The 54,839-nt window shown below is 37.8% G+C and overlaps 2 protein-coding genes across 3 annotated transcripts; both read left to right on the top strand.

Moving 5' to 3' along the window:
- Window positions 1-6,719: 6,719 nt before the first annotated feature.
- Window positions 6,720-25,933, top strand: LOC105058819 (GDSL esterase/lipase At5g62930). 2 transcript variants are annotated; one of them, XM_010941875.3, is made up of 6 exons: window positions 6,720-7,065; window positions 9,494-9,571; window positions 10,331-10,471; window positions 12,092-12,168; window positions 12,626-12,790; window positions 25,500-25,933. In XM_010941875.3, exons 1-6 carry the CDS (start codon window positions 6,955-6,957, stop codon window positions 25,663-25,665), a joined length of 738 nt encoding a protein of 245 aa, XP_010940177.2. In that variant the 5' UTR covers window positions 6,720-6,954; the 3' UTR covers window positions 25,666-25,933. The 2 variants fall into 2 exon arrangements, with proteins under 2 accessions (XP_010940177.2, XP_010940178.1); XM_010941876.4 differs by lacking the exon at window positions 9,494-9,571.
- A 2,000-nt stretch (window positions 25,934-27,933) lies between these two features.
- LOC140854072 (ATP-dependent RNA helicase-like protein DB10) lies at window positions 27,934-34,115 on the top strand. The gene is made up of 8 exons (XM_073249450.1): window positions 27,934-28,755; window positions 29,171-29,356; window positions 29,964-30,032; window positions 30,696-30,965; window positions 31,455-31,805; window positions 31,927-32,204; window positions 32,481-32,873; window positions 33,269-34,115. Exons 1-8 carry the CDS (start codon window positions 28,471-28,473, stop codon window positions 33,807-33,809), a joined length of 2,373 nt encoding a protein of 790 aa, XP_073105551.1. The 5' UTR covers window positions 27,934-28,470; the 3' UTR covers window positions 33,810-34,115.
- Window positions 34,116-54,839: the final 20,724 nt, after the last annotated feature.

The raw sequence follows: 54,839 nt of genomic DNA, 5'->3' as shown, positions 1-54,839 counted from the left end.
AAGGTGCTAAGCCAAATAAGAGCATTCGAGTAGACGGACGAATGCCGAACTACTTTTGAGGATCTCAAGTGATACCTTAGATCCTCTCCAATTCTCTCCAAGCCAGAGGAATGTGATCAGTTATTATTTTATTTAGCTATCTCTCCTGATGCAATTAGCTTGGTATTGGTTTGAGAAGATACAGGGACCCAAAAAGCTGATCTACTATACGAGCATGATTCTTTGGGATGCAGAAACCAGATTCTAAAGTCAAAAAAATAATTTACACACTGATTACCTTCATGCGTCATCTTCGATGCTACTTTCAAGCCCACTAGTGGTTGTCTTGATTAATTAGCCTTTGAAGGCAATCTTCCAAAGAGTAGGTACCTCCGGGTGTATGGCAAAGTAGGTGATTGAGCTCAAAAAATCAACATCAGTTTTCGACCTCAATCTACGATGAAAGCTCAAGCTTTGACTGACTTCTTAGTAAAATGTATTGTGTCAGATGAGGAGCCTTCCTTGGCACAACCCGAAGATCAAGAAAATATAGCTCGATGGGTCCTACATGTCGACAGAGCTTCAAACTCATAAGGCTACCAGGCTGGTCTCATCCTCATCAATCCAAAAGGAGTCATGATAGATTATGCCCTCTGATTCGACTTCAAGGCTTCCAATAATAAAATCAAGTACGAATCCTCATCATCGGACTTCAACTTGTAAAGAAGCTCAGGGTGAAGGATCTCATGGTCTTTTCTGACTCGTAACTCATCGTCAGATAAGTTCGAGGCAAATATGAAGCTTAAGATTTTACAATGGTGAGGTATCTACAGAAGTTTAAGAAAACATCCATAGCCTTCCAAAATTTGGAGGTTCAGCAGATACTTAGGTCGAAAAATATCCGAATAGATGCACTATCTTATCTCGTGACTTTGAATCTAATGTCTTCATGAGCACTTACAGACTCGAAGCATCGAAGAATCCGTAGTGTTGCAGGTCAGGCTCGAATCAAGCTGGATGGATTCCATCATTGACTATTTAGTCAAGAGAGAGCTGCTTACCAATCTTGTCTAGGCTTGCAGCATCAAGTACCAGACGTCGTGGTTTGTCTACCTGGATGAAAGTCTTTATAAAAAATCTTTCTCATTACCTCTGCTGCACTATTTGCGCCCATCCAAGGTGGACTACGCTCTTCGAGAGATCTACAAAAGAATCTGCGGTAATCACTTGGAGGGTAGGTCTCTGGCTTGTAAAAGTATCCTGCAAGAATACCACTGGCTGACCCTATAGAAAGATGCCGATGAATTGATCAAAATGTGTGAGTTGTGTTAGAGTACATCAACATCAAAAGAAGATCAGTAGCCAAGCTCACATCGATCGTCGCTGCTTATCCTTTTGCTATATGAAAAATTAATATCCTCGAACCGTTCCCACAAGCTACTAGATAGAGAAAATTTTTGATTATGGTGATCAACTACTTCACCAAATGGATTCGAAATCGAGCCTTTGGTATAGATTACTGAGGTGAAGGCTCGAAATTTTATGTGAAAATCTATCATCAGTTGATTCAGACTCCCACGAGTAATCATCACTGATAATGGATGCCAATTCAACAATCAAAAAATTCAAAGATTTCTGCTTAGAGCACCATATCGACTAGAGGCTCATCTCGGTAAGTCATCCATAATCTAATAAAGAAGCTGAGGTGACTAATCAGACGATCCTTCAGGGACTGAAGATCTGACTTGGCCAAGCAAAAGGAATATGGGTGGAGGAGCTCTACAATATCCTGTAGGCATATCGGACGATACCTCGGATGATGATCAGGGCAAATTGTGGGTTTGAGTCGAAGTATTCTTTGGGTTTGAGTCGAAGTGTTCAAATCCATAGAATAGGGCAAATTGGGCTCTAACTGAGAAGGACTATATCGGGTCATGAAAGCCATTTGAACCGGAGCGTATAAGCTGGAAACCCTCGACGATACTCATATTCCTTAGATGTGAAACTCTGAGAATTTCCAAATGTACTATTAGTAAGAGGTGTAATCATTTTAACTTCATTGATAAAATTATTCTTCTCACAAATTCATGCAAATTTTATACCAGTCAAAAAGATCGGACAACAATCAATGACAATTATACTTCCTTGGCTATAAGCCAAGTATGACAACGATCATGGAATATTCGGATATTAGTCTAAACCTCAACAACTAGATCGGAGGATTGATCTCTCAAAGATATCTCGATTCAGATTGAGACCTTTAAAAATTTAGCTCGACATGGTATCGACGACAAAGAGTTATCCCGATCCAAGTTGGGACCTCCACAAGCTAAATGTCTCGAAAGTAATCTGATGACATGATATGAGGTCAAATGTTAACAGACGCAAATGACTTGGTGAAATTGTTACCAAAAAGTTAGTTTGGGATAGACCTCGGATATCTACTTCGGCTAAAATATAACTTGGGAATCATATCTCATCCAAAAAGAATAACTTTGGATAAATTAATCATCTAAAGATTAAACTTTGAAAATGCACCGACGACATGAAACTAGATCGAATTTCAGCTGATGTTAATGACTTGGAAAAATCAACCTAAATCTACTTGTGAATCTAATTTAGAAAAGACATCGGACAAGAGATGACTCTGACATCAGATTTTATTCGAGAACTTTGATTGCACTTCAGGCAAGCTAGCAAGTAAGTGTGAATTTTGAAAAAAAAAATTCTTTTCATTCAAAAGCTTTTGCAAGACTTTAGAAATTTAAAGATTTTATTACTAAAAAAATTCAAGTACAAAACGTGGAGCCAAAAGAAAAAAAAGTACAGAGATCCAAATCTCCTCAAATAACACTTCGGCTTCTGTGTTGGTGATCAGCTCGATGACTTAGACTGCAATCAGCTTGGGGGTAGGATCTTCAGCTATGGCCAGCTCATCGGTAGGAGCTTCAGCTGCAATAGGCTCGACAATAGGCTTAGCTAGCTCCTTGGCTTGTAGTTGATCTTCTCTTTTGACCTCCACTCCCGGGTCCAGTTGATTAACATCGACCTTGGCAAAGAAATGCGCCACCAAAGCTCTACAAGCATCAAAACCATACTCGCAGGCTACTGAAAACATTCAGTAACCTCAGCCTCGAACTCCAATGAGGTCTTGTACTCCTCGATGGCCTTCGACTTGGCCTCGGTGATTGCCTTCGCTTTGTCAGTTTTCACCTGAGCCTCCATCGACTTTACCTTATCCTCAACGACCTTCACTGCCACCTCCTAAAGCTCAATGAGCTTCTTCTGGCGCATCTTCACAAGTCCGTGCTCAATGACAAGAAAGCCTTCAAGTTGCATGATCCATTCCTTTGCAGCATAAAGCTCGGACCTTGCTCGAGATGAATCCTCCTCCAAGGTCTTCCTTCGAGCCTCTACTTCTTGGAGATCTCCCTCAAGCTTCCTTTTGACTCGGTTGAAGTTAATGATTGCCTCATTGAGATGAGTGACGTCATGGATCAACTGCAAGAATAAAACCAAAATCAAAAACTTCAAAAGCAAGAAGAAAAAATGATTAAGTTAGGAACTTACCTTTAGGAGATCTCCAAACAAAGAGGACAAAGCCTTATCTAGAGATCAGGCCGTTGTCTCGGCCCAATCAGATGGCAACAACATTATCTTGATCATCTCCTAGATGAGCTAGTGGTTGTGAAGAGCTGAATCATCTCTTCAAAATCTTCTTGCCAAGGTGACAAAGTCCTCTTTGATTGTTGACAAGGAGGGCCCCACTCCTTGTCGAGTTGTGAGAGTTGGAGCCACTAGGGAGATCGGGAATGAGTCAAATCAGGTCGAAGATGAGGCCCGAGGGAGAGGTGATGGAGTCATTGTCTGGATGGACTTCGATGTGGTTGAGAAAGCTACCCTCAGAGGCAGTGCGATGATGACCTCCTGCATGTCGTCGATCTCGATGGGATCCATGATGGAGGTCCTGACCAATCTACTGGGGATTGGTGGAGCAGATAGAGCCAAAGCCAAAGAAGTCATTGGCTTCATCTTCTTCCTCGATGAACCCTCTCCCGAGGCAGAGCTCGACCTCTTCTTCAGGAAGGCCAGCTTGACCGACTCTAATATAGACCTCATCGCACTGCAAGACCAAAGACAAAGAGTTAGTACAAAAAATCAAAGGAGATTGAGTAACTGATAAAGTAAAAGACTTAGACATACCCCAAGAAAGAGCCAGACTAAGACCGACATCGTAAAGTATCTGTTTAGCCATGAGTTTGCTCAACTTTGGCACCTCAACATTGTCCAGCTTGTGATAGTCCTCCTCATTCTTGGAGAGGACCGACTTATCCTTGTTTGGAAATAGCCGAGGATTGTTCCAGATCTAATTGAATCTCCAAGAAATATCTGAGAAAACAAAGAAGAATTGACTTTTCCAATCATGAACAGAAGAAGGAAGGTCGATAATAAACTTACATCCATATCGAGGATTGAAGGACCACCACGCTTTCTCATGGGGATGCTTTTTTAGGATAAATAACATCCTAAAGAGTGAAGTCCTCAGTTGGATGTAAAGCCCATCATATATAATGATGAAAATAACGATCATCCCAATGGAGTTCGAAGTGATTTGGATCAAAAAAATTTGAAAGAAGTCAAGAATGTTGGAGGTAAAGAGATGAAAAGATAACTGAAGATCAGTTCGAAGAGTCTCCTTATACAAAGCGACTCGACTCTTTGAAGCATTAGAGATTGGATCTTTCCAGCTTGGGACATCAAGTTGGAAAGCAAAAGGTTTGGAGTATTGAGATCAAAACCTTTGAAGGTTAGCCTCGGTAATTGATGACTCCTCGCTCCCAGGATCGAAAAAGTCTCCGAATCTCCATACAAGACTCTCTGACCTGCACGGTTTGGAACCTCGGTGCCCAGATGAGGAGTTGACCTTGGTAGCGGTCCGAGGACTATCCTTGACCTGGATCGGAGAGGAGGCAATTGAGAACTCAGCTACCTCAATAACTTTCGCCCCAACCCTCACCATCGAAAAGATATTTTCAAAGGAAAGGGAAGAACAGCAAGGACAAATCTAGCAAAAAAAGAGAGACAATAGGAAAACTAGAAGGAAGAATGAGAGGACTAAATAGAAAAAAATAAAAATGATCAAAACTACCTGTCGAAGTTGGAGGAGATGGAGCGCATGTCAACAGAAAAACCTCCAACAGATCGAGAGCTGGAACATTAGAAACAACTGCTGACCGAAAAAATGAGAATAGTGGAAGAGCAGGCCTATTTATAATGTACACCAATAGTCTGGATCGGAGCCCCGACCCACTAGATCTTCACCACGTGTCTCAAATCAAAGCCGTCTAAATATGCGACTCTTTGACGCACCATCACTCTGATTCGGCCATGCAAACCGATCCATGTGAAACGGCCTTGGATTAATCAACATTGAACGTATGGCAGTCTCCAATTGACGGAGTTATAATTGCCAAAATCTATCTTTCGTAGCCGAAATAATGATCTACCTCGAGCTGCCCAACTCTCGTAAATATGTCAGGATTCTCGAAGCGTCGAATCTTCTCAATGATTAAGGTGCGATTTGCGAAGCAACTCATCAAATCAGAGCTGAGATTTACGAAGTGACGTGTCGATTCAATTCCGTGAAGTACTAAGTGATGTGATGATTCACCTGAAGTCTATTTCAAACAACTTGGATTCACTAACTCGAATATGTACTGAGGACTTATTCCAAGGACTACTACTTTCTTCATTCAAGGCAACCACCTTGAGCTAGAAAGTGGGAGGCAAATATTATAGGATCATACCACCTCGGTCATTGTCCTTGGTACGTATCCTCGGACGTTGCTACCTGACATGACATTTCCTAGAGGGTTCTTGTCAGACATGGTCATCGGTCAGAGATTGAGGCCTATCTATTGACCTCGGTCATATGCATCACCTCGATGTTCTGCATCATTTGGACGTCTTGCTTCTTTTTTGAGAGGACCCTCATTGCTATAGCACCATCTTGGATTCCTGAGAGCTAGAAGGAGGTGGCTAGAAGGAGGTGGACGATCACACCAATCTCTGCTCAAAGACATCATCTTCGGCTACATGTCGAGGACCATGTCATCCTTTTCCAACTTCAAGGTCGGATACTTACCGATGACTCTTGAAGGCCCAGGGATGCTAAGCCATTATAGAAAAATATGGGCCGACCCCACGTCCCTTAAATGACAAACAGTTACAGTGGAACTCTCGATAGTTATAGTCAGATATGGTACACAATTTAACGCCATTAATCGTCCATTACTCATGACGGATCATGAGCCATGATTCTCCGAATGGCTATCAATAAATTGAGGTAATGTATTTCTCCTCCCCTATATAAAATGAGACCACCGATGACCCTTGGATAAGTTTTGCTTAAGCTAAAAAGTTCCTACTTGCTGCTTCTCTCTTTTTCTGTTCCAAAAGCTCCGACTAACTTAAGCTTCGAAGTATTTTTCATTGAAAAATTTTTGATGATTGGACTTCTTGTAGGTACTAAGGAGCGCTCAAATCCTCTTCGGATCACCACCGACCACTTTCTTTCTCCTCAGACCTCGACCAACCTCGGGTACTCTTCGATCCGGAGCATTGCGGCAATAGGGAGTATAATCATTTTCAACTTTTGTTTAAAATTTACAAATAATTTTGCTAATTAAGTTTTTTTTTAAAAAAATTCTTAGCTAATATTCGTTTTGAGGAAAAAAAAAAAAAAAAAATCGGGGCGAGGACAAATTCTTTCCGAATCGCATTCTGGTTCGCCGGCTGGTCCAAGTCCCTGCTCGTAGGGCATCGTTCACAGCCTTCTGTTGGTGTGGGTTTCTGCCCCCGTCGCTCCCACGTCCAAGTTCTCTGATTCCACCGCGGCGCGGCGGGCTTTGGCAGTCGGTGAGGAGGGCGAAGGGTGATCCCATTGCCATTTCCCAATCCCAAAACCATAGTCCGATGATGGGACTGGTTAGGCCGCAGTTCGTGCTGTTCGGGGATTCCATCACCGAGCAGTCTCTCAGGCCCGGCGGATGGGGCGCCGCTCTCGCCGACACCTACTCCCGAAAGGTCTTCCTCATACACTCACTTCCCTTAGCACTATCCCCTGTCCTCTCATGTTGGATTGGAACGAGAGATCAAAATCGTTTCTTGTCATCATTGTTCTTATGTTCGTCTTTCATTCTCTCCCCGCTTTTTGTCGTGGCTCGTTCCATCTCATGGTTATTTGCTGTGGATCTTGAAGAAACCCGGTTCTTGTTTCTTGGAACTCCTTTTCTTTGCGGGTTTAACTAACTTCTAATGTCCATATCTTTCACCTGATCCCTGCTTGAAACCCAAATTACGATGTCAAAGCATAAGAAGAAGAAAGAGGACCCTGTTTAATGTATTTTACATCCTTGCATTAATAACTTGAAAATCAGTTGCGACTTCCATCTAAATCAATTCAATGAATTTTCTTGTTACATATTCTGTATCTCTACGTACTATCCTCTCTTCTTGATTTTGGGCATACTTTTTCCTCCTCCTTGTCCAATGTTTCCTTCATGTCTGTAGCATACTGTTTCGAGGCATATGTTGCAGACGAAACTGCAAGAACATGGAAATTATTCTGTGGAAAGAAGAAAAAGTCATCACAAGATCCTTTCAGATGCCTTCGGCATCTTTTAGTTTGACACTAATTAAGTTAATATGATGATGTAGGGGTTAAAGTATTTGTTGCTTGGTTTAAGTTAAACAAGGGGAGATGGTCTGCCATGGATCTTGGAGAAGAGAGGTTTTGACGGAGACGAGAATGTAACTAAATTATTAGAGGCCAAAGTATAGCCTTGATGTCTGTAGGACTTCCATAGTCCAGATCACAACCACTATATCTTTTAAAATTTCATAAGACTCAAAGCAGGACGCTTTTGAAGAGTCAATTCCTTTACTCATAATAAAAGCACTTATTTTCCCACTGAAAAAGGAAGGATTATGTTTTAACATGAGCCCTTCAAAACAGCCTTTTTGTTTTCATAGTCTCCAAATATCCTCATCTTTTCTCCTCACGATCACAAACATAATTAGTATTCCCTTCATAGTATTTTTGCAATTATATGATCTCAGACAACAATCCACTTTGTTCTCCATTTGAGTCAACTGCTAAGCTTGCCCCATGATGGTCACTCTTTGGTTCTATCCTTCTTGAATGTACTGGCCATGACAAGATTCTTATCTGTTCAACATTTGAACTCTCTATATTTGCTTCATCTTTGTTTGAACTTTCACTTAGGCCTTCATGTTTCTAGAGTTTACACAACATTTAGAAGCACATATTTGCTTGGCCATTTCAATCGATGCCTAACTATGAAGCTATGTGTGTGCGTGCGTGCACATGTGCGTGTGTGTACAAACACATAATATAAGATGGATTATGCTTCTCTAAAGAGGCGAGGATATTAATTACCAAAAAAGAGAGGAGAGGGTATCCACCCCTCTTAATTCCAATTGCAACAGAAGAGCATCCAAATCGAAAATCCACATTATTGATCATGATCTGTAATGGCATATATCATGGCCAACATTGTAGATCTTTAAGTTGGATGCTTCGTTATTGATTTTGGAGTCGAGAGAAATAAACACCCTCTCCCTTGAGAAGAGCATAGACATCTCTCTTTAAATATATCTATTATTATGCATACATATTTGCATACATGCACACGTGTATGTATGCATACACACACACACACATGTGTTATATGTGTACATACACCCACATGTCCATGTATGTATGTATGTAAAAAGCATCCATAGAGCAGTTTAGAATATCAAAACAACATAGTCCATTCTTCATACATCAACTTCTACATGAACGTCATTTAATTATCATTCAAATCCATAGATTTTAATCCATATTTCATATTTCAATATTAATGTCATAGATGTTTTTTTTTTAAAAAATAATGAAAACATCCTCTACATATTTGAAAGTGTCATAGAAGTATCTGGATTGTAGAGTTTATCCAGGAAGTTTTCGGATTGGTTTTTCAAATTTTTGAAAAAGAAGATCCTTGACACAAGTATCAAATGCATATCCAAGAAGTATATAACTAGTCTCAATATGTGATGCATATCCAATGCAGTCATGCATGTGATTTGACATATCTGTGCTTCCTAGGTGCTTGACATTCTTTTATCTTCTAGTCGAAGTTAAATTCCACAGTCTTTTGTTGGTCCCACTAATCAAATTCATTACACCAAAGAGATATGAACAGTGTAAGTCACTTTTTCTGTATTTTTTGATGGAATCCCAGTTCAAACGAAAGTATATTGGTTTTCACCTTTGTTTCTTTTTTTTTTTTTTGTGGGGGGGGGGTTGTGGTAATGTTTTCTTTTGTTTGTTATATGTGAAAGTTGCTTTCTTCAGGGACACAATTTAAGCCTATAACACCATGACTATTTGTTGTTTTTTCCTCTCTCCTTATCATTACTTATGTGGCTCTGTTTTTCTTAATTCTAGGTAGATATAATTGTTAGAGGTTATGGTGGGTATAACACGAGATGGGCTTTGTTTTTACTTAATCATCTCTTTCCTCTGGTAAGATTCGAGCTGATTTACAATAGATCTATTACCATTATGCCTATTCCTTTTATTTACATACATATATATACTTAAACACAAACACGTACACATGTGTGTGTGTGTGTATACGCATATGTACATGCATGCATATATATACCCACACACACACACACACACACACACGCACGCATGCACGCATGCATATATATATACATACATGCATATATATGTACATATATGCATATGCATGCAAATGTATGCACATATATGTATAGATACACATGTATGCTGATGATTTGTATTTTTTTACTTCCTTTCTTTACATGTCAAACATTTCTATGTTATTGTATGATGCAAATGCTGGAAATAAACAGTTCCCATAACTCATCAAACTTCTTTTAACTGGGGCTAGAATTAGGCTCATCTATGCCATAGATGGAAACTTTCCTCGCATGTGACTGTTCATTTACCTTATTTGATCATCAAATTTAAATCTTTTTTGACCATGCATGGTTTTCATCATTTAGTTAAACTTCTCAGCTACCTTTTTTTGTCTATATTGTGTTGATGATCCATATATACCATCACATACCTGCATTCCCAAATTGATAAACATTATCTTGATATTTGTGTAACTTTCTATTTGAATATCTCTATACTACTGTTCCTTTTGTGTATCATTGTTATTATATAGAAATTCTGATTGATTTTTCTTTCTTATTTATTAATTGATCTTAAAGGACAATGCAAAGTTCACTCTTTTTTTCTCCTCAGAGCTGCCCAACACCTCCCGTTGCTGCAACTATATTTTTCGGCGCTAATGATGCAGCCCTCCTGGGAAGATCAAGTCAACGACAACATGTGCCTGTTGAAGAGTACAAGGAGAATCTTAGAAAAATTGTTGATCATCTAAAGGTTATAAGTTATAGGTTTTTTATATATTAAATGTCTATAGGTTCAATGTATAAGAGTTTAACTTTTGGACTTTGCTGGTTCATGTCACTTGTCAGGCCGGTTTTGGCACGCAGCTATAGTTTGGTATGGTTTAGTGTCAACACAGTGGCACATCTTGTATTTTCCAGGACAACTTTGCTGTTTGTCAGCTTGGCATGGCATGTACATGCTACCACTGGCTAGCACACCCGATGATAGAGACATTTAAATCCTTCATATACATGCATTTATATAAATATATGTATGTATGCATTTATCTATGTATACATATACATAAATGTACATGTATATATATGTATGTACAGAAAGGGTCAACTCTCCTTTCTGTAGGCTCAATCCTATGAAAGTAAATCAAAGATAGACATTCTAAATGAGTGATCTACACCATTGGTGGTGATCTAGATCATCAAAAATATATATAAAGTAGAAATCATGTGTTGAAGATGATTTGCCCATGTATTAGCCGGGTAAGGATAAACTATTTTAATGGCTTGATATGATGGTTTTGTCCAGCCGTTGGAGATATCTTGTCACCCTTCAAGAATTGATGTTCAACACTTGAACAGCTTCTCTGGGGCTTCAGGCCCTCCATTATAAAAAGATCAATTAATCAATCAAAGCTGATGATACAGCTTCTGTGATTCTTAAGTGCTGTTCAGGTCTCTTGCACTATCTTTTTTCCTTCACTGGCTTTTCATCAAGCTTTGATGGTTTGGCAGCATATCAGTACTAAAAATGACCAACAAGCCAGATATTATATCGTTGGTTGGCATTATAAATTCTCTTTTGTTATTTGTCCTAATCGAGGCTCAGTTTAAGTTCTTTGACATAACTCCACTTACCATCCACATTTTTATTGAGGAAAATCAATGTCAAGGGGCCTTAATTTGCATTATGATTGGATTAAAGAATGCCACTTTACATCAATTAACTATATCCTGATAGATAGTAACTTACACTCATCTCAAGCTACTCTGGTACAAAATTTCCACGATTTGTGTATAGGATATGAATGCTCAAGTATCTTCAAATACATTTCACAACAGAGGATGGCTACATTAGCTGTTTTGCAAAATTACTAGTACCAGTCATTGTTAATATTGTCTCATCTTTCATGAAGAATCCTAAGAAGATGTTACATGAGTGAATAAGGGACACGTTTGACCTAAAAAAATGATGGCCTCTTTTTTCTTAAAAAAAATATGTCAAAGCCTTGAAGGCATTATGCGTATTCTAGAATAGGTTGTCGCTGTTATTGCAGTCTAGATACTCCTTTCTAATTCTAGAAATATGATGGAATGCTGCATTTCCAAAGTATAGAGCCCAGCTGTAATATTCTGGAGATCATAGTCTGGTAAATTTAAGAGGGACTTTTTTTTTCCTTTTTTTTCTCCATCTAGGATATAATCAAGAAATTTTGCCGTTTTTTCTGCATTGAACTCTCAGCATGATTGCCCTCTTAATTGCCTAATTTAGATGCTTTTGCTTGCTTTTCTCAAATCTTAATTTATATCTGCACTCTTTTGTACAGATGCATAAATTCCAGCCTAATATCATCTCATGCACTATGTGATCTTTCAGGAATGTTTATCCAACATGCTGGTGGTATTAATCACTCCACCTCCTGTCGATGAGGATGGGCGGAAAGAATATGCACGGTTTGATGTCTTCCCCTTCCATTTTCACACCATAGGGATTTGTGATCTTTTTCATATTAGATTTGGCCCCTGTTAACTGATTGACTAAACAATATACTGTAATTAAAATTCCCCTGCAAGGACCAGTATTCAAATGAGTATGACGCAGAAATTATAACAATATTTTCCAGACTGCAATTAGATTTTATGAAATAGAAATATGAACTTCTAATGGTTAATTAACTATTTTTCAAGCATTAAAGTATCCTAAAATTTTAGGTTAAAAACTATGATGTTGAAAAGGTTTTCATGTGGGACTTCTATTCATTTTTCATCAAAGTTAGGTAACATAGGCTTACAAAATGCTTGTTAGGGTTAAAAAAAAAATGCTGTTGAGCATTTGAACACCTATTCTAGTCTGCTCATGATGTATTTGGTCAGTTATTTTCTGAAATAAGGCTGGCTTTTTTTTCCCAAGATCTGTATATGGTGAGAAGGCTGCAACGCTGCCAGAAAGGACAAATGAGATGACTGGTGTCTATGCAAGTCAGTGTGTTCACTTGGCTGAAGAGTTGCATATTCCTTGCATTAACTTATGGTCGCAGATGCAAGAAACTCCAGGATGGCAGAAAAAGTTCCTCAGGTTGGTTGGTCTTACACACTGACTTTGAAAGGTTTGACTAATAAGGTGGTTAGGGTGGCTCATGATTTTCAGTAGGTTGGTCTGCAATATGATAACACATATGTTAAAACTAGCATGTCTGAAATAAGATTACCTTTTAATTGTACCTATTGCTTCTACAAAAGGTGCTTTTTTTTTGTTTTATGTATGGTGAAAGGATCATGGTACTTTGTTTTGGTGTCTATGTATGCATGTCTTATGATTTTTGGTGTCTCTGGTGTACTTATACTTTACTCCAAGCTTTATCACAATATGTCTTACATATTGTTTAGATGAAAATCCTCCTGGTAGAATTTGAACCACATTCCTATTAATGCAAAACACATTGGGACCATCTAATGTAGAAAGGCATACTGTTAATTTTTACAATCTGAAGTACTTAGATGATTGACTAGAACTCTGATGAAAACTGATGCATCAGAAGTGTCCCAAAAATCAACAACTTTTTGATGCTAAGAAAGCACCCGCATTTTAAATGCGAAAGTACAAATTTTTAAGATGTCTAGATTATTATAGCAGCTTGAATTTTGTTAAGAAAATGACTTATTCCTAACAACCTATGCTATACGACACACAAGTTTGCTCTTATACATTTTTGCCGGGAGCCAATTACTTGTGCTCTACCAAAGCATTATGACACTACCATACAATATATGCATGCCTGCATGCATGAAAATACATGCATAGGTAATGTACATGTGCAAATTGTTAGATATGTGCCCTAGAAGCCAATCTTGGCTAGCACATATTTTTCTAGGATATATTTTGTACTTGATGGGCAGTCTTAATAATCAATCATGTTTATGTGTCCATGATTTATCCTAGAAATTAACAAAGATGATTTTGTATATTCTCAAGGTGTTGAGAATTTGAGACATACATCATTAATGGTTAATTTCTAAATACTTCTGATCGAAGGATCGTCACGGAGGACAGTGATCAATCCATTCGAGATTGGTACACGGATCATCTCTCTTTAGGATAGATGAATCTTGAGTCTGCGGTACAGAGACACTGGGATGAGAGTGCAGGTGGTTGTTAGAGAACAACTTGCACTGAGTGTGACCAACACGAGAAACCACTTGAATATCTACTCACTCGTCAGTGATTTTTCTTGATGCTGCAGTATGGTGACTGATCCTTTGACCTGCGGTGTGTTGGCTATTCGCAGCGAGGCTACATAGTTTGACTGCACGTTCCTTAGTCCCTAGTCATATGGATCCTTGCTGTGTATGTTGACTATGTAGGTTCAAGTTCGCTGTTTGGAGTAGGATACACTTAGATGGAATCTATCGATCTTGATAGAAAAGGAGAAGTCCTATGCGATTCGTAAGACTGAGTTCAGAAAATCTCTGGCCAGAGTAAGTGTGAATACTGGAAATGAGTTTTCACGAGATTCACAAATGAACTCGAGTCGAGCCAATCTAGCATATGACTGATGATGGGGTTTGACGAGTTCTCCATGACCTCCGTCAAGTCGGGACTCTCGATAGAGGGATTGTATCACACGATAACTGCACCTAGGGGTTCATTTTTCTGTTCTGCTGGGTTGCCGCTACATGTTGCTAGACGTCACTGGTGGATCGTGAGAATTCATTAAGATCTTTTTCTGATCAACAATTTTTGTTGAGGTGAGTTGAAATCGTTTCAGCCCACGAAAAGAGTTTTGATGATACTGTGATGGAGATCACGGTATGTCTCACTACCAGACAGAATAGAATCTGAGGGGTCACACATAAAAGGAGCATGATCTGATCAATAGTTTGGATTATATTTGAATTATCAATTGGATTGATAGTTTGAATATTAAAAACTGCTAATTTGTAAGCGCTACAGTTTTGGCAGCTGCTAATTGTTAGCGTAGAGATTTAATTGCAAGTGTTGCAATTTTTGAAGGTTAATTAAATTATGAATTAAGTCTTAATTAATTTAAATTAGATTTAATTTAATTAGACTTAATTTAATTTAATGTTAATGGGGTTTAATTATCCAATCAGATTTGGATTTTAAGTCTGATTAGATCAGGCTTGACAGTCTTTTCGATTTCGGCTCGTTTCGGACTCGATTTGAATCCGATTGAGGTCCTATTTGAACCAGATGAACCATGACTCGGAGAGCCCAAGTTCTCTGGGACTCTCTAGAAATCACGTCAAAAGGAGAAGTGGGGTGTTGTTTTTCACGTCCTTTTTTTCTTGCACGCGTGAAAGGAGAGGGGGCGCCAATAGTTGGCGCTCCATCTTATTTGAAACTCTTTTTCATCTAGATTTTTTTTTATTTGAATTTGATTCAAAATAGAATAAAAATCTCTCTAATTGGGGCATGGAAGCATTTTTTTGTGCGACAAAAAAATTGGAGAAAGGAGGACATGCGCTAATTGTTGGTGTGAGACATCTCTCTTTCTTTCTTTCCTTATCTCAACGCATCTCATCCATTCTTTTTGTTTTGGACACCTAAGATCAAATGGATTTGATCTATTAAGGCGTTAAGAAGGGTTTGGGGCATGAGAGATCTGGTTGGAGCGACAAAAGTAAAAGGAGGAGAGAAGACGTGCATGAGATATGAAGAACGTCTTCTTTCTACATCAAAATTCTTCCCAACGTCTTCTTCTCCCTTCTCCCCTTTATCCAACGCCCAGATCTGATAGAGATCAGATCTAAGAAGAGAAAAGAGAGAGAAGAAGAGAAGAAGAAGGGTTCTTCTTCTCTTTATGGTGATCTGGTTCAGATCCCGACGGATCTACGCGAAAGAGTTTCCGTAGTATTCTTCTTCAAGATTTGGAAGAAGAAATCAAGATCCAAAGATGAGGAGCGAGATCTGCGAGGTGTTAGTACATCGGTGATCTCGGTGCTCCGATCAGACGGCTTTGTGTGGATACCAACAGAGGCCGAATGCGTGTGCAGCTACGATCAGAACCCGAGACATCCGTAGGATCCGAGGTTTGGAGATCTGATCTCCATTTGTTTTTTTTAACAGTTTGTTTTTTATTTCAGATCGTTGGTACATATTCGTATCAAGATCCATGCTACGATTTTCAGATCGGATCTGATACATGTAAATTAAAATTATTTTAATTTATTTTCGTTGCATAGATATTTCGAAAAAAATTTTGAACTACACGTACGAAATCGTAGCATTTTCTAACAGTGGTATCAGAGCATAGGTTCTGATACGAACATGAAATCCTCTCAGATCTGATATTTGGTTTGTAGAAATCAGATCTGAAGGTTAATAAGATGATCACATCATTCTGAAGTAAGGTTGTCCTGGCATAACCCTTGTTATGCTGAACGGTTGTCCTAAAATGATGTAGAACATCGATTAAGGTTAGATCTGATTTTTCTGCATGCTGTAATATAATTATAGGATTATTTTAGATCTGAAATGATTTCAGATCTAAAATAAATCATGAGTTATCAGATCTGAAATTGATTTTAGATCTGAATATTTTAATTAGGATGTAATTTGGATCTAGTATGTTGCTGAAATTTTTTCTACATGCATAGATTTAATATTATTGTTCATATGTTTGACATGTGAAAGATAATTAGGTCTGATTTTTAATTGATTACATATGTGATATGTTAGATTAAATTCTTAGTAGCTTGATAATTGAATTGGAATAGTCACCATGACCGTCCGATCATAAGATGATGAAGGGATTAAAGTCCCTCTCTCGTCCATTCGATAGGTTCTCTTTAATGACGTGTAGGGGTGCCGACTGTGATGTTTCCTATGAAGATGAACGGCGAACAGAAAATTGTATGTCTGACATATTTTAATTTAAATCAGATTATGCATGTATTTTTATGTGTTTTAGATCGTAAAATGTTATATTTGATATATTGTTTGACACACGATCTAAAACTTAAATTTCTGCAAAACCTTAGATCCAAAATCTTAGGCTTTGTTTGCATGAGAGCATGAAACTATAACTGGTATGCCTATGGAGTCGACTCAATTCTCGATTGGGTTGACTTAAGCGCTTGGTGAGTTGACTCATTTTTATTGGAGTCGACTCAAGATCCTGGTAAGTCAGCTCATTTGCTGATGGGCCGACTTAATTGTGCAGGTTAGGTCTATAGGTTTATGTTTGTCTTAGTGTGTGCCGACTCACTGTGACAAGTCGATTCATGTATGAGGATGAATTGACTCGATTCTGCAAATAGTGATATTGTATAAGATACAATATAAATGGTTTAGATTAGAAAATATTTCGAGATCTAAACCCAAACCCATGTACATTATGCACTTAATTAAGAATTAAGATTTGAAATTATAAGATCTGAAATTACAAATTTAAGATCTAAATTTCAATGCATAAAATATGGGCTTTCGGGTATGGGTTGAACAAATTAGTTTAGAAACTAAACTACAACTAGGGTCATTGATTAGATCCGATTTTGAGCAGTTGATCGAACCTAATCAAGAATTGATTGGGATTAGATCAAAGGGGCTTAAAATTGAAATTTAGTTGTAGTTGGTCAAATTGATTCACATGTGATGTGAATTGATTAAGTCACGACCGAATTTGGCTCAGTGGTTCGAGCTCGAGTCTATAGGTTAACCTAATTAATTCTAATCAATCAATTTGGTGTCTAAGGCAAGTATTAGATGGTAGTTATTTAATTGATTCTGTTGTCTGATCTGGCCAATTCGTTGGTGTCTAAGGAAAGCAATGGGGGATCCTCACTCATCTTTACTTATTTGGCCATCTTGGGAGATTATGTTTTGTATTAGGTTACCTGTTGACCCGAGTTTATCCGTACCGACTAGGTTGGTCAGACATGAAATGTGCTGATCTAAACCAGATTAGTCATTACATCAGATATATGTGACTAATTAGAAGAGATCTGAACTCAAATCTCCTCACTGAATATTAAGTCTACTGGTCTTCCACTGTTGTAGAGATGCGGGTGTCTTTTTCAGCATTGATCGTTCTCGGCTGGTTACAGTGGTTCGGTTGCATCGAAAAGGCACAATCACTCTATTGGCATCAGATGCCCCAAGGTAAAGATGGGGTTGGCCCAATAACTGTTAGGTGAGGGACCCAATGACGGTTTTGCACTCGTTGGTGAACGGTGGGTTGGACTTAACTAAAGAATGTGCTAATAACTGTTAGGTGAGGCCACAAGACTTAGAGACGAAGTCGCTGCAACATGCTTGGAGAAGCATCTGGACAAAGAGTTATCCACGCCTTGATATACGTGTCATCAATAAACTGTTAGGTGAGGTGCCGTATATCGATGGGACCGCAGCACCCATTAGAACCTATTATCGCGTTAGGATTTTCGTTTTTTCACCCGAGGAGTGTGAGAGACTCGAAAAATTAGTGGGAGCTTTTTGTTTGTTTTTAAAGTCCCTAGAACAAACTATCACAAGTATAATCATCTAATTAAATCTTTACTCTCTATGATGAATTCTTCAGCTTCCAATCCTCTAGCTCGAATTCTAGATATTCAACACTTAACCAAAATCGACTATATATTCTGGCTCAAAATCTAAGAATAGTTCTTAACTTTTAGAAATTAAATTATGTTCTTGATCAGGTTAACCCAATGTCATCAGCTTATCCAATCCATAGTTAATGAGCTATACTTGGCAAATGGTTGGACATTGACAATTAGGTTAGGTGCTATAAATTAGATTCCATAATCGATGAGATCCAATATATGCATAAGGACATGTAGACTGTCAATGACATGCTGATTCATCTGCAATAGTTGTAAGATGATCAGAATCGCATAATGCATGAGATGCATGATGGGCAGTTTGTCTATGATCGATGATCAAGGATATTGAAGAGCTTGAACATGATCGTGCATAAAAAATTATTAATGGATTTGATCTTGTAATTTTGATTCATACGGATAGTTTATGAAACTATTATATGAATAAATATTATAGCACCTTAACTGAATCGGTCGATATGCTGGTAATTAAGGGACCGTGAAAGGTTCAGAGATACATACCTGGAGAACCTAAAGAAATATTGATATGCTTTTGGAAAGTATGTCAAATTGCTGAATATTAATCTTACGGTTTTTTCTTTTTCATTAGACTCTAATGCATATTACACACTTTAACATAAGGTCTAAAGAACGAAGAGGACCAAGGTAAGGTGAAGTGACTTTTTGAGTTGGCAATGGTGCAAAAGTTGCACTAGGCCGTGGGCACCTAATCTCGGAGATTACCGTTTGGATTTGGTTCTTGATCATTTGCATAGTGATGCATTTGAGAAATTATTTGAGCAAATAGTGAATGCCATTGGGTCTAAGAGATCCAGATCCAAATAACCTGAAGTATATAAATGATTCTTTTGGCTAGGTCATGTATGAGATAAAATGATTTACTCATTGGAGAACATGGGCCTTTGGGTCATTGACTGTTAAGTCATATCTAGTTTGTGAATCATCTCTTTGAAGATTAATGATCAACCTGTCCTTTATTGGTTAAAGGAATAGGACTACCGAGATACTTACCTTAGTACACATACAATGTGTATGGCCCATTTGATGAACCAGACTAGGAGGTTATCACTACTTCATCACCTTTACCGATGAGCATCATGATATAGGTATGTAGGTGAGATACAAATCTGAAAGACTTTGAAAGGCTCAAAGAATTCAGATATGAAGTAGAAAAGATAAATCGAAAAAAAATCCTAAAGGTACTTTGATTAGATCGAAGATGCAATACCAAATTAGAAAATTTATCGAATATCTAAAGAGAATGGCATAATTTCATGATGGAATTCTCCTTGTATACCTTAGCTCAACGGTGCATATGTGAGGAGCGATGGCACTGTATGAGATATGGTCCGGACCATCATGAACATCACTAATTTAACTATTATTTTTTAGAAGCAAGGTTTAATTTCTGAAATTTAAATTAGGTTTTCTTTAAAGTTAGTTTCACCACACCATATGAGATATGATATGGTGGACAAGTTAGAGGATAGATATGTGAGAACTCGTTTATAGGGTATCCCAAAAGGTGTCTGAGATATCGCTTTCTCTTTCCAGTGGTTCACAATGTGATTGTGAGCAATCATACTGTTTTTTTAGAAACAGTGGAAGGATAAACTCAAAGTGAAAAAATATCTGAAGAATGAGTTACAAGATCTGTACAATCTATTTAAGATGAGCCAGTATATATAATACTTCCTCCTCCTCGTAGATCTAGTAGGATCTCCTATCTTTTAGAAAGGTACTTGGTATTCTTATAAAGAATTTAGAGAAAGTGTTTCTTGAGGGAGATTGGGAACATAGGGATGATCCCAAAACTTACAACGACATGATACGAGGAATCATACAGTTACATAAAGGTCAGTGGGAGGGTTTCATGCTGACATCGATTATGATGTGGTTACATATAAAATTTTCTTTTCAAAGACCTAGATCAAACATTCTGAAAATAAAAGTTTATAGAGATAGATCCCAAAAGGATGTTTGTTTTCATAGATAAGTACATAGAAGAGGTGCTGAAAGGGTTTAGCATTGAAATCTCCAAGAGGGATCCGTTATCCTCTTGGGCATAGGTGTATGCCAAGTTATGTACTTGACTTGGTATATCTTGCTGTGAAAGTCATAAGCAGATATTAGTCGAATCCAGACTGGATGCAATGGATTGCTATGAAAATATCCCCAAGTACTTGAGAAGCACTAAGGGATTATTCTTCATATTTGAAGAAGGGTTAGAGCTAAGAGTGGAAGGATACACTGATGCTGATGCTGATGGTAGAATGTCTATATCAGTATGTATTCTTAAATTATGTTAGTTCGATACGATGAAAGTGTTCCAAGCAATCGACTAATGGAAGTTAAATATGCTATAGATGTGCAGGATGCATTCTGGTTCTTATAATAGTTGTAGAACTAGATGTCATACCATTGGATGCTATGACATTGTACCGCAAAGATAATGGTCTATAGCCTTCGCTAAGGAGCCAAGATCTCATCAGAAGTCCATGCACATAAAATAGATATACGCGATTACCTCAAGTAGAAATACATAGAGGTGAAGAGAGTAGACTCCACATGATAGTGGTAGGCCCAAGTCACTTAGCCAGCTAAACATCGAAGCCTATCTTCAGAAGATAGGCTCAGGTATATGGCAGATTGGTTTTAGTGCAAGTGAAAGTTTGTTAGATGTGTGCCCTAGAAGGCAATCTTGGTTGACACATATTTTTTAGGGCATGTTTTGTACTTGATGGATAGTCTTAATAACCAATCATGTTTGTGTTCATGATTTGTCCTAGAAATTAACAAAGATGATTTTGTATATTCTCAAGGTGTTGAGAATTTGAGACATACATCATTAGTGGTTAATTTCTAAATACTCCCGATTGAAGGATCGTCACGAAGGACAGTGATCAATCCATTCGAGATCGGTGCATGGATCATCTCCTTTTAAGGCAGATGAGTCTCGAATCTACGGTATAGAGACACTGGGGTGAGAGTGCAGGTGGTTGTTAGAAAATAACTTGCACCGAGCGTGACCAATACGAGAAACCACTTGGCTGTTTACTCACTTATTAGTGGTCTTTCTTGATACTGCAGTAGTGTGACTGATCTTTTGACCTGCGGTGTGTTGGCTATTCGCAGCGTGGCTACATAGTTTGACTGCATATTCTCTTGGTCCCTAGCCATATGGATCCTTACCGTGTATGTTGGCTATGTAGGTTCAGGTTCGCTGTTTGGAGTAGGATACACCTAGATGGAATCTATCGACCTTGATAGAAAAGGAGAAGTTCTATGCGATTCGTAAGACTGAGTTCAGAAAAATCTCTGACCAGAGTAAATGTGAATACTGAAAAAGAGTTTCCACGAGATTCACAAATGAATTCGAATCGAGCCAGTCTAACTGATGATGGGGTTTGACGAGTTCTCCATGACCTCCGTCAAGTCGGGACTCTCGATAGAGAGATTGTATCACACGATAATTGCACCTAGGAATTCACTTTTCTGTTTTGCTAGGTTGCCACTACATGTTGCTAGACGTCACTGGTGGATCGTGAGAACTCATTAAGATCATTTTCGGATCAACGATCTTTGTTGAGGTGAGTTGGAATCGTTTCAGCCCATCGAAAAGAGTTTCGATGATATTGTGATGGAGATCACGGTATGTCTCACTACCAGACAGAATAGAATCTGAAGGATCACACACAAAAAGAGTATGACCTGATCAATAGCTTGGATTATATTTGAATTATTAATTGGATTGATAGTTTGAATATTAAAAACTGCTAATTTGTAAGCGTTACAGTTTTGGCAGCTGCTAATTGTTAGCGCAGGGACTTAATTGCAAGTATTGTAATTTTTGAAGATTGATTAAATTATAAATTTAATATTAATTAATTTAAATCAGATTTAATTTAATTAGATTTAATTTAATTTAATATTAATTGGGTTCAATTATCCAAATCAAATTTGGATTTCAAGCCTGATTGGATCAGGCTTGACGGCCTTTTCGAATTCAGCTCATTTCGGACTCGATTTGAATCTGATTGAGGCCCTATTTGAACTAGATGAACCATGACTCGGAGAGCCCAAGTTCCCTGGGACTCTCTCTCCAGAAATCATGCCAAAAGGAGAAGTGGGGCATTGTTTTTCACATCCTTTTTTTCTCGCATGCGTGAAAGGAGAGGAGGCGCCAATAGTTGGCGCCCCACTTTATCTGAAACTCTTTTTCATCCAGATTTTTTTCTATTTGAATTTGATTCAAAATAGGATAAAAATCTCTCTGATTGGGGTGTGGAAGCATTTTTTTGTGCGACAAAAAAATTGGAGAAAGGAGGGCATGCACTAATTGTTGGCGTGAGACATCTATCTTTCTTTCTTCCCTTATCTCAACGCATCTCATCCATTCTTTTTGTTTGGACGCCCAAGATCAAATGGATTTGATCTATTAAGGCGTTAAGAAGGGTTTGGGGCGTGAGAGATCTGGTTGGAGCGACAAAAATAAAAGGAGAGGAGACGTGCGTGAGATATGAAGAACGTCTTCTTTCTTGCATCAAAATTCTTCCTAATGCCTCCTCCTCCTTCTCCCCTTCATCCAACGCTCAGATCTGATAGAGATCAGATTTAAGAAGAGAAAAGAGAGAGAAGAAGAGAAGAAGAAGGGTTCTTCTCTTCATGGTGATTTGGTTCAGATCCTAACGGATCTGTGCGAAAGAGTTCGCGCAGCGATCTTCTTCTTCAAGATTTGGAAGAAGAGATCAAGATCCAAAGATGAGCAGCGAGATCTGCAAGGTACTAGCACACCGGTGATCTATGTGCTCCGATTAGGTGGCTCCGTATGGATACCAGCAGAGGTCAGGTGCGTGCGCGGCTACGATCAGAACCCGGGACATCTGCAGGATCCGAAATATGGAGATCTGATCTCCGTTTGTTTTTTCTAACAGTTTGTTTTTCTATTTCAGATTTCAAATCGTGGGTACATGTTCGTATCAAGATCCATGGTACGATTTTCAGATCGGATCTGGTACATATAAATTAAAATTATTTTAATTTATTTCCACTGCATAGATGTTTAAAAAAAATTTTGAACTGCGCGTATGAAACTGTAGCATTTTTTGACACAAATTGTGTATGCATGAATGTCTTTCTGTATATAATGCCAATGCCCAAGTTGAGGCTTTCTGTCTACACCATTAGTCAAATATGTAGGTCAAAGAAAAGAGTTAAATACAGTCCTTACAGGATAGATATACTCTTTGTCCTTCCTCTCGCACAGACATGCCCACGAGCGAGGAACAAGAAATGTGGATCAAACTAAAAGTGAGAGTATTTTCATTAATACGCATGAATGAAAAAAAGAAAAGCATATAGTTAGTCGATGGGATGATGTGTCTCACATGCCATGCTAAGTATGTGTCTATATGCCCGGAGATCTTTTTTTTTTTTTTTTTTTTTTTTTCCGGGTGGGGGAATGACTCCATTAGTCATGATCAGCAATATTCTAATGCCTAAAATCCAAAATCAGAAGTTTTGAATTTTTTTAAGATTTGCATTAAGCCATCAGAGAATTGACAGTTCTTGTTACCCAATCTAATAGATAGTTTTTCGTCTATGCATCATGTTTGCAGACCTCGTAAACCTTTTAGTCCCTGCAATGTTTCTATGGCTCAATAGACATTTCATATATTTCAGTGTAAGCAAAACAGATCTCAAGATCAAGATCTCTAACTTTATTCTTTCTTTGACATTATGAGAAAACAAACCATATTTGACATCAAACATATTTTACGTTCCTTCATTTTCCCTGTGATGGCTTGCATCTGCCAGCAGAAGACAATTGTGCTGTTTTATATATAATGAAAGGACAGGGATACTTTCTTTTGGTGTTGGTTCGGTTAATTTAACTTGAGTTATACATACGTTCATGCATAATGCATATGTATGTGTATATGTATGCATGGTCTATGTTTTTCAGTGTCTCTGGTGTATCTATACTTTATTGCAAGCTTTATATATCTTTTATTGCATTGTATTTTCATAATACTATTTATGATACAGTCCAATGGGAGTTTTTGGACCAGATTCTTGTTGATGCAAAATACATGGGCCTATCTAAATTATAAAGGCACACCCTTAATTACAAGCTCCAGTATTTAAACTTTCTACAACTTCAATGCAAATTTATGCATTTTTTGATGCTAAAAACACATTTGGAATACTAGCATATACAAGTTTATGATGTCTAGGTTATAATTTACAGCTTGAATTTTTGTTAAGAGAATGCCTTGAGTTGTAACAACCTATGCCTGTATGAAATATAAGTTTGCTATCATCAATTTTTACCTGGAGCTAATTACTTGTGTTCTCTAACCAAAGGATTATAACTCTACGCTATAATAGACACACACACATGCTTGCCAAATACATGCATAGAAATGTATGTAGATGTGTAATGGCACATGTGTATATGTATCTTTCTGTATATAATGCCAATGCATAAGTTGAGGCTGCTACACTGATCGTCTATCAAATTTCTAGGTTGAAGAAAAAGAGTTAAAATACACTCTTACATGTTTGATGTACTCTTAACGCTCGTGCATGCGTGTGCCCACATGCACAGCATATGTGTGAAACAAGAAATGTGAATCCTCTAAAAGTGATAGTATATTTATTAATATACAAAAATAGAAAGAAGGAAAGCATATTATTGGTTGATGGGAGCATCAATCTCAAACGCCATGCTCTCACATAAGCGCATGCGTGCAGGCACACACAGAGGGAGAGAGAGAGAGAGAGTTAGGCTGCGATCATCTTGGGGTGGGTCAGGTCCAAATCCTGCAACATTATCAGTGTGCCACTTAATCTTTACTTAACACCATAAGTCATGATTAACAATATCCTAATGCCTAAAATCCAAAATTGGGTGTTTTGAATTTTTCTTTTCCCTTTTTTTTTTTTTTTTGCATTAAGCCATCAGAGAATTGCCAGTTTTTGATAGCAAGACATGTATCGTTTTTCATCTATGCACTATGCATGCGGACCTGGTAAAGCTTCATAGTCTTGCATTGTTGTATGGTCACGAGACTTTTCATATATTTCAGTGCAAGCAAAACATATCTCAAGCTCATAATCTCTAAGTTTATGCTTTCTGTCTTTGTAAATAAACAAACTGTCTGGCATCTAAAGTATTTTATGCATCTTCATTTTCGCAGTGATGGCTTGCATCTGACAGCAGAAGGCAATAATGTTGTTTACAAAGGAGTCTTGCAGGTATTCAACAATGCTCATCTCTGTGCTGAAGAGATGCCTTATGATTTCCCTCATCATTCTGAGATTAATGGGGATCAACCTGAAAAGGCGTTTCAACAAAAAAGCTAAATGTTCGCTCGCCTTTCCATTCTGTGAACTTAGCTACTTTGAAACTCCTCAGCTCCTTACTGTGAGACATTATTGCCTAAATTGCTTGATTTCATTGTTCTTGGTCACTATATTTCTTGGAAGTGCATGATAATATGTTTGACATGCCCTTGGGCTTTGTGCCTCCGTCTTCTCCATCAGATGCTCTTATTCTCTCTGGAGATAGAATAGGTGTATATTCATGATTTGCAGCCATGCTATGCTAAATTACTGCCCCTGCTTTTCTGGACTTGATATTTTGTTTTTTTTCCTTGGATAGAGATCAAGCTAACAAGTCCTGTGAATTGCAGAGTACGTGAACCAGTATCATTTAAACCCACCACGAAAATTGTTAGTCATGTTTGAAGACATCTGAGGTTATTGGCTGTCCCGACGATTTGTTTGTTCAAAAAGAGTTTTTTATTCAATTTTAGCATCAAACGGAAATGCTAGGTTAACAACTATTCATAGAGCCCACCACGACATTCGAGACAAAGCCTGATGGCTACGGCCATTTTGAGAACTTTTGTTGTTTCTGCTGCTTGTTTTGTCCGCACGTATGCATTCAAGCATGCAAGCACACGTTCATGTGCGGTCTATTTGAAGGGTCCAGGTTGTATCTCTCGAAAAAATGATTCATCTTTTCTCTTAGATCGTGTTATAGCCACTAGGAGATCTGATTTGATCGAAGAAAGAGAGAGTTTGGAGTGCTTTGAAAGCTATGTGAGGATCAGATTTGTGTACAAAGATGAAGAAAAAGTTCGGAGAGCTTTGAGAGCTATGTGAGGTATGATCCAACTGTTGATAAGGTGAAAAAATAAGACAAGGTGCCTCCCTTATCTAATTGTGAATTATGCAATTGCAAATTACACTTGCCACTCTTATGTAATCAAATAAAAGAAATAAACTGATCTTTTCAAATATCGCCTGCTCTCTCCGCTCAAGTGCACGCACGGTCTTGTTGCACTTTAATAGATGCAATACTGTTTCGGGCCCCATGCTCATCGTTGACAGACATCGTTGACAGACCTTAGAAGGAATTATTCCATGCAGGTGCAAGTGAATCGGGATAAATCTCGGAGCATATGTACGGTGGAGAGGATGCAATCAAAAATCGGTGAAATACAGGGTAGGGTTTAGAGTATAGAGTTTAGAATTTTTTCAAAAAGACTTGATATACAGTCGTGATCTCACCAGCTCATTTTATTTATAATAAGATTAACAAATATCCTCCATTTTAATTCATGTAAACTTTTACATTTATTTATTTTTTAGATACGAACGTGGAGGACATGTTTACGAAGACAAGAACGCATTGACCGTTGGATCTCAGGCCTCCCGAGAGTTTTTGCTGCTGTAGTGGTAGAGATCCTGTTACTACATTTATATCCAAGCAATTTTTTAAAAATGAAGATTTTTCTCCAACAATCATTTGAAAAGCTTGAGTCCGTCTGAAATTTGATGTGGGTTTGCCAATGCCTGCCAGAGAAAAAAACAAAAAAATTATAAAACATAGCAAAGATGTCCCGCGGGGCATCTTGACATGGCCTCCGTATTGCATGCACCAGATGCAATTAGATCGTACAAATTTTACGGTGGATAACACGCCATGCAATTGGATCGTACAAATCTCACGGTAGACATCCCGTTACTACATTTTTTTGAAAACATGTCTTGGTCCAGAAAAAAGTCCCCTTTGGTCCTTTTGGGACTCCTGTATTTTTCTCGAAAAAAGAAAAAAAAATGATTAGATGGATGCCAAGAAAGTCCCCATGGCTTTAGAATGCGAGGATTTCCTCTTGGCCAAAATCCCCATTAATTTCGCTATGAAGCACCAATGCACCATCCCATGATATGACAAATATGAAAATCTTGGCCCTATTATTTTGGTTGATATAAATGGATAAAATCTGGATATCAGCTAATGCAACGCATCTACACCAGCCAATATTTTTAACTTTTTATTATTTTAACTAAATTTTTAATTAATAAATCTGAAAATTAATTTTTAAATATAATTAGTAATCTTGTTTTTACTATATTAGCTGAGATATTAATATCTCAGTACTAAAAATATTAATCGAGCCTGATTAATGATTGGATTTTTTTTATTCAAAATCCTCGTACGCAAAAGAAACAAAAGAAAAATCTAAGCATGATGGCCGATGAAGCCCGGCCCATAGTGACAGTACGAATTCGTGCCCGATAATAAAAAAATATATATAAATGGCCGAACGCACCTTCTATTCCTCGGGGCCGCTCATTTCTTCCCTGATCAGAGAGGAGAGGGGAGAGAGGAGAGAGAGAGAGAGAGGGGTCGGGGGAAGAGAGCGATCGAGCATTGTAGGGGCGGAACGAGAGAGAAGCCGATCGAAGGGGAAGTTATCCCACGCACTCGCAATCCATTTCATTACCATAATCCAATCACATCCGTTCCTCCCCCCACCCCCGCGCTCCTAGGGTTTTGAGTTCTCCATCTGATCTGATCGGGAAATCCCTAGGTTCCTTTCCCGGTTCCCTCTCCGGTCTTCTTCCTCGTTTCCCTAGAGGGCTTCCTCGGGTCTCCAGGCGGCGCCCCCTCCCTTCCCTCTCGCTAACTAGGGTTTCCCGTCACCCGATCTCGATAGGGTCCCCTTGTATACTCTTGCCCGTGAAACGGATCGGCGATCTTTCGATCGGATCCAGCTTCTTTGGATCTTGTCCTTTGGTTCCTTTATCGGTGTTGTTAGAGAGCGGAGGAAGCTTCTTGCAAGTTTTTTCGTCAGACTCTCATCCCCCATCTTAGACATGACTGCAGCGGCGTCCAGGTCGTCCTCCAAAGGCCCGCGCTATGCGCCCGAGGACCCCACGCTGCCTAAGCCTTGGAGAGGCCTGATCGATGGGAACACGGGCTACCTCTATTTCTGGAATCCCAAGACCAACATCACCCAGTACGAGCGGCCCCTAGCGGAGTCATTCCCACCCTCTTCCCCAGAAACCCTTGGTTCCTCCTTCCACCAGCAGCAGCAGCAGCCGCCCTCTTCTTCTGGCCACCGCGGCTCTCACGAGTATGAAGGGTCACGAGACGATCAGGTATTTCCTCTAGCGCCATTCCCAATTGATTCGATCGATCTCGCTTGTTTATATGGTATTTCAGATGAATTGGAGGAATTCAGCAAGCGGAATATTTCTTTCTGTTGGAAAGACTAAAATAAAAATTAATGGTGCACCGATGCATCCTAGGTCGGCGAGGTTGTCGTAGCCACTTCCTATGTGGCATGCTGTCTTGTCCCCGTAATCAGTTGTTTTCTGAGGGAAGCGGAAAACCATATGATGATGCAATGCAGTTATTCCTGTAAAAGAGCAAACGGAAATCCATGCATGCTGAGATTGCTTGAAATTGCTAATACTATTATTATGGCCTGTCTTTTCATGCAAGTATCGTAGCCAGTAAAATATATGAAAAATCTATTCTTATTGACTGATGATAAAAGTGTTCCACTGTCAGTATCCTGATGCTAGAGGTGGCCACTCTCCTTCACTGAATGGCTTGGCCCAAGTTGGACATGGATCATCTAGTCATGGGCACAATGCACAAAGTTCAAGGGCAGCTGCACGAGGACATGGACTACTGGAAGGACGAGGCGGTTCATCCGCAGAAGCCTATCGCCGTCAGCATGAAATAACTGTCACTGTATGGATCCCTGGCCATTTACTCATTACTCAGCCTTTTCTCTTTCCTCAACATTACTGAATCGCACAGAACTTCATCGTGAATGAGTAGTGATTTGCTATTTTATGTTTTGGTTGTATTGCATCGTCTTTTCTATTGACCCTCCAATTTATACGTTTCCAGTTATTAAGGATTTGATACCTTTTTTCCCCCTCTTCATCTAAGTGGGCGCATAAACAACCCGGAATTAGTTGAATCCTTCCACAGCATGGTATTGGGTGTGGGTGACGTTGCTTTAGAAAGTCCTTTAATAGATTTTAATGGAAAACTGCTTTCTAGTAAAGATTTTGCACTTAGTAGTTTTGACTTCAATGTGTTTGTCGAATAAGTAAAAGCCATGAAGTTGTGCTTGGGAAAAGCTAGATAATCAAGCTTCTAGCACAGTGATGGGTGAATACGCAATCCTTATGTTTATCTGATTGTCACAATTTTAGTTGCAGTTCTTTGTCTTGTAAATTTTTTCTTGTGCATTTTTCATCTTTATTTTTTGTTTCTCAGCAAAGAATCACTATAATACCATAATTTTGTTTAGAACTATTATCTTTTTTTTTGCTAAACTTTATTTCAGGGAGATGATGTCCCAGTTCCATTCACGTCATTTGAGTCCACAGGTTTTCCCTCAGAAATTCTCAGAGAGGTATATTAAACCCCCCACCCCCCACCACTCTCGAGGTCTCTTTATATATTTTTTAACCCTCTTTGCATTATGATGTCTCGAGCCTGTGTAAGTTTGCTAAATTTTGGATATTAGTGTTTTGAATTCTAAGTTTCCATTTGCTGGAGGTTCAATTATGAGTTTCAGTTCTATCTGTATTTAATTTTCTTTCCATTCTGTACTTTCTGTCGCAGGTGCGATATTCGCTCCTAGGAGCTAATGTCGTACGCTGTGAGGCGTTGGGCCACCCTCTGTGGGGAAGCTTTCATGTTGTTTGACGCCCTTCACGGTGGACCAATTTGCTCCAGGGGGGAGCTAATGTTGTATGCAATGCTGCATTGGCAGCCCTCTTTGGGGAGGCTTTCATTCAGTTGGGGCATCCTCCATGGTGGACTTATCTTTAGAAGGGCTTTCCTGTCACCTGCTGCTGGTGATTTGGTCCAGTCTGCTACACCGAACAAAAAGAGGGCTCTTTCTACTGCTCCAGCTTGCATCTGCAAGCAGCCTCTATTTTAGACAATGCGGTTCTGGATTGGCTGAATCCTCCAGTTTAATTCGGAAACAATATGAAAAGTAAAGAAAAGAAACAGAAGATATTACTTAAGGCAATGTTCTTATGGTGCATCATGGGTTTTTGTTTTCTAGGTACACCGTGCAGGATTCTCAGCACCTACACCAATCCAGGCTCAGTCATGGCCAATTGCTTTAAACAGTCGGGACATCGTTGCCATTGCAAAAACTGGATCAGGAAAAACATTAGGATATCTTATTCCAGGGTTCATTCATCTCAAGCACCTCCATAATGATTCTAAGATGGGCCCGACAGTGTTGGTTCTGTCACCAACAAGGGAGCTGGCAACGCAGATACAAGATGAAGCTGTGAAGTTTGGTAGATCATCAAGAATATCATGCGTGGTTTGTTTCCTCTTATCAATTGATCTTATGAAATTTTTAAATTGATCATTTTGGTGCATGGATCATGTGCTGTGAACCATGCTTTACAAGAATATCATGTGATACTTTACTCTCACAAGTTCAAGATTGTAGGCAGTGTCATCAGCTTATGGACACTTTGAACTTCTAGAGTATCCTGCTTTATCCAGCTTAAACATTATCTTTTCCTAAAGAACCATATATAGATGATGCTTATGGGCATTACAATATCTGTCTGATCCATCTTGGTAGAAAGTGAAGGGGGAGGGGGATAGCAGTCCTCATTAGCTTAGAAACAGATGACTATTTTCCTTCAAATTACATATTTAAGCCTGCTAGCAAAGCCATTCCATCATTTTTTGGTTTTTAACAAACTTGTGCATTTGCTGATATTGAATCATGTATCGTTTTATTTGTATTTTATCATATTCTGTTGTTGACACTTTCTCTTCATGGTGATGTGGTTTTAAGTGTTTATATGGAGGTGCTTCAAAAGGTCCTCAGCTGAGAGATTTGGACCGAGGAGCAGATGTTGTAGTTGCTACACCTGGAAGGTTGAATGACATTCTGGAGATGAGAAGAGTGAGTCTCCATCAAGTTTCATATTTGGTTCTCGATGAGGCTGACCGTATGCTAGACATGGGTTTTGAGCCACAGATACGGAAAATTGTAAAAGAGATTCCAGCACGTCGCCAGACTCTAATGTTCACTGCTACATGGCCAAAAGAAGTTCGGAAAATAGCTGCAGATTTACTGGTTAATTCTGTTCAGGTCAACATTGGTAACATTGATGAATTAGTTGCAAATAAATCTATCATCCAGGTGCGGATGGTTATTTTGATTATCATGTCATGATTTTCACCAATATATGTTACCCCAATTATCTCATTAGTTTGCACTCGATTAGAATATTAATATTCCAGTTTTGTTGTGTCTTCTGCAGTATGTGGAAGTAATTACACCTATGGAGAAAAGTAGACGGCTTGAGCAGATCTTGCGATCACAAGAACCAGGCTCCAGAATTATAATATTCTGTTCTACAAAGAGGATGTGTGATCAGCTTGCTAGGAACCTTACTCGTCAGTTTGGTGCTGCTGCTATTCATGGTGACAAGTCTCAGGTTGAGAGAGACTGGGTCTTGAGCCAATTTCGGATGGGAAAGTCTCCCATACTCGTGGCTACTGATGTTGCTGCTCGTGGATTGGACATTAAGGACATCAGGTTGGATCAAATTGTCTTCTATCCATTGGTTTCATGCCTTAGATTGCTGAGTATTTGATGGAGAGAATAGGAGTAAAATAATTTCTATTGTTTGATAATGCATCCTCATTTCTATATCTTCACTATTTTTGTCTATTTTTGCTGAGAAGGAATGCGAATCTCTGAACATAACTTATCTTATTTTACTTGTGGGGCCATCTATTAGCTACTCAAATTCCAGATTTGAGAGTATATCATGCTAACTTTTCAACAACCTCTTAATTCCAACTGCTACAGGGTCGTGATCAATTACGACTTCCCAACAGGAGTTGAAGACTATGTTCACAGGATTGGGAGAACAGGTAGGGCAGGTGCTAGTGGAGTGGCCTACACATTTTTCTGCGACCAGGATTCGAAATATGCGTCAGATCTTGTCAAAGTGCTGGAGGGTGCTGGCCAGCATGTTCCTTCAGAGTTACTGGATATGGTGTCACGTGGTGGATATGGTGGCAAGTCTCGCCGTTGGGGTTCTGGTGCTCGTGATGGCGGCCGTTCCCATGGTGGACTTGCTGGTTCCAGCTATGGTGGGAAAAATGGTTGGGGCTTGCCACTGTCTTCAGGTTGGTCAGAAAGTTTCCATGGTGGTGGTGATGGTGGTGGAAATGGGGATCATGGGTCCTCACATGACAGGTGCTTATGGCCAATTCTCTGTTTTCCATTATATGATCAATCTGTTATATTGATAAATATTGGACAAATAGTTTAGTAAACTACCAAGTTATTCATTATATTTAGATCAATAATTATTTATTGAACTTAATTGTGCGAGATCTGTGCACCTTGGTAAGACTTTGTTCATTCACTAAGTTGACTCTTTTATCAAACTACATAGCGTGTAAAAATGGGCTGCTCTCAAATGGCAAACTCTATAGACCATCGTGGTTAAAAGGTCCTTTTCAACTTGGCACCTGTGATCTGTCTTTAGCCTTGTGGGATCATCGCACATTGGGAGCATTCAAAGGAAGATCTTATTGATTTATACATGTACCTTTGATGAGCACGTGACATGTTGGTCTTTTTGGCAGGTATGGCTATGGTGGTCAAGACGATCGACGTGATAGAGGGTCAGGGGGAGGTAGAGCCCAGAGCCGCCGGAGTATTAGCCCGAGCCCCCCCAGGGGAACTGGAGGATGCGATGATAGCCGCGGTAGAAGCTGGAATCGAGGTTGCAGTCGGAGTAGGAGTCGTAGTCGCAGTTGCAGCCGTGGCCTCAGCACAGCCAGCCTAGTGCATAGGCAGTCACCGCCGCCAAGGAAGGAGCCTCCAATGACCAACTATAGCACTAGCGATCGTGTTCATTCGCCGACACCATACTTTCAACAGCAGCAGCTGGGATTGCCGGAACACAACAAGGACATGAGGGAGGCTCAACTTGATCACTCTCCTAGCCTGCAGAAGGAGAGACCTCTATCGCTGGACGAGCATACAGATGCTGTATGGGAAAGACATTGCCATTCTGGGGAGCCAAAAGGACATCGACTTGACAATGGAGAAGAGGAGGAAGAGGGTATCATTCAAGCGAACGAGGATGGCATCGTTCCCTTGGTGTTGGTCACGGATGCCTAAGGAAGGAGGCCCCAGGAACCTAAATGATGGTATTCTGGTTTAGGAGCCTCGTCTACCAGCTGCTTTTTGGCTGTGGCAAGATATCGTTCGATTCCATTTTGATGTGCTGGGTGTATGTTATAATGGGGGCCGGCTAGTGCTATAAGCCTGATACTTTCTCGTTGCTGTCTGATGGGAAACCTTGATATAACGATATGGTGCTTATAATTTTTGGAAGCACTGCATGCTTTTGTTTATCCGGTATTTGGGAAAGGATTGAAAACCGGATATCGATTGGGTGCTGCTTTATCCATATTTTTATATTTATATTTTGTTGCGGATGGGAATGTAGATATAGGTATTAACGATTAGGTTGCGCTTGGTGGATGCAATCGTGAAGGGTAATTTGGGTTGTTTTTAAGGTAAATTATTATCATTAAATTATTAATAAAAATAGATATATATTGATTATAGATTGTTGTATTTGACAGTGATATAATAAAATTATTAAAAATTTTGATTGACATGTTTAGTATAACAATCAAAACTATCGATAATATAAAATCAAATTTTGAAGATATTTTTTTAATTTTATAATAATGATGACGATATAATTATTATAATATATTATATTTTAATATAATATATTATAATATTATATTATGATATTATAATAAATTATTATAATAAAATATAATATATTATTTTAATAATATAATATAATATATTATATATAATAATATTATATTATATACTATGTTATATTAATAAAAAATATTAGTATAATATATTATAATATTAATATATTATAATATATTATAATATAATAGTATAACAATATAATTAATATATTGTTATATAGAATAATATTTATATAATATATATTATAATACATTAATATGATATATAATATTATATGATAATATGCTAATAAATTATTATATTATATTAATACAGGATATTAATATAATACAATATTATATTTATATAATATAATATAATATATTATTATATATAATAATATTATATTATATATTATGTTATATTAATAAAAGATATTATTATAATATCTTATAATATTTATACATTAATATATTAAGATATATTATAATATAATAATATAATAATATAATTAATAGGGGGATTAGAGAATTTTTTTTTATTTTACTTTAAAGTTAAAAGGAGCTCTCTATTTGACTTTTAAGTAAAAGCTACTAGCTATTAGAAATATAAGTTAAAAGAGTCTATCCATAAAAATATAATTACTCTTATACCTTTTCTATGGGTAACAGTGTATATTTTAGTTTCTTCTCTCTCTCCGTCCAGTCATGCTCTTCCCGTTAAAAGTCTCCTTTCCTTCTCTACTTCACAGTTTTTACCCCTCTTCGTCTTTTTCCCACCAAAAGGAGGAGGTAGTTGTGCTCTTGCCCTCATCTTTTCTCTACTCAGTTTGTGCTCTTGCTCCACTCTCTTCTCTACTCGTCCCTCTCTCTTCTTTACTCTACATTTTGTTCTCTTGCCCCTCTCCCACAGTCCGACTGTGCCATAGCTTCAACCAAAGCTCTCCTCCCACGATGACTCTCTCCACAGCCCCCAACATCTACACCATGAGGATCCCAAGCTACAGTCTTAAATCCCAAAGATCCTTGACCGACCCTCAACGCCCGTGCCCTGAACTCCAATGGCTTCATCTTCTGTCGTTAACACAAGTGTGGATGTTGAACTCTCCGTCATTTACAAATACAACACTATTTGTCATGTCTTTGGCATAAATAAATTGATGAAGTTCTCGGACATCTACAGCATCCTCTCGCACAGATGGAGCCATATAACATCTGAAAATGTCATCGTGAAGTACCTTATACTTTTCACAAGGATGTTAGTGAGTTTAATTTAGGATAGCAATGTGGCTAGCATGTGTCATATCCATTACGTAATGAAGAAGGAAGTCATCGATATGGTTTTAGAGAGTAAGGTCCGGTTGAGAGAGGATGCTAGAGAGGATCGAGGGATAGGCACATCAAGGTACTCCCACCAGCCCTTTTATATTGTGGTTTCTTGTTACATCATATGGTATTGTAGTATAAATTATCCATAGAGCAGAAATATGAAATCATACGTCATTGTGACAAAAATATACTGGACAAGAAATGTGAAGTATATCTAGTTGATTCATTGGATACTGAGAAGACTCTTTTATTTACAAGATTTAGAATGCAAAATTATACCATGCTGTCTGTATTTCATACTGATTTAGCCTTTTCAGATACTAAAAAAGTCAATCTCTATACTACTACTAAGAAAGTCAATCTCTATACATTTGAAATAGAATTTTATACCGGATTATTTGTTTATTATACTACATTACATGATTCTGACACCACGCAAGCCGATTGTCTGTATTTCATACTGATTTAGCCTTTTCAGATACTAAAAAAGTCAATCTCTATACTACTACTAAGAAAGTTAATCTCTATACATTTGAAATAGAATTTTATACCGGATTATTTGTTTATTATACTACATTACATGATTCTGACACCACGCAAGCCGATTTATATATTTCTTAGTTAAGTAACTGTACTGCATTATCTCTGTTAATTATGCATTAGTCGCTTTTGATACTATGATGTACCTTTTTGGTACTACATTATTTACTTCTGATACTCCAATTTGCTTTTTTCATACTACATTAGTTACTTTTGATACTGCAGTAGCTCTTTCTATACTACAAATCTATTATGAACTTTTTGTAATCCTCTTGATTAAAAAGATGTAAATTGTTTTAGAATGCTAAGAAGGAGCACAAGTGGTACTCACAATTGTTATTCTATTATTTTTTCGGTAGGTTGGCACCAATTGGACATGAGGATTATGACAATTTAGATGATCTCAATGATAATGCCATTGATATCGAGATAATAATTACATGGAGGGAGTTGATCAAAGGAGAGCATTAGCAGTTTCGCAATGCTCAATACTTTAGGGCAATTATTAAAGATTATTGCATTACACACAATCGTGACTATATCTTCAAGAAGAATGATTCTATGAAGATTATAATTAAGTGCCTAATGAAACCTTACCCTTGGCGTGTCTATGCTACTGAATCGAAAAGAGAGGGGACATTCTCCATTAAGAAGTAACCTCACGCATATATGTGACAATGGTCTTGGCACTAGAAGTCATCCTAAGGTCACATCTTCTTGGGTTGCTTAGAAAGTTAAGACAAAATTAAGATCTATGCCTCGCTACCGGCCTATCAAAATTGTAGCCGATATCCATGAAAATTATGACGTGTTGCTCAAGTACTATCAAGCATGGCACGAAAAGGAAATGACCATGTGTAAGATTCATGGTCTCGATCATCTATCGTATGATAAGCTTGAGCCTTATTGTAGAGCTCTCAAATTAGCGAACCTAGGCACCATCGCAAACTATGAGATTTTTGATGATACAAAAAGATTCCATCATGTTTTCATCAGCCTTGGAGCGTGTATCATGGGATTTCATGCTGGATGTAGGCCTATAATTTTTATGGATAGCATCCACATCAAACATAAGTACCAAGGATGCCTCTTGAGTGCCACTGCAAAAGATGCGAACAATGGTATTTTTGCCATCACCTTTGCCATCGTTTAATAAGAAAATGATGAGTACTGGTGGTGGTTTTATCGAAAGTTACGATGTGTTCTCTCCTACCTGAATGGCTCATTGATCAAGCAATACACCTTTTACTCTGACCGTCAACCTGGATGTATCAAAGCGATCGAGAACTGGTTTTCGAATTGTCACCATACTTATTGCCTACGATATTTTGTGGATAACTTTAGAAAGTAGGTGCTCACTGTTCTATAGTGCACTAGATATCTTTCATGCCCTCTAGTATTGTAGAGGAAGAATTGATATCAGAATTTAGTACTGTACAATAAACAATGGTGCACACCATTGGCACATAGAAGATGAATTTAGTACTACAACATAAGTTATTGATACGTCACTAGGTGTTCTGGATATTTTTTTATATTCATTTAGTACTGTAATGTAAGTTATTGATATGTTCTTAGCTGTTCTGGATACTTTATTGTATTCATTTAGTACTATAATGTAAGTTATTGATATGTCCTTAGGTGTTCTAGATACTTTATTGTATTCACTTAGTACTGCAATGTAAGTTATTGATATGTCCTTAGATGTTCTGGATACTTTATTGTATTTACTTAGTACTACAATGTAAATTATTGATACATCCTTAGATGTTCTGGATACTTTATTGTATTCACTTAGTACTACAAAAGAAATTATGGATACGTCTTTAGGTGTTCTGGATACTTTATTATATGTACATAGGAAATGTAACACACTATTAGCATATCAAAAGCGCATTTAATACCACAATATAAGTTTGTGATAAGTCCTTAGGGTGTTTTGAATACTTTATTGGTGCACTTAGTATTGCACGATAGAAAATGGCACGCACCATTGGCACGTGGGAGATGTTTCTAATATATGCTTACTGGTACCACTTTCAGGTGTTGACCAAATATCCAGTATTACATAAAAAATATTGGTGTGCAGTTTCAAGTCTCTCGCGTATGCTACAACACGAATGGAGTTCGAACGATACTTTCATGACATAGTCTCTAAGATGCCATTGGCCAGGGATTGGATCTTAAGTACTCAGCCTGCACAATGGGCTAATGCATTTTTTTCAAGGTTGTAGATGGGGAGTGATGGACAATAACTTGGCAGAGTCTTTTAATCGATGGATCTTAGCTGCTAGGTTCCTTCCTATCACATCTTTGGTGGACTATATAAGATCGTAAATTATGAAAATGCATCATCAGAATCATGAGCAAGGAGCAAAACGGCACGGTCATCTTTGCCCCAGGCAATAGAGGAGGCTTCAAAAGAACCATCGAAGGGCCGCACCTTAAGCCTTCATGTGGCAAGTAGAACAAGGTATGAGGTGTTAAATGGGGAAGAATGATATGCAGTTGATTTGTCGGATAGAATATGCACTTGCAAGTAATGGCAATTAGAAATGATCCCTTGCAAGCATGCTTGCGCATCCATTGAGAAAAAAGGTGACACTCTCCACTCTTATTGTGATGAATTCTTTACCGTTGAGATGCACTAATTAGCATATAGAGAAATCATCAATCCTATCCCCACGATTGAGATGCCATCTGCTGCCTTCCCAGTGCAAGTGATCAATATCATGCCACTTGTGACTGCACCGCGAACAGGCCGTCCTAAGACTAAGAGGTTTCCATCTCAAGTTGACATGTGTCCAAATAAGTGCACACGTTATCACCAAACTGACCACAATCGGCACACATGCACGAAGAGAATTAGGAGCTTGAAGCTTTTGTTTTATTCATGGATCATTTTTTGGGTTATTGATACTGTCCTTAAGTGTTCTGATACTGTGTTACTTTTGGATACTGTGTTTTTTTTCTAAAGCACTTGAGGCTTCCAAAATATATTTCCTTAATATACTGCAATGAAGGCATTTGATATTATGTTGTTACCATATTTTATAATATTATGTTGTTGCCTTATTTGATGTTATGTTGTTGCCTTATTTTATAATATTACGTTGATTTGTCTTAGTGAATTATTTATCATTTTGTATTGAGACATTTAGTTATTGCTTTATTTGCCTTATTTGTCTAATGTGGTTGATATTTTCTTTCAGTACTTCATTATCCTACAACCACGACGAGCATAATATACTGAAGAGGGGCAGGATGCGAAGAGTATACTGTTGGAAAATATGTCCCAAAAGTCAATTATCAACCTGTTGACGGTTGAGCAACCTTGTATTGTAATTGATTTGTTAACAAATAAAATATATTTTTAGTATTTTCATCATAAGTTTTCATCTTCTAATGAACTCCGTTGTTATGATGAAGTCCTTAGGACATTTAGGTTCGATAAAGAGAGAATTTATCGATTAATCTTTAAAACTGTTCACGATCAAATGATAGGCTGTTAATAAGGATGACAGCTTCTATCGAGCATAGATCGCTGTAGGCCATATAGGTTGGTTGTCCTCTTAACTAAGGAGTGTGGAGACACTGGTATGGCATACAGGTGAGATGTAAGGGTACATCATCATTGAACGTGATCAACTCTAGAGCATTCTACTGTCGAGAATGTCTCTGATGGGATATAGGTATAAGTGTCCCTTAGATCTGAGATCATCTCAGTGACTTGCAAGCAACTCATTGTACTTTGGTACTGGACTAACTGAATTTCTAATTCAGTGATGAAAGGTTTTTGGGCACAGTCAAGTACTTGCAAAGTCGGAGTGTGATCAAGATGGGATTGACCACTCCAAGAGTTGGAGAAGAATGAGTCGCTGTATTTCAATTTAGCAAAACTTTGGCCAGGATAATCCATCAGATGGATTTGATATTTTGAAATACAATGTGGACAACCTGATCAGAGTTGATAGTTGAACTCTGAAGTGTCCTATGAGCATTTTGGTCAAGGGGATGAATTATATGGAAACTATATTCGCATGGGTTCTAAGGATGTTGTTCTACACATTCGACCTATCCGACCGTCGGGTACCATTGCTAGATGGTCACTTCGACTGATAAAAAAATTTATTTCTATGCTACCGACTTAGGTTTGGACCTATGAGGTCACATACATTAGAGTTCACGATCCGATCGGATGGTTGATCAACGATTAAGAATCATTCTAGGGTTAAACGATCAATACGATTGACATTTAACCTAGTGCAAGTGTTGCAGGAGGATCGATTAGTAATTCGATTGCTAACTGGCTTAATTTGATTAAGCCAATGGGCTAAAATTAAGTCTAATTGAATATAATTTAATTAGATTTAGTTTGGACTTGATTGGATCAAGTCCAATTGATTTATTGGATAAGCCAAGTGCAAGAAAAAACTAGTCCTAGTTCAATTAGGACTTGGATCAACCTAATTTCTAATTCGATTAAAAAATTAAATTAGATTTAAATCTAATTTAATATGATTAAATTAGATTCTTAATTAGATTAAGATCTATTTTAATTGGATTGATTTGATTTGGTTTGATAAACTAAATTTGAACAAGTCATAGATTGAACCCTTGTAAGACTAGGATTCCACCTTGTGCCACCTTAGCCCCCCATGCCCACTCTCTCTCATTTTGTGCGACAAAATCTTCTCTCTCAGGCCTTCACACATGCCCAAAGCTTTTCACTCTTTCTCTCTTACATGGAATGTGGTTGTGGACCGAGTCAAAGTAGGAATTAGTTTGGATTTCAAATTCTATGAGATAGAATTTTAGAAAATCAAAACTCTTTCCTTATGGTACTGATTTTATCTAAATTTTTTTTGAAATTTTTATGATTTTTATGGCACATATTGTGTGCCCTTTGTTGGTGGTCCATGGCAGAAAAAGAACGAGGGGGCGCCCATGAGTTGGGCACCCCTTGTCTTGCCCTATTTGGATTTTTCTTGACTAGGTATTTGATCTAGATAAAGATTCTTCATATCTCATTATTTAAGATGATTTTTTTTTTGAAATTTTCATGAATTATAGAGCATTGAGAGACCTTTGGGATGTGTAAAAATTAGAGAGAAAGAGTGTTGAGACAAAGAGATATAATAGACACAAAACTAAGTGTCTGGGTTAGAGTAAAGAGAAGAAGAAGAGGGTCTTCTTCTAGGGTTGCTGAGTTCACCCCTTCCCTTCCTCCATCTGTGAGTTTTCTGAGAGTATCTCACATCTAAAACTTTTTCTCCTACTTCTCATCTTTAGAAGAGTCCAAATCAAGAAGAAGGAGGTATCTGATCGACCATCGAAGAAGGATCAGCACAGTACTAGCATACTGTGCTGATTTTCTGGATCAAAACTTTTGATCGTGATTCGTGAGCTCGTGTGGACGACTCCTAGAGGACAGACATGTGTACAGCTCGCAACATCATCCTCAAGTCCAGATCAGTAAAGTTAGAACGTCTAACTTGCAAGGTAATAGATCTGATCTATTATATTTTACATATATTAGATGTAGTACAGAAACATGTTGATATGATCAACATGTAGTTCTTGCTCTTTATATTTTAATTTTTGATTTAATATCATGTAATAATTATGTAATAAGATCTTAGATCTAGGGATTCTCTAATTTTATAAGATAAATTTTGATTTATTTTAGTCTTCTGCTGTCTGATCTTGAAAAAGTTTCAAGATCTAACCCTGAAATCCTAGATCTGGTTTCTTCAATTGGTATCAGAGCCTAGGTTGTTTATTACATGATTATTTATACATGCTTAGATTATTTCTTAGATTAGATCTAATTCATAATCTGATTGTTAAATCTAAAATTAAAATTTTTAGATCAATCATGAATTGTAGATTATCCTGCTGTAAGGTTTACCCCTTACAGTATAAAGATTGTCCTAGTTTGTGTAGATCTATCTTTAATCATAAATTTGTTAGATATGATCTAGATTAAAATTTTGATTTATTAGATTTAAAAGGTATTTAAATCTAAAATAAAATCTCTTTGTTAATAATTTTCGCGTAAAGAACCATCATATTTTTATCTGAAAAATTTATGCAGTTTAAAATTGAAATTATTTCAATTACATGAACCTGTTTAGATTAGATCTAAAGTAGTTTCATACTTATTTTACTTGTATTTTGATTATGAATCAAACATGCAACTTGGTTGGTAAGAACCATGATGTAAAAATATTTTACAAACATGAAAATTATTTTTGAATAGTCGAACCCCAACCCTCAGCCTAAAATTTAATTGAGAATTAAGAAGGTGTTTGATTAGGTTCTAGGATTGTGAATTGAAGAACCTAAGACACAAACCATGACATATTGGGTTAATGGGTTAGTGAAAATTAGGTCCATTAATTGGGTCAGACCTAAGGTTAGATTAAAGATGGACTTAATTAGAGAATTGACTAAATCTAATCAATTATTATCTTAGATTAGGTCAAAGATTCTCTAGATCAATTACAATAGTTGTAGTTGGTCAAGTCCATATCTTTAACGAGAACCAAATGGACTTGATTCTTGGCTAAGCAGTCTAGCACGAACTGTTAGGTTGATCTAATAGAAACTAATTAAACCAGTTGGTGACTAAGATAAATCAGATCGGTGGTTTTTAATTGGTAGCCCGCTTACCTGATCATTTCTGATGGTGTCTAAGGCAAGCTTTGGTAGACCATCCCACTGATCGAACTTATCTGACCTCTTGGTGAAATTATATTTTGATCGGATCACTTGACTATTCAAGCTGACCCATGTCAGTTAGGTAAATCTGTGTGACTGATTTAGGTGCTCCTAGACCAGCCCTTTTAATGGTCTCTTTTAAGCTGACTTGGTGAAGCCAATGGGAGGATCATGATAAGCTGGTTCATCTAACCTCCTTCTCTAAATCAATTAAATCTTCTAAAATTATTAGGTCCTTAAAATAAAATAGTTATTGTGATAACCCGGCCCACTGGGCTTAAAGCCACAAAGCCCATCCAGAAAAAAAAAGGGGAGAAGACTCCCGACCTCTTCTCACCGGCTCCCAATCGAAGTCGGAAAGAGCCCCCCTTCGGCTCTATTTAAGGAGGAGAATCCTCCTCTCTCCCTCTCACCGAAGATTCGAGACCCAGTCGGCGGCAATCGTCGGAAAACCACTGTGGAGCCCCATCCTTGTGCCGTCCATTTTGCTCACCGAAAAAGCCTCGCCGGCGTCAAAGGTGAGCCTCCTCCTCTTCCTCTCTTCTCCTCCTTTCTTTCCGTGCCCATGTGCACGATCGCCGGCGACTGGAGTCGTCGGATTTCTTTGAGAAAGGGATTCGATCCCTTTTGAATGTTTGGGTGCCGGTAGTCACCGTTGGCCACCAGCTTAGCCCTCCTTTTATCGTTGGGTCGCCCCTCCTCCTGCCGACGGCCGCCCCATGCCGGTTGCACCGCCGGTCGGCCAGCCAATAGGGGATTGTGAGATCCCCTGTTTCGGCCCAAAGGAAGCCCGGGAAGAAGAAAAGAAAGAGAAGAAGGAAAAGAAAAGAAAAAAAAAGAAAAGAAAAAGGAAAAAATAATAATAATAAAAAAAAATATATGTGAGAAAAAGTTTCTCTCATCTCTCTCTCTTAAGTCTTTCTCTCTCTAGAATTGGACTTTCTCTCTCTACCTTCTCTCTACATTTTTTCTCTCTAGATTTTTTTATTTTCTCTCTCTAGATCTTTTTATCTCTTTTTATGAATTTTATCTCTCTAGGGTCATTCTCTCTCTCTGATTGTATCACAGACCCTAGGATAAACTTAAGATGAAAATATGATGATCTGAGACTGCTCCGAAATTTATGTAGTAGATTGGATTTCGATCCGATCTTTATTCGAAATTGATAACATCGATCATGGTTAATCTATATTAAGTCACCCTGATATAACCTTTAATGATCTCAATCATGATTGTCACTTTTGAAGAATACGAAGATTCTCTCTCCACTTTCTCTCTCTACTTTCTCTCTCATGATCGACTTTCTCTCTCTAAGAAGATCTATGAATCCTGTATCGAGTCATGCCTTCATCTTTTAGAGGCTCATATTGACTCTAATAAAATGATCCAAAGTTGCTTTGATATCCGTGCTGTATGTCAACTTCATTTGGCCATATCAAGTATTTTTCAAACCCATTATTAAAGAACCTTATTGATTGATCTTGACCTTAATTCGATCTGTGTTTCATAATTTCTTGATCAAGTCACTTGAATCCGACTCTCAAATCAGAGATCCTAAATTGCCCTGGTATCTGGATGGTCCGACACATCCGGTCAACAATCCTCTTTTCTTATGATTTAATCTTATTATATTTATGGAATAGAAATTGATGATGATTTGATATTTTAAATAGGATTAGTTGATTCTTCTAACGATGTCTGAAGATCTAAGATGAACGAGGTAAGTAAATCTTATGCTCCTTATTTATTTTTAAATGATCATATTTTTATGCAAAGAATTGCTATTGATGAAATCATAATTTTTCATAAAATAAGGATCGGCATATGTGATATGAAAAAGCATATTTTATTATGAGCATTGATTTCATGAATATGTCTTATAAAAATAGCATGATTATGAAGCATGAATTTTATTGTTTTTCCATCTATGTATATGTATGCTTTAAGAAAAGGATATAATGATTTCAAAAGCTCTGAGATGGCTATGAATGAATCCCTTCGGGAAGGTCGACATCCGGAGCTAGCATCCACACAAAACATGGCCCTGCCAGCGGGTATAAAGTTGACACATAAATTAAGAACTCTGTCGATTAAGAAACATGGCCCTGTCACGGGTATAATAGTGATCTTAGCACGAATATCTGTAAGTAATGTTTTGAAATATGACATGAATACATGATAAAAATGATTTACGATTCATGATTGTAAAATATACATGATTTATGCATGCATGATGAGTTTATAACTTATTTTGTTATATGCTCTATGAAATACTTTATTTTGTATTATATGTTATTTTTTAAATATTAAATTATCATGAAAAAACTTATGTTTGATCCGATAAGGAAGTGCAAGTTCTACTTACTACGCTAGTGTAGCTCATATTCTTTTTGTTTGAACACAGAAATAAGGTTAGGATCGGCAAAAAGAATCAAAGCTTGAAGATCGGCATAGCAAGCTTAAAAATTTGACAGCAGAAGTTTAATTTATTTTATAATCATGGATTTGTAGTTATTTATGAATGTTGAGATTCGGGTTAGTATTTGCTTTTGAATTTAGATGCTCTGAACCAATATTGGTTCAATTATTTGATGAATAATAGAATTGAATCTTTTTATTTGATGGATTTTAGATGATTATGATAGATTGGCTTCGTGTTATCGTGGGCTCCATCCCTCGGTATCATGGCTGTGTTATATCCCAAATTTGGGGCATGATATTTTATGGTATCAGAACTTAGGTTATAATTATTGGGGATTATGATATAAATGATATAAATGATTAGGATATGATAGAATAATATCAGAGCTTAGGTTTAAGATCACTGAGATTATGAAGTGATATTAAAACTTTATGTATGATCAATGGGATGTGACAGAGTGGAGTATAATGGATAATATCAGAGCTTAAGATTATGATCATTAAGAACGTGATAGAATGATATAAAGTTTAGATTATGATCACTAGAGAATATGACTTAAGTGATATTTGAGCTTAAGATTATCATTATTCGAGATTGTGACTTTAGTGATATTTGAACTTGAAGCTAAGATCATGAGGAACATGATAGATATAAAAGAAAGGTTCAATAATTTGATTTCGAATCAATAGGTATTATGATGAACTTTATGCATAAGTGGCATATGACGTCTATAATAGAATTGACGAGTTATATTTTAGATTTCAATTAGCAAGGTTAACCTGAGTACGAGAAGTGCTGACCCTAGAATGAAGTGGGAGGTATTGATATTTTATATTGGGTATATTCGATGACATTGGAATGCTAAACCTATATGGATAAAGGATATGATAACTTTGCTGATTTTGATGTTAATTTTTTTGTAAAGAAAAGTTGGTTTGAAAGTTGTCTAAATGATTATAAGATAAATCGAAGGTTAACTCAAATTAATTCTAGATATATTGGATTCTTGAGGAGTGGTGAAGCTTATGTAATAAGTTCAAACATAGAAGGTGGATGAAGATTTAATTTTGATGTGCTATGCCTAAGAGATAGTAATAACAAGAAAATCTTAAATTTTACTCTAAATTGTATATGAAATCTGAAAGTTGAATCTATCTTTGGTTGATTTAATATACAAAGATATTTTTATTTTTGATAGACTTAGATAATTTGGTAAGTTGAGATCAGAGTGCGCAGCAAAAGCATGATGGTCTGAATTGATTAGAAATATTAATCCTTTAAATCAAAAGATATTATGAAATACGTTAGTTGTAAATAAGGAAGGATTTTACTGATAATAAATGGATGCTAGAGAGAAAATCTATCTGATCAAGGAAAGACTCAAAGCAGCATAGGATAGATAGAAGAGTTGGGCAGATAGAAAAAGAAGAGAATTAAAATTTTACTTCGATAATCATATTTTTCTAAAAGTATCACCTACAAAAAGTGTCATGAGATTTGGGAGACATGACAAGCTGAGTCCGCGATATATTAGACTTTTGAAATTTTGAGTCGAGTAGGAGATGTTGCTTACGAACTAGCTTTTCTATCAGATTTATTCTAAGTGCACAATGTCTTTCATGTTTCACTACTAAAAAAAAAATTTTTTTTTTATCGGATCCAAATAACGTGATAAAGTATGAGCCATTGCAAGTTCATAAAGACTTAACCTATGAAGAATTTTTTCTTCAAATTATTGATCAAAAAGAGCAAGTTCTAAGATGGCGCATCATTCCGTATGTGAAGATTCATTGGAGTGCTCATGAAGAGAGAGAGGCTACATGGGAGCTTGAAGATGATATGAAGATGAGATATCCACACTTATTTGAAAATGAAGATATGTTAAATTTTGAGGACGAAATTTTTTTAGGGGGGTAGAATGTGATAACTCGGCCCACTGGGCCTAAAGCCACAAAGCCCATCCAGAAAAAAAAAAGGAGAGAAGACTCCCAAAGGGAGTCTTCTTCCTCCTCTCACCGGCTCCCAATCGGAGTCGAAAAGAGCCCCCCCTCCGGCTCTATTTAAGGAGGAGAATCCTCCTCTCTCCCTCTCATCAAAGATTCGAGACCCAGTCGGCGGTAATCGTCGAAAAACCACTGCGGAGCCCCGTTATTGTGCCATCCATTTTGCTCACCGAAAAAGCCTCACCGGCGTTGAAGGTGAGCCTCCTCCTCTTCCTCTCTTCACCTCCTTTCTCTCCGTGCCCGTGTGCACGATCGCCGGCGACTGGAGTCGTCGGATTTCTTTGAGAAAGAGATTCGGTCCCTTTTGAATGTTTGGGTGCCGGTGGTCACCGCCGGCCACCAGCTTAGCCCTCCTCTTGCCGTTGGGTCACCCCTCCTCCTGCCGACGGCCGCCCCATGTCGGTTGCAGCGTCGGCTGGCCAGCCAATAGGAGATTGTGAGATCTCCTGTTTCGACCCAGAGGAAGCCCGGGAAGAAGAAAAGAAAGAGAAGAAGGAAAAGAAAAGAAAAAAAAAGGAAAAAAGAGAAAAGAAAAATAAATAATAAAATAATAATAAAAAAATATATGTGAGAGAAAGTTTCTCTCATCTCTCTCTTAAGTCTTTCTCTCTCTAAAATTGATCTTTCTCTCTCTAAAATTGGACTTTCTCTCTACATTTTCTCTCTCTAGATTTTCTTCCTATTTTCTCTCTTTAGACCTTTTTATCTCTTTTTATGGATTTTATCTCTCTAGGATCATTCTCTCTCTGATTGTATCACAGACCCTAGGATAAACTTGAGATGAAAATATGATGATCTGAGACTGCTTCGAAATTTGTGTAGTAGATTGGATCTCGATCCGATCTTTATTCGAAATTGATAATATCGATCATGGTTAATCCATATTAAGTCACCCTGATATAACCTTTAATTATCTCAATCATGATTGCCACTTTTGAAGGATACGAAGATTCTCTCTCCACTTTCTCTCTCTACTTTCTCTCTCATGATCGACTTTCTCTCTCTAAGAAGATCTATGAATCCTGTATCGAGTCATGCCTTTATCTTTTAGAGGCTCATATTGACTCTAATAAGATGATCCAAAGTTGCTTTGATATCCGTGCTGTATGTCAACTTCATTTGGCCATATCAAGTATTTTTCAAACTCATTATTAAAGAACCTTATTGATTGATCTTGATCTTAATTCGATCTGTGCTTCATAATTTCTTGATCAAGTCACTTGAATCTGACCCTCAGATCAGAGATCCTAAATTGTCCTGGTATCTGGATAGTCCGATACATCCGATCAACAGTCCTCTTTCCTTATGATTTAATCTTATTATATTTATGAAATAGAAATTGATGATGATTTGATATTTTAAATAGGATTAGTTGATTCTTCTAACGATGTCTGAAGATTTAAGATGAATAAGGTAAGTAGATCTTATGCTCCTTATTTATTTTTAAATGATCATATTTTTATGCAAAGAATTGTTATTGATGAAATCATAATTTTTCATAAAATAAGGATCAACATATGTGATATGAAAAAGCATGTTTTATTATGAGCATTGATTTCATGAATATGTCTTATGAAAATAGCATGATTATGAAGCATGAATTTCATTATTTTTCCATCTATGTATATGTATGCTTTAAGAAAAGGATATAATGATTTCAAAAGCTCTCAGATGGCTATGAATGAATCTCTTCGGGCAGGTCGAAATCCGGAGCTAGCATCCACACGAAACATGGCCTTGCCAGCGGATATAAAGTTGGCATATGAATTAAGAACTCTGTCGATTAAGAAACATGGCCCTGTCACGGGTATAATAGTGATCTTAGCACGAATATCTGTGAGCAATATTTTGAAACATGACATGAATATATGATGAAAATGATTTATGATTCATGATTGTGAAATATACATGATTTATGCATGCATGATGAGTTTATAACTTGTTTTGTTATATGCTCTATGAAATACTTTATTTTGTATTATCTGTTATTTTTTAAATATTATATTATCATAAAAAAACTTATGTTTGATCCGATAAGGAAGTGCAAGTTCTACTTACTGGGCTAGTGTAGCTCATATTCTTTTTATTTTTTTTTATTTGAACAGAGAAATAAGGTTAGGATCGGTAAAAAGAATCCAAGCTTGAAGATCAGCATAGCAAGCTTGAAAATTTAGCAGCAGAAGTTTAATTTATTTTATAATCATGGATTTGTAGTTATTTATGAATGTTAAGATTCAGATTGGTATTTGCTTTTGGATTTAGATGCTCTGAACCAATATTGGTTCGATTATTTGATGAATAATAGAATTGAATCTTTTTATTTGATCGATTTTAGATGATTATGATGGATTGGCTTCGTGTTATCGTGGGCTCCATCCCTCGGTAGCATGACCGTGTTATATCCCGAATTTGGGGCATGACAGTTATGGTGATAACTAGATCATAGCCTCCTATTAAGTGGATGATAATGGATCCATCAGTTGGATAATTATTGAAGGCCCAAAGGCCTGGTGCTTATCTGCTGATGGAATTGTCATTCATAATATGGTTTTTTGACTGTATCTTTTTAAATGGTGGTTAGGTTAGCCAACCAAAGTTGGGCCTAATCATTCACTGGCTAGATGGGCCAAGTATGGTCATGTTAATGGTTGGACCTAACCAGACCTTTTCAGTGGAGGTCAGAGCCTATTGATTAGGGACTGGGGCAAAATTAAAATTACTAAAAATTATTTAGAGAAATAATTGGTTATGAACCTACCCTTAGATGTACATGGGTTGGCCAACCAAAGTTAAGCTTGTGTGCAGTTTAAATGGATTCTAGTACCCACTAAGAAATTAGGATAATTCCTCGAATTGGAGGTAGAGGCTACCAATTCGAATAAAATAGTGGAAGAAACATTTTGATTAAAGTCCAAATCTTTAGGTTTAATGAATCAATTATTAATTAGGTTATGATTTTTTTTTGTGCAGATATGGCCACTTTCCTATCGCTCCAATCATTGTTGGACAATAAAATTTTGGTGGGACCCAACTTCGGTAGCTGGTACCGAAAGTTGAAGATAGTCCTAGAGCATGAACGGATCCTATATGTGATAACGGATCCTGCACCTAAGGAGCCAGCTGCCAATGCACGTAGAACAGTCAGAGACACTTACCAAAAGTGGCTCAGTGATCGGACCATATTGCACTACATCATGCTGGCTGCCATAAGCAACGAGTTCAGTCGCAGATTTGAGACGGCTCAGCCAAAGGACATGCTTCAAGTATTGGAGGATGCCTTTGGCACTCCCAATGATGTGGAGAGGCACAAGATTAGTTGTGCCATCTTCAGCGTCAAAATATGGGATGGTGCCTCTGTCACTGATCATGTATTATACATGATCGAGCTGATGGAGCGTTTGAGCAAGCTCGGCTTTCCCTTGCATGAGCAGCTTGAGAAAGATGCAATACTGAACTCGCTGCCTAAGTCTTATCTTTCATTCCTCACTCATTATAGAATGATAAAGCCTGAAGTAAACTACTACGGGTTACTGGGGTTGCTTCAGAACTTTGAGAAGGATTACCAACTCCACAAGGAGTCGGTGAACTTAGTGGGAGATTCGTCTTCTGGTTCTCGACCCTTTGAGAAAGGGAAGAAGAACAAGAAGAAGAAAGTGGAGAATGTGCAAGTTTAGGCTAGGACATCAGTACAGGGCCAGACCAGAAGGATCAAGCCCGATAAGAGTCAAGCTGAATGCTTCTTTTGCAAGAAGCGGAGGCACTGAAAGAGGAACTATCCTCAGTACATTGTCTCTCTGGATCCGAACAGGCAGAGAAAGAAGCAAGCTGTTGCTGGACAAGGTATTTATATGATAACTCCTTGCAATTTCTTTATTTGTGATATAACTGACTGGGTATTGGATATCGATAGCCCTTACCATATTTGCAATTCGTTGCAGGGGTTGCAGGTCAGTAGGAGATTCAAGCAAGGCGAGAGGTTCCTGAACGTTGGAAATGAAAGTCCAGTTTCAGTTCTAGCATTAAAAATTTTGAAACTTGTATTTGAGTCCCATATCGTTGTTCTTAATGATTGTCATTTCTGTCTCAATTTTTTTTAAATATTATTTCTGTAGGCCTTCTGGCAAAAAATGATTATGAAATTTCAATAAAGAAACAAGTTTGTAATATCATTATGAATGGTGTTACTATTTTTTATGGACATTTAAACAATGGTGTGTATATGTTATCACAACCTGCTAATGTAGTCTATTCTATTAACAAGCACCCTATATTAGATAATGTATCAGATATCTACCTATGGCACTGTAGGCTAGGTCATATAAACAAGAACAGGATAAACAGGTTGACTCAAGAGAGAATCTCCGAAGTTAGTGATTGTGAATCATTTCCAACCTGTGAGTCCTGTCTTCTTGATAAAATGATCAAGTCATCTTTTACAGAAAAAGATGAGAGAGCTACTGAGCTCTTGGGCCTAGTACATACTGATGTATGCAGACCCATGAGCACAAGTGCTAGAGGTGGATATTTCTACTTCATCACTTTCATGGATGATCTATCCAAATATGAATATGTCTATCTGATGAAACATAAGTCAGATTTATTTGAAATGTTCAAACGATTCCAAAGTGAAGTAGAAAAATAAAATAGAAAGAGTATTAAAATTCTTCGGTCTGATCAAAGAGGAGAATACCTTTCTGATGAGTTTTTCACATATCTAGGAGAGAATGGAATTCTCTCCCAATGGATTCTTCCAAGAACACCACAGCATAATGGTGTGTCTAAAAGAAGAAATCAGACTCTGTTAGACATGGTCCGATCCATGATAGATTTTACTAGCTTGTCGATATCCTTCTGGGGATATGCACTCGAATCGATCTGTTATCTGTTAAATAGAATTTCAAGTAAATCTGTACTTAAGACTCCATATGAGATATGGACAGGGCGTAAGCCAGCACTTTCACACCTTAGGGTCTGGGGGTGCCCGACCTATGTCAAACAGTTAGTTACAGATAAGCTTGGACCTAGGTCTGACAAATGCACATTCATAGGGTACCCCAATGAGACCAAAGGATATTTTTTCTATCATGCTGATGAACAAAAGGTGCTCGTCAGCCTTAAGACAATCTTTTTAGAAAAGGAGTTCCTTGGTGAAGGAACCGTTGCCTCTAAGGTTGAACTTGATGAAGTTCAACAGGTAGAAGGACTGACATCAATAGCTGAATCTGAGTCGGATTTGATTAGATCAGATCCAGAGCTCAATGTACCTGCACCATTAAGGTGATTCGATAGAGTACCGTATCAGTCGGACAGATACTACGATTTCTTGATCCGAGACGGTAATCCCATCGAACTCGATGAGAATGATGAGGATCACCTATATGGATGCAATATAGAGATCTGATTCTGAAAAATACCTTGAAGCCATGAAATCTGAAATAGAGTCCATGAAGGTCATGATGTATGGACATTGATTGACCCACCTGAAGGGGTTAAACCCATTGGATGTAAATGGGTCTTCAAAAGGAAGAGGGGTGCAGACGGAAAGGTAGAGACCTATAAAGCCCATCTGGTTGCGAAGAGACATCGTCAACATTATGGTATTGACTATAACGAGACGTTCTTCCCTGTGGCAATGCTCAAATCTATTTGGATAATGCTTGCAATAGCTGTCCATCTGGATTATGAGATCTAGCAGATGGATGTAAAGATAGCTTTTCTGAATGGAGAGCTGACCGAAGAGGTGTATATGATACAATCTGAGGGGTTTACATCCATAGATGAGTCCAAAGTGTGCAAGCTTCAGAGATCCATTTATAGATTGAAGCAGACTTCTCGAAGTTGGAACATGCGTATTGATAAGGTGATCAAAACGTATGGCTTCGTTAAGAACGGAGAAGAGCCCTGCATCTATAAATAGGCAAATGATCCAATTATGGTATTTCTTGTCTTGTATGTGGATGACATTCTCTTAATCAGGAATGACATCTCCGCACTACAGGGAATAAAAGTTTAGTTGTCATCACAGTTCTCCATGAAGAACTTGGGTGAAGCATCCTACATCCTAGGGATGAAGATCTATAGGGATAGATCTAAAAGGATGCTTAGGTTATCCCAGTCTACATAGACACTGTGCTGAAGAGGTTCATCATGGAGAATTTCAAGAAGGGCTATCTACTGATAGGCCATAAAATTTCTCTCTCTAAGAAGGATTGTCCGATAACTTTTGAAGAAAGAGAGCGTATGAGTAGAGTCCCATATGCTTCGATCGTGGGATCTATCATATATGCCATGATATGTACAAGGCCAGATGTGGCATAATTACTAGGAGTAGTGAGTAGATACCAATCTGATCCTGGAGAAAATCATTAGAAAATGGTTAAAGCCATCCTTAAGTATTTGAGAAATACTAAGGATCAATGGTTAGTTTATGGCGAGTCAGATCTGAAACTTGTGGGGTTCACAGACTGCAGCTTTCAATCTGACCATGATGACAGCAGAAGCATGTCGAGTTATATCTTTACTCTGAATGGTGGAGCCATCTATTGGAAGATTTTCAAGAGCATACTGTGGTAGACTCTGTTTGTGAGGTAGAGTACATCGCAACATCGGATGCCGCGAAGGATGCTGTGTGGCTGAGAAAATTCATCATCGAGCTCGGAATAGCACCCTCCCTCGATGGTCCGATCTTGCTCTACTGCGACAGCACTGGTGCTATAGCTCAAGCGAAGGAACCCAAAGCACACCAGCGGACGAAGCATATTTTGTGCCGCTTTCACCTGATCCAGGAGATCATGGATAGAGGTGACGTCGACCTTCAGAAGATCGACGGAAAGGAGAACCTGACGACCCCTTCACTAAAGCCCTGGATAAAGAGTTCGACAACCACAAGTCGAAGATGGGTATTAGATACTGTGCCGAGTGGCTTTAGGACAAGTGAGAGTTGTTGAAAAATATGTCTCAAAAGCCAATCATCAACCTGTTGATGGTTGAGCAACCTTGTATTGTAATTGATTTGTTAATAAATAAAATATATTTTTGGTATTTTCATCATAAGTTTTCATCTTCTAATAAACTCCGTTGTTGTGATAAAGTCCTTAGGACTATTTAGGTTCGATAAAGAAGAATTTATCGATTAGTCTTAAAACTGTTCACGACCAAATGATAGGCTGTTAATAAGGACGACAGCTTCTATCGAGCATAGGTCGCTGTAGGCCATATGGGTTGTTGTCCTTTAACCAAGGAGTGTGGAGACACTGGTATGGCATACAGGTGAGATGTAAGGGTACATCATCATTGAACGTGATCAACTCAGAGCATTCTGCTGTCGAGAATATCTCTGATGGGATATAGGTATAAGTGTCCCTTAGATCTGAGATCGCCTCAGTGACTTGCAAGCAACTCACTGTGCTTTGGT

This window comes from Elaeis guineensis, chromosome 15 (assembly GCF_000442705.2).
Source record: "Elaeis guineensis isolate ETL-2024a chromosome 15, EG11, whole genome shotgun sequence".
In the NCBI taxonomy this organism is placed as follows: domain Eukaryota; kingdom Viridiplantae; phylum Streptophyta; class Magnoliopsida; order Arecales; family Arecaceae; genus Elaeis; species Elaeis guineensis.
This window is presented reverse-complemented; position numbering and strand designations above follow the sequence as displayed.

What these genes read in the sequence shown, in the direction of transcription:
- LOC140854072 (XM_073249450.1), top strand. Translation starts at nt 28,471, where the DNA reads ATGACTGCAGCGGCGTCCAGGTCGTCCTCCAAAGGCCCGCGCTATGCG. An exon ending in AAGGGTCACGAGACGATCAG is followed by an intron (nt 28,756 to 29,170) that starts GTATTTCCTCTA and finishes TTCCACTGTCAG; the next exon opens with TATCCTGATGCTAGAGGTGG. An exon ending in CAAATAAATCTATCATCCAG is followed by an intron (nt 31,806 to 31,926) that starts GTGCGGATGGTT and finishes TGTCTTCTGCAG; the next exon opens with TATGTGGAAGTAATTACACC.
- LOC105058819 (XM_010941875.3), top strand. Translation starts at nt 6,955, where the DNA reads ATGATGGGACTGGTTAGGCCGCAGTTCGTGCTGTTCGGGGATTCCATC. An exon ending in TTAATCATCTCTTTCCTCTG is followed by an intron (nt 9,572 to 10,330) that starts GTAAGATTCGAG and finishes TTTTCTCCTCAG; the next exon opens with AGCTGCCCAACACCTCCCGT. An exon ending in GGGCGGAAAGAATATGCACG is followed by an intron (nt 12,169 to 12,625) that starts GTTTGATGTCTT and finishes TTTTTTCCCAAG; the next exon opens with ATCTGTATATGGTGAGAAGG.